This window comes from Epinephelus lanceolatus, chromosome 18 (assembly GCF_041903045.1).
Source record: "Epinephelus lanceolatus isolate andai-2023 chromosome 18, ASM4190304v1, whole genome shotgun sequence".
NCBI classification, from domain to species: domain Eukaryota; kingdom Metazoa; phylum Chordata; class Actinopteri; order Perciformes; family Serranidae; genus Epinephelus; species Epinephelus lanceolatus.
In genome coordinates, this window is record NC_135751.1 from 42,064,380 (window position 1) to 42,135,755 (window position 71,376).

General features: G+C 42.1%; 4 protein-coding genes across 6 annotated transcripts in view; all 4 read left to right on the forward strand.

Annotated features, from left to right (window-relative positions):
• The first annotated feature begins 14,103 nt into the window (after positions 1-14,103).
• LOC117268954 (beta-1,4 N-acetylgalactosaminyltransferase 2-like) lies at positions 14,104-44,020 on the forward strand. Its single transcript, XM_078161401.1, has 12 exons — positions 14,104-14,316; positions 21,158-21,291; positions 22,474-22,617; positions 24,680-24,786; positions 27,552-27,589; positions 29,696-29,762; positions 34,154-34,267; positions 36,211-36,297; positions 36,448-36,629; positions 38,329-38,472; positions 39,091-39,319; positions 41,323-44,020. Exons 1-12 carry the CDS (start codon positions 14,314-14,316, stop codon positions 41,517-41,519), a joined length of 1,446 nt encoding a protein of 481 aa, XP_078017527.1. The 5' UTR covers positions 14,104-14,313; the 3' UTR covers positions 41,520-44,020.
• Positions 44,021-46,804: 2,784 nt separating this feature from the next.
• On the forward strand, positions 46,805-50,819 carry coa3b (cytochrome C oxidase assembly factor 3b). Its single transcript, XM_033644183.2, has 2 exons — positions 46,805-47,245; positions 50,529-50,819. The coding sequence occupies exons 1-2, from the start codon at positions 47,077-47,079 to the stop codon at positions 50,633-50,635; spliced, it is 276 nt and encodes a 91-aa protein (XP_033500074.1). The 5' UTR covers positions 46,805-47,076; the 3' UTR covers positions 50,636-50,819.
• Positions 50,820-55,380: 4,561 nt separating this feature from the next.
• Positions 55,381-60,549, forward strand: LOC117269063 (putative C-type lectin domain family 20 member A). Of its 3 annotated transcripts, XM_033645892.2 has the most exons (4): positions 55,381-55,740; positions 57,524-57,825; positions 58,668-58,960; positions 59,046-60,549. In XM_033645892.2, the coding sequence occupies exons 2-4, from the start codon at positions 57,528-57,530 to the stop codon at positions 59,232-59,234; spliced, it is 780 nt and encodes a 259-aa protein (XP_033501783.2). In that variant the 5' UTR covers positions 55,381-55,740; positions 57,524-57,527; the 3' UTR covers positions 59,235-60,549. The 3 variants fall into 3 exon arrangements, 2 of the variants coding, with proteins under 2 accessions (XP_033501783.2, XP_078017773.1); XM_078161647.1 differs by lacking the exons at positions 55,381-55,740; positions 57,524-57,825 and adding an exon at positions 58,414-58,566 and having other exon boundaries at positions 58,651-58,960; positions 59,046-60,548; XR_013488054.1 differs by lacking the exons at positions 55,381-55,740; positions 57,524-57,825; positions 59,046-60,549 and adding an exon at positions 58,427-58,566 and having other exon boundaries at positions 58,668-58,805.
• An 8,237-nt stretch (positions 60,550-68,786) lies between these two features.
• LOC144458654 (putative C-type lectin domain family 20 member A) overlaps positions 68,787-71,376 on the forward strand; it is a 5,781-nt gene continuing 3,191 nt past the window's right edge. The window contains exon 1 of the mRNA XM_078161590.1: positions 68,787-69,758. The gene's annotated coding sequence lies outside the window, so the exon portion shown is untranslated. The remainder of the gene's footprint in view (positions 69,759-71,376) is intronic.

Here is a 71,376-nt window from a genome sequence, read left to right on the forward strand (position 1 = left end):
ACACTTAAAACATTTAAGGTTGACGTCGGTCTTTCGTCTCATTTTTAGACCTTGGATATCATAAAAACTTAAATAAATTTAAGATGTTTTAAGACTCAGTAGAGACCCGTGAGGACCCTGTAGAGTGAGTTTTGGTAAACTGGGACAGTTTAGTTTTGCAATGAGCACATTTTCAACAAATACACAAAATAACCCAAACGTAATGCTGACGCGTTGCTTGTCGTCTTGTCTTGTCGTCTGATAAGGAACATTTTCATTCTGGAACAATTTACTGAATCACACCAATGACTTTGTTCCCAACTTGATAGCACTTTTTTAACATTCACACCAGGACTGCAGTGTACAGAAGAAAAATAAAGAATAATTAAACACAGAACTGACTGGCAAACTTGCAACTTTGTCCGTTGCTCATTTCCTGATCTTCTTGCTCTTCCTCATGATCCTGACCTTGATGCTTTTTTGGATCCTCTCTCTTTATTGAAGGGGTGATCTCAACTATTTACTCAATTACTTACAATCTCCGTTCGGACTCTCCTCAGGCCCTTAAAACTGCTTGGGAAGCGGATTTGGAAGAGGCGATTCTGGCTAATGATTGGGAAGAGATTTTGCAGGGAGTACACAGGTCGTCTTCTTGTGTTAGACAGTTTAAAGGGATAGTGCACCCAAAAATGTAAACTCAGCCATTATCTACTCACCCATATGCCGAGGGAGGCTCAGGTGAAGTTTTAGAGTCCTCACATCACTTGCAGAGATCCAAGGGGAGAGGAGGTAGCAACACAACTCCACCTAATGGAGGCTGACGGCGCCCCAGATTCAAACGTCCAAAAACACATCATTGAAACCACAAAATATCTCCATACTGCTCGTCCGTAGTGATCCAAGTGTCCTGAAGCCCCGACATAAAAAGTTGTGTGTGCTTGCGCGAGACCGTGAGTCATGGGCACCGCCTTCATGTGTGTTCATGTGCTTTCGCTGGTCTCGTGCGCAAGTGCACACACGCGAGCGCAGTGCACAGAGAGGCAGTCAGAGCTACAGGCTACAATGAGGCTAATGTCTTGAAGTAACTACTAAAAGTAATACCGTACTCAACATTCTTATGCATGATGATATAGGCGAATATTCCATTTTAGTTCTTGATTTGTCTGCAGCCAGGTTCAAGGTCAAGGTTCAAATAAATGTGTCAGTGAACTTGTGTGGTGTCCTCTGTCATTTCCAAGATGTTGAGTGTCTGCTGGGAGCGGGCCACGTGCAGAGATGTGTTGTTTGCTGTGTCATGCAGCGAGGTGAAGAAGCAGAGGAGGGCCAGGCAGGCCCCTGTTGCAGCAGCGACCCTTCTTACTGGAGGTCCAAAGATGAAGAAGAGGAGCAGAAGGGTTCTTGTTTTGGTTGGTGACATTTCAGGGTCACGTGTCACAGTGACCACGGTGCTGTTCAGTTGGCCGTCTTTTGTCTAAAGACCAAAGGAGGCCACAGCAGCCATTTTACGAGGGCTGAACTTACAGGACATGATTTACATGTCCAGTTTAGAGTTGCACAGATGAAAAAATCATCCGTGATGTCCAGTGGTCCCCACAATGGCTTTATTATTTCTCCACTCTGTCATTCGAATCAATTTGCATGTAATTGCAATTTTATTTGCATCTAATTTGGTGCTGATATTTGGATGAGGACAAATGGTCAGCCTTTGTCTTTATTGTCCTCAACTTCAAATGCTATGCGCAGTCCGTCACACCTCTTCTACATACCAGTTTAAACACTGAGGAAACTTGATCCTAATTCAAGTCTCCTGAACTTTCACAGACCATGGATTAATCGTGTAACTTTTGCATGCTGGGAAATCTTGAGGAGCGGTAAACTGGTGCTCTATAATATCATACGGATGAATTAAAAATAACTCTGCCTCAGGATATTTTAGAAATTAATCTTTAAAACTGTCATGTCGGGGCGTTGGTGGCTTAGTGGTAGAGCAGGCGCCCCATGTACAAGGCTGTTGCCGCAGCGGCCCGGGTTCGACTCCAGCCTGAAGCCCTTTGCTGCATGTCACTCCCTCTCTCTCTCTCCCCCTTCACACTTCACTATCCTGTCAATTAAAGGCAAAAAATGCCCTAAAAAATAATTTTTAAAAAAAACAACTGTCATGTCAGTGTGTTTTTGCTGACACTACATCCCATTGCAGCCTCTGCAGCGATGATGGAAAGTAACTGATTACATTTCCAATTTTAAGCTACTTTACTTGAGTATTTCCATGTTCTGTTACTTTGTACTTCTGATGCACAGAGTGAAATATTTTACTTTTTCCTTCACTTTATTTCTTTGATAGTTGTAGTTACAGTTACATTAAAAACACATGTTGAATACCAAACTACCATACAGTGTCAAAGACTTCAGACCTTTATGGCTCGTGACCTGTTATAAAATATATTACAGCTGGATTCCTTTGTCACGTATCAGCTTTCTGTGAGTTGTTCCAAACTTCTGACATGGTTTTATTTACATGGTTATGGCAGGAACTTTTTCTTTTTCTTTTCTTTTTTTGAAAGCCGGTGCAGAAGTTAGCTACAGTCAGAATCAGAAACACCTTTTTGATCCCCGAGAGGAAATTGTGGTTCACAACAGTGGCTCCGATGTAAAAAGTAGAGATTTATAAGAGGTAAGAATAAGAGTATAATAATAATAAATTATATTTGTAAGTGCTTTTAACAAATGCTCAAAGAGACTTTACAGTTTTTTAAAAATCATAAAATAGAGCTAAGTCAGAATAAAAAACAGCAATAAAACAGTATAAAACACACAAACTTATACATTAAAAGCTAATTTAAAAAGGTGAGTTCTGAGCATGGTCTTGAATGTTGGGAGGTGTGTGCAGATACAGATGGGTTTGGGGAGTGAGTTCCAGGGGGAGGGGGCAGCGAAGGAGAAGGCTCTGTCCCTAAAGGGTCGGTGCTTGGTCCGTGCAGGTAATGAGAGGAGATTTCCTTCGGATGAGCGGAGGTCGCGGGAGGGGGTGCGGTGGTGGAGTAGGTGTGTGAGGTAGGAGGGGGCCTGGTTGTTGAGTGCTTTGTGTGTGAGGAGGAGGATTTTGAACTGTATGCGATGTGTGGTGGGAGCCAGTGTAGGTTTTGGAGGACGGGGGTGATGTGGTCTTGGGAGCAGGTGTGGGTGAGCAGGTGGGCAGCAGAGTTCTGGATGTATTGAGGTTTATTGAGGAGTTTGAATGATGAGCCATAGAGGATGATATTGCAATAGTCCAGTCTGGATGTGATAAATGCATGGATGAGGGTTTCTGCAGCAGAGAAGGTGAGTGAGGGGCGGAGACGGGCGATGTTCCTGAGGTGGAAGAAGGCAGTCCTGGTGATGTGATTGATGTGGCGGTCAAACCTTAGCTGGCTGATTCCTAGGTTGTGGGTGGCTCTGGTGCGGGATGTGGGGTCAATGATGATTATGTCCGATTTGTCACTGTTCAGTTGGAGATAGTTTGTTTGCATCCATGATTTTATTTCAGTGAGACAGCTGGTGAGTGTGGAGTGGGTGGTGTTGATGATGGCTTTGGTGGAGATGTACAGTTGGATGTCATCGGCATAGTAGTGGAACTGGAGGCCGTGACGACGGATGATCTTGCCAAGGGGGAGCATGTAGAGGATGAAGAGGAGGGGACCAAGCACCGACCCCTGGGGGACACCTTGGGACAGAGGAGCGGTGGGAGAGGTGCAGTTGTTTATACTGATGAACTGCTGTATGACGGGCCCTAAATCACAGAGCTAATGTTAGAGGAGCTGATGGGATCACATTTCACCCCGTGCAGTTTTACCTTGTAGGATTCCATGTGATGAATAAATGATTCACTGATAAAATATATCATTATTATGATGCTCACCTTCGTCACAAAGTATAATACTTTATTCACACAATATATTTCCATCCTCATTCTGTGTAGGGTAGTTTAGCAGTGTGGGTGCAGACCTGTAGTTTTGTTTGCCTTTTGGGCAAAGCACTGGCACGGTGCCCTCACTACCTTCTGTGCTGTTGCTCCACCCAACCAGTGATTACTTTAGATTTTACTCTGCACAGAGTGCAGTCACCAAGACACTCTTTGTCCTGGTGGAAAAGGAAACACCCCCCTCGTGTAAAATGTCACCTGTGCTCTCTTGAGAACAGACATGTCAACACCTTTTTTATTTATGACGCATGAACAGGATGGACGGAGCCTTGGCCACAGCACATGGTGAGAGCTGTTGTATTTCAATCATTTCATGTAAACCTGAAAATTATCAGAAGAATGTGAGGATTCAGAAACATTTGAAAACACAAGAAGTTATCACGTGAAATGAAGAATTAAGATGCTGCAACATTTCTGAGGCAGACGTCAAATTCAAGCAAATCTGTGGCATTTACAAACTCAGTTTAAACACACTTTACAAACGGGGTGGCTGTGGTTCAGAGGTAGAGCAGGTCGTCCACTATTCAAGAGATCGGCAGTCCACATGTCAAAGTATCCTTGACAGGAACATCTGTCCAACTGCTCCCGATGGCTGTGTGTGAGAGCGTGTGAATGGTTACTGAGTAGCAGATGGTAGCATGTACAGTAGCCTTGGCCACCAGTGTGTGAATGTGACATGTAGTGTAAAAGCACCGTGAGTGGTCGAAAGACAAGTGCAGTCTATTTACCATTTACTTCTTTGAACAAAAAAATCAGAAGTGCGTTAGCTAGCTGGTGGTGCCAGTTCTGTTTAGCATTCATGCGCCCATCCTCTTCTCAGCGTACCCCCTGATGTGGAAACACCGCCAAGATTTTGCTGGCTCTTTGGTTAGTTTTTGGAAGCAAATTTGGTCATGACTATGATTCTGTCAGAGGAAAGACGACAGGAACTCTTTCCACTGTGAAAAACACGTCCTCAAATCTCCGCTCTGAAACACTGATTATGACCTGAAGCTCCAGGAAATACACCCCACCAAAGGAGAGCCCTCGGCTCGGAGGTCAGCTGTAGCTCTGCACTGGCTAAACAACCCAAACTGGATTTTACAGCTGCAGACACAAGTGATGAAGCTGGTGGTTGAATATGTGCTGGATGAAATGTTGCTCCATGAGTGACTCTCTGTCTGTCAGACAAATCTCTGGGAAAATACCGCTCACAGGTAACTGAAGACCTCCAGGTCAGAAAAAAAAAAAAAATTGCACTAACTAGCCTCAGCTACACTTATAGGTGACCACCCTGACATTCATACAGAGACACATCTAAATTCTGGGGAGATATGCTGTTACCAGTTTTACTGGGTTTACTGAAAAGTAGTATAACAAGTGGTGTAACAGCTTACTGTTGGCAGGGAGTAATAAGTGAATTACAAATTTTTCAAACTTTTGAAAAAAGTGATGAGTAATTTATAACATTTTTAGAGTAACAAGCAACTGGTCTCAGATCATAAACCAAAAGCTTTGCTCTGTTTAGTCCTCACCCCTTTCATAACAGCTCCTCTCCCAAATCCCAAACTCCAATTCTTCCATCAAAACAGCAAATAAGGTCGACCTGCACCCTGCGCCTGCACCCTACGCCTACACCCTGCGCCTACACCCTGCGCCTGCACCCTGCGCCTGCACCCTACGCCTGCACCCTGCGCCTGCACCCTACGCCTGCACCCTGCGCCTGCACCCTGCGCCTGCACCCTACGCCTGCACCCTCTGCCTGCACCCTGCGCCTGCACCCTGCGCCTGCACCCTACGCCTGCACCCTGTGCCTGCACCCTACGCCTGCACCCTGTGCCTGCACCCTGCGCCTGCACCCTGCGCCTGCACCCTACGCCTGCACCCTGTGCCTGCACCCTACGCCTGCACCCTGCGCCTGCACCCTATGCCTGCACCCTGTGCCTGCACCCTACGCCTGCACCCTACGCCTGCACCTTGTGCCTGCACCCTACGCCTGCACCTTGTGCCTGCACCCTGCGCCTGCACCGCCACCGAGGCACCAGTGATGCAACGTTTGTTCCACCGGTCGAGCACTTCCTCTACATTTGTGTACAGCTCTCCTCACAACATCTCTCACACTGGATGACAGTGTGAGCAAAGCAGCCAGCAAAGGATCAAGTTCCCCAAGTTTACTAAAATGCCTACTGGACAACAAGCCAACAGCAGAGACGAACCGGTCCAGTGACATCACCAACCAGCCTGTTGAGACACAGCTGCGCCCTGCTCGACAAAACATGAGCTGCAATCTGGTTTTATCATGATTGATTGCAGAGTCATTATCTTGCTTTAGATAAACGTCAAACAAACCACGGTCATATTGTTCTCCTCCTTAAAGCACACCGAGAGTCCATTTATCATGAAAGTCCTGCCTGTCGTGGACTTTCCCTCACAGTCACCTGACCTCAGCCCCGCTGAACGTTTATGGAGGCACTCAAAGAAAGAGAAACACGAGTGTTCTGTGGCATCATGACGAGCTCTCTGGAACGCCATCAGATCATGCTGAGATAATGTGAGACTGGTGGAGTTCATGCTGCTCAAGCATTCGCTGTCATTAATGCAAAAGACTAAATAAGATATTCTGAAATTCATGTACATTTGTCAAAGATTCAACTTTACACTCAAATACTTAGACTAATATTATTTGCAATAAAAAAAGTTATTTTGCAACAACAAATGCAAAATCTTCTTGTATCCATGAAAATTTTGCACCCAGAAAATAGGAGTGTAATCACCCTCTCACCCTCTCACCCTCTCACCCTCTCAGGCTGGGGTCCTCTACCAGAGGTCTGGGAGTTTGAGGGTTCTGCGCAGTACCTTAGCTGATCCTAGGACTGCACACTTCTGGACTGAGGCTTCAGATGTTGTTCCTGGAATCTGCCAGAGCCACTCTGTCAGTTTGGGGGTCACTGCCCCGAGTGCTCCTACAACCACAGGGACCACATCACCTTTGACCTTCCACATCTGTTCCAGCTGTTCTTTCAACTCTTAATACTTCTCCACCTTTTCGTGTTCCTTCTTTGTGATGTGGCTACTCGCCACGTCTACCACCACTGCCCTCTTCTGGTGTTTGTTAACCACCAGTATGTCCGGTTGGTTAGCCAGCAGCTGTTTGTCAGTCTGGAAGCTGAAGTCCCACAGGATCTTAGCCCCGTTGTTCTCAACCACCTTCGGTGGTGTGTCCCATCAGGATTTGGGTACTTGGAGTCCATACTGGGTGCAGATGTTCCTGTGCACTATCCCAGCCACTTGGTCGGGCCTCTCCATGTTCGCTGATCCTGCCTGCATCTTACACCTGCCACTATGGCTGGACCGTCTCAGGGGCATCTTTGTGTGGCATCATGTGGTGATCTAACCCCCTACTTCCAATTATTGTTCTGCTGATGTGGTAGTTTCCCCTTCAGACTGTCTGACAGACACAGAGCCCTGTTTGGGACTCTCTCTGGACGAGGCAAAGGTTCAGCTGTGTGCTGCTCTTCATCAGAGGTAGAATACTGAAACTAACTGAAAACACTTCTGACCCACAAGCTTCCTCTGGTCCAATTTCTCTGTCTTTGTACAGTGGCAGGGAATGAATGCTCTCAGATTTAGTTCTCTAAAATGAACTGAACAAATAACATCCATGCACCATTCAGGAGACATGGGTCTGACTGCACACTGAGCCTCGTCTCTTCAGACGCATGAAAAGATTTAGTATTTAGTTACACACATGGCAAACACCGTTTGAAACTTGGCAAGCAGACACCTCTTGCAAGAATAACAACAGCTGATCACTGAGCTGTTGTTGAGTTTAACCTGCCGTTTGCTGTTTGCTCTGCGTTCAATGTAAATGTTAGTGATGGAGCAGTTCTGCTTCAGTTGCAGCTGTGCCACAGGAAAATGTTTTAAGGAAGGAGTTTAGAAAAGATTTGATTACATTTGGAGATCTTGTTGCTTCAACCTGAGAGTTACGTTTTAAACATGCTTTAAAATCAGCACTGATAGATTTGATTGTGTACAACAGGAGGGACAACATGACTGCTCCTGGTGTTTTTGTGCTCAGCTTCAGTGACCACTCAGAGGGACCAGACTGGAAAGAACAGGCTCAAGGATCAACAAGCTTTTCCCACTGACCTTGAGACAGTGAAATGCATCACACCTCTGAAATATCAGTTGTAGAATTGGCACTGAAATATTCTTACAAATTAATGACTTGCTATCATTGATCAAACATCACCTTGTAAAAAAAACTCAGGGTTAAAAATAGATCAAGTCTCTGAAGAACTATCAGTGATGTTCAAGACCAGGAACAAACCCTGGGCGATAGTGAGGCGCACTGGCAAGCCTGCACACGACCCCTCGTCTGACTCACGGGATGTAAACTGTGGCTATAAGTCTGCCAATGGCCGACTCCCTTCTGCATCTGCATGTTACTGTTGTTTTTAAATCCCCCTCGCAATGGGAAACAACAACCTAGTGCTAAGCGCTGTATCGTAGGCAGCTGGACTTGTCTGAATTTCTTGAAGATGTTGGTGCAGAGTTGACGGCTTTAACCCTTTCAAACCTGGTTCGACATCACTTTTCTTAGATTGCTTTCAAACGTCTTTCAAAAGTATCTAAACCTTTGAACCCTGAGCAAATCCGCTTGATTTTCTTCAACAACATGAAGAAAAAAAGGTAATAAGCAACTTTGCAAGAAATATCCTACAAAGTGCAAGAAAACAGAAGATTTAGAACATAGCCAAGTTTAAGGGTTTTTTGGACTTTTTAATTTTTTGCCCATTTTCAGGTACATTTCTTGTGCTTTTTTTTTTTGCTAATTTTCTGGTAATTTTCTTACTTTACTTTTTCTTAATTTTCTTACTTTTTACTCTTTTTTGCCAAGTTTCAGGGTTTTTGGATTTTTTTATTTTTTGCCAATTTAAGGTAATTTTCTTGTACTTTTTTGCTATTTTTTTTTAGGTAATTTTCTTGTTCTTTTTAATAATGTCTTCTCATGTTGCTCATTGTCTTCTTCTCGTGTTTTTGACGGAATTCAAGACAGTTTTCTCAGGTTTCAAAGGGTTAAACCTCGTGTGGGTGTGAACCCTTAAAGGGACAGTGTGTAGCATTTTCAGTTGTTTATTGTCAAAAATCAATGCCTGCATTCATAAACATGTCATCATTGGTGCATCATTACCTCCACCAATAATCTGACTTATTCTCGTAAAAGGAGAATTTTGGATTTGTTTGTACATTGGTCGGGTAAGTCATCTGGGGGGTTCCATAACATTCAACAACATCTTGAGAATACATCCGCCAACAAGGGACACACAGCCCCGCCTTAGGCGTTTTCGTTGAGAGCAAGGCCAACGCTGTGTGACTGAGAAACCTTTGCAAGCCAGTATGAGACACTCTGGGCACCTACCCTAGAATAAAGAGGGAGGGAGTGGAGGTGGATGGTCAAACAAAGTCTGGACTTTAACCTGGGAGTGCAAATCATTTTCTATATGAAAGCAAATAGTGTGCTGGTATATGTGACATGATGTATGTCATGTAATGTTATATAATGTTACTAACAATTGTACTTATTTTAAGCCAAACCATGACCTTTTTTTCTGAACCTAACCACATTCTTTTGTTGTCCAAAGAGGTACACATAACACAAAGTTTTGAAATGGAAATATTCCTCCTTTTCTTGCTTGATATCCGACTTCAGTGTCTGAACAGTCCGAGGTCGACCTTGTCGTATTTTGTGCTTCATCCTGTTCCACACATGTTCAGTGGGAGACAGGTGTGGACTGCAGGCAGGTCAGTCTGGTACCTGCACTCTGTCACTACGAAGCCACACTGTTGGAACACATACACAGTGTGTCTCAGTGTCTCGCTGGAATAAGCAGGGACGTCCCTGAAAAAGATGACGTCGTCTGGATGGCAGCATATGTTGCTCCAAAACCTGTATGTGCCTTTCAGCATTCATGGAGCCTTCACTGATGTGAAGTTGGCTTTGAACTTTGAGCTGGTAACAATCTGGATGGTCTTGGAGGACAGGATGTCCATGACGGTCTGGTCACACCGCTTTGTGTCAGTCCATCTCAGATGAGCTCAGACTCAGAGAAGTGGGCGGAGCTGTTTCTGGATGTTGTTGATATCTGGCTTTCACTCTTTATGGTAGAGTCGTTCGTAGATGCAGCGCTGTGTTGACTGAAAAGGTTTTTCAAATTGTTCCTGAGCCCATGTAGTAATATCCAACACTGTCACTCCGACCTTGTTACATATTGACGTTTGGTCATGGACTGTCAACGTTGAGATATGACGTGCCGTCGTTAAAGGTTGCTTTTTTCATTGGTTTCTGACGCTGCAAGTCACTCCCCAAGCGCTGGATTTCGACGACCTTGGAGTGAGACCGGGCCTGTGACAGAGGCATTATGTTTTTAGGTTGTACGGCCATCCGTCTGTACATCCCATTCTTGGCCCATTCTTATCTCATGAAACCTTGAGGGAAGGTCACCATGACCTTGCATCAATCTCATTCTTGTGAACGCAATTTCTCAAGAACACTGTGAGGGAATTTCTTCAACTTTGGCACAAATGTTCACTTTGATTCAGCATTGAAATTATTAGTTTTTGGTGGTCAAAGGTCACAGGTCAAGGTCACCGTGACCTTGCATCAATCTCATTCTTGTGAACGCAATTTCTCAAGAACACTGTGAGGGACTTTTTTCAACTTTGGCACAAATGCCCACTTGGACTCAAAGATGAACTGATTGGATTTTGGTGCTCAAAGGTCACCATGACCTGGCATCTGTCTCATTTTCGTGGACACGATATCTCAAGAACACCTTAAGTGAATTTCTTTGTATATGCCACAAACATCCACTTTAACTTGAGACGGCCCCTGCTTGGCTGTGTTGGTTGGTAGTTCATGCTATGTTGATGACGTAATTGGTGACATGATGTGTTGTCTTTTCCCCGAGGTCATCAGCTGATTGTCTGGATCACGAGCACCTGGGCCACACCTGGGTGTGGACAGATATAAGCAGTGCTGGCTGACGCCGCGCTCTCTCTCTCTCCCGACTCTTCGCCAGCGCCTGTACTTTTGTTTGGCTTTTCTGTTTATTTAGGTTATCTCCACAACATCACACCTCACATGCTCCACACATCCACATGTACACTACTGATCACACTGACTAACACACCCCATACCTGCATTATGTTTATTTACGTTGCTTTATTTAAATAAATATACTTTTGTATTTGAGTTTGCGCTGTGTCTCTCTGCTTTTGTCATTGCCTGTGAGCCGGGTTATGACAAACTGAAGACAAAACTTGACACAAGTGTCTAACAGGATAAAATAATGAAGGTCAAAAGGTCAAAGGTCAGCTTGACTGTGACATCATCATGTTTTAACGTCATATCTCAGGAACAGAAGGGGAGACATTTGGTCAGACACTGAACTGGTGACTCTAATCTTGAAACATTAGATATCAAAGGCTCATGGCCGATCTGTATTACTTTCAAAAAGTTAACCTCCTGTAGATCAACTTTTCTCCAAACTTCTCGTGGTGTGGCAGCATCTTTCTTCATGTGGCACGAGCCTTAAACAACCTCCCAGATGATGTCAGACGAACCCCGACTCCGAGCACTTTTAATTCAAAGCTAAAAATGTTCTTTTTAACAGAGCTTGTAACAACTTACTTTTAAACTGGATTTAACTGGATCATCATCAGCATCTCTTAGGCACTTTGGCTATTTTTGAATGGTAACTTTTTATTGTCAATAATTAAGTAATAAATCTTGAAACTGTGCTGATTGTATAGATCTTCAGTGTGTGAAGCATCCATGTTTTCACTGACATGGATGGTGTAACCAATTACACAGCAACTCTACAGCTTTAATTATTGATTTAAAACAGAAATTTGGAGACAGGTTTCAACCTGCTTTGTGTATGACAAATTTCAGTTACACAGGAAAATCATAGTTATCATTATTAAACGGCAGTTTATAGGTGTGGGTACAAGCTTGGAATTTATTAGTTCATCTTTTGGGCAAAGCACGTACGTTCAATGTCCGTCACAACCCTCTCTCCTCTTGCTCCACCCCATCAGTTATTATCTGTGCATCCTACTTTATCACTGTGCAGAGCACAGGCACTGAGACACGCTTCTTCCTGGTAACAAACAACACTGCCCACTCAACTCACCTGTGGCCAGTCTCGTCTTATTTCTTTGGAAAGTAGACGTGTCCACATTCCACACAGTTGGTCATACCTCACTGATCGCTGGACGGTTTATGTCACATTAACAGGACGAGTGGGACCCCGACCACAGCAGATGGTGAGAACTGGAGAACTTTCATGTAGAATTTTAAATGTCATCACTTTTTCTTTTAATGTTAACTTTAAATAAAACAGTGTCTTCCTCCTGATGGTGATTCAACAGCCACCATCAGAATTTGGAGAAATCACATTTTGAAGCTCTTTTTATGAGACGTGAAGCTGAACTGTTTGAAATTTAACCTTTGCCATTTTTTTTAATGATTCATGACTAAATGAATAAAATAAATAAATAAAACTTATTCACTGTAAACTTGCCTTGCTGAATATTTATTTGTTGATAGGTTATTTTACTTTACTATTTATTTGTAGATTTTATCTTACTTCTTATCCCTGAACTCGTTTACTTTTTTAATTTTGACCTGGAGTGTCGTGAAAGGCGCCTATAAATAAATTGTATTACTATTATTAATAGATTATGAGACCGGTCACTCTCTGCTGTTTATTTGTCTCTCTTTGTTTCTTTCTTTGAAGGAAATGTTAAATTTGTAGGAAGACTTTTGCGTTCTGTTTCAAACATGAGACATGTTTTTCACTGTCACCACTCACAATAAATAATAATAATAATAAATATATAATATATGTGAAATGTATTATATATAAATGTAAGCAGTTGACACATATAAGTAAGTATTATGTGTAAATATTGTGACGGCCATGGCCGTGTTTTGTGTTCCTGTCTGGCTGGCTGTTTGCTGTCTTTTACAGGTGCTGGGCTTGGGCTGGTTTCACTGCTGCTTTGCAAGGCCCTCTGCTAGTATGCTGATCTCCCGTTCATTTACCTTCCTGGTTACAGGGAAGCTCTACCTCTGCATGTTGGGAGGCTCCACCTCTCTCTGAGATTGCTGGCTGGCTACACCTGTGAGGAAGTCTATAAAAGCAGGCTTCCTCAGTTCATGCTCTCTCTTACCTGGACAGCCCAGATCCTGCCAGTTTCTGTTTGGTTTGGTTATTTTGTTTTGTACACATACACCCACACACACACACACACACACACACACACACACACACACACACACACACACACACCCACACACATGGCTTTCATTGCACCCAACATTTCCGTCTCATACTGATTATTGACTCAACATTGCATACCTTTTTTTTATTGTTGTTGTAATTAGTTGTTATAATTTCAAGTAAAATCATTGTTTAAAACTTAAGTTTTCTGTGTGGCCCTCCCTTCTTTGTTGTGGCCTAAACGAGCGGGTCATAACAATATATAAAGTAAAATTAAAGATAAAAGAAATGACATTTAAACAGCAGAGAGTGACCAGTCTGTGTTCTCCTAATGTCATCATTAATGTTTACATAAATGCAAAATTAAATCTAAAACAGTTTGTCCTCACGTTTCATATTAAGAGCTTCAAAATGTGTTTTTTTTTTTTAAAAATTGCTGTTGTGCAACATCAGGAGGATGTAAGTCATTTTATTTTCAAATTTAACATTCTATCTATCTATCTGTCTATCTATTGGAAACACGATCAATATTTTGCACTTCAGTTTAGTTCAGATTGAAACTTCAGGTAACGTCAGGTGCAGTTGGTGTGATACGTGTTTCAACCTGCTTTGTGAACACTGATAGCATGTACGCAGAGTGCTGGACTATCTTTCCCAAACAGGGAGTGGCAATAAGAGCCACAGAGGCTCTGAAGATGTTTTACTGGTCTGATGTGTGTATGACAAATTTCAGTTACACAGGAAAATCATAGTTATCATTATTAAACGGCAGTTTATAGGTGTGGGTACAAGCTTGGAATTTATTAGTTCATCTTTTGGGCAAAGCACGTAGGTTCAATGTCCGTCACAACCCTCTCTCCTCTTGCTCCACCCCATCAGTTATTATCTGTGCATCCTACTTTATCACTGTGCAGAGCACAGGCACTGAGACACGCTTCTTCCTGGTAACAAACAACACTGCCCACTCAACTCACCTGTGGCCAGTCTCGTCTTATTTCTTTGGAAAGTAGACGTGTCCACATTCCACACAGTTGGTCATACCTCACTGATCGCTGGACGGTTTATGTCACATTAACAGGACGAGTGGGACCCCGACCACAGCAGATGGTGAGAACTGGAGAACTTTCATGTAGAATTTTAAATGTCATCACTTTTTCTTTTAATGTTAACTTTAAATAAAACAGTGTCTTCCTCCTGATGGTGATTCAACAGCCACCATCAGAATTTGGAGAAATCACATTTTGAAGCTCTTTTTATGAGACGTGAAGCTGAACTGTTTGAAATTTAACCTTTGCCATTTTTTTTAATGATTCATGACTAAATGAATAAAATAAATAAATAAAACTTATTCACTGTAAACTTGCCTTGCTGAATATTTATTTGTTGATAGGTTATTTTACTTTACTATTTATTTGTAGATTTTATCTTACTTCTTATTCCTGAACTCGTTTACTTTTTTAATTTTGACCTGGAGTGTCGTGAAAGGCGCCTATAAATAAATTGTATTACTATTATTAATAGATTATGAGACCGGTCACTCTCTGCTGTTTATTTGTCTCTCTTTGTTTCTTTCTTTGAAGGAAATGTTAAATTTGTAGGAAGACTTTTGCGTTCTGTTTCAAACATGAGACATGTTTTTCACTGTCACCACTCACAATAAATAATAATAATAATAAATATATAATATATGTGAAATGTATTATATATAAATGTAAGTAGCTGACACATATAAGTAAGTATTATGTGTAAATATATAAAGTAAAATTAAAGATAAAAGAAATGACATTTAAACAGCAGAGAGTGACCAGTCTGTGTTCTCCTAATGTCATCATTAATGTTTACATAAATGCAAAATTAAATCTAAAACAGTTTGTCCTCACGTTTCATATTAAGAGCTTCAAAATGTGTTTTTTTTTTAAAAAATTGCTGTTGTGCAACATCAGGAGGATGTAAGTAATTTTATTTTCAAATTTAACATTCTATCTATCTATCTGTCTATCTATTGGAAACACGATCAATATTTTGCACTTCAGTTTAGTTCAGATTGAAACTTCAGGTAACGTCAGGTGCAGTTGGTGTGATACGTGCTTTACAGCAGTGACTAAAAGTCACGTTTAGCTTTATGAAACAAAACTCAAATTTAGTTTTATATTGTATATTTATTTTATTACTCCTAAGTTGTATTTTAGGGCCGTTCTTCTTTTGTTAGGAATGCTCTAAAGACTCCACTTAGGAGTTAAAAGCAGAGGTGGGGGACTCGAGTCGCAAGTTTTAACCCTTCGAAACCTGCAGTGAAGCCACTCCAGACACATTTCACAAGTGTTTTTTAAACCTCAGCAAAATGGTTTTATTTCTTTAAAAAAAACTGTATGTTTATTATTATTATTTATTTATTTTATCATAATAATACATTTAAAATTTGGTTACAGAAAAAAATATATGTACTATATTTTTATTATTTGTATTTTGATTATACATTAAAAATTAGGTTAAAGAAAATAATAATATTTATATACACTATGTTTACTATTTTTATTTATTATTTCATTTCGACCTCTCTTTAAAGTCATTTCCTGTTTTGTAATTTCTTGTTTTGTTTTTTGTTTAACTTTTATTTTTTCGCTCTAATTTTCACTTTTTTTGTAACATTTTACTGAACTCATAATCATGTTTGGGTCATTTCTTGTTTTGAAAGAAATCATTTAGCTCAGGATTAAAAGCGTTAACGACTTGAGACCTGCTTGACCGACACTGATGAAAGACTGGACTTGACTTTGACGTGGTATTCATGACTTGAAATTTGACTTTAACTCGAGACAGATGACTTGAAAGGACTTGACTTTTTTCTTAATTAAATATCAATATGATCATTAATATATATAATATGATGCACATGTTGCAGCGGCGGCTGATATTCATGCCCACGCTCCTCGGAGGACAGAGCGTGCTTTGTAACCAGCGCCACACCGTCAGCTCCGGGCCGTTACACACAGCAGATACATGTGCTGGCAGCTTTCTATGCTCCGGCTCTGCTCTTATCTGTACAAGGTTTTGATAAAACCACAGTTTAACAACTGCTCCTGCCTGCTGTCCCAACATAAGGTTGTGAGTGTGTGCAGGTGCGTGTGCACCATAAGGTAGTTTCCCCTGTGACTTTTTATTTGGCCTCCCGTTCCTGCTTGGCTCGTTTTGGGATTTTAACAATGTGTTATTATCTCAGCTGCTCTCTGTCTTTCACCCAGATGATGTCACAGAAGCCCGACTCTGGCCACTTTTAATTCAAAGCTAAAAACGCTCCGTTATGACACAGCCTGTAATCACTGCAAACTTATGTTAAACTGGATTTCAAATCATTTTAAATAATATCTTTATCTTTGCACCTCATCTGCACTTTTGCTATTTTTAATGGTAACTTTTTATTGTAAATAATTTGGTCATAAACAAAAATCTCTTCAGACTCTACTCAGCCGCTGTCCTCTGAATACGAACTTCTCCCATCAGGAAGAAGATTTCGTATACCAAAGTGCAAAACAAACCGCCTCAAATTATCATTTGTTCCAGGCTCCAATAAGCTGCTGAACAATGTTAAAAACTAGTGCAACAGAGCAACGAGCAACGTGCATTAAACACACAGCACTTTAGCACTCAGCACTTTCTTTTGCACTTTAGACGTCTCTGTATGTTTCTGTGTTGTGACTGTTAAATGTAGTCCATGTCTGTTTCATGTGATAGAACTGTCATCATGATGACCTGTGAAGCAATGAAATGTAGCACTGTGCCCAAGATGAATTTCCCTTAGGGGACAATAAGGTTTACCTTACCTTACCTTTTGTAGTTCTGTTCGTTACTCTTTCATTGTAAATCTGCATCCTTTGTGACGTTTTATATTTTATTGTTCTGTAAAGCTCTTTGAATTGCCCTGGTATATAAAATGTGATATACAAATAAAGCTGCCTCGCCATCTCCCACGAAGCGCTGAGCATACGACAAAATTCCTGCTCATGTCCAAAACTTCCTGCACATTCAAAAACATACCTCATATATCTGTGTTCTGAAAAGTCGAGAACAACGTAATATTTGGAGAAAGAAGTTGTAATGTTTTCAGAAAGTAAGTTGAAATATTATATATAACAAAAATAAAGTCTACATAAAGAATATCTAAATAGTCTAAAGTCTAAATAAAGAAAATATCTACGTGCTCGATAGTCATTTTTCAAAAGGTTGAAAAATGAAGCCTATGTGAAAGTGTTAAAAACTGCAGTTCCTCTAATGACCACTTGAGGCTGGCTCCAAGAGCGAGTCGACCCCACAGACCTCCATGTTAAACAACAACACGTTGTTATGTTTGCTGCATTAACTTTCGTTCTTGTCCCGGCCACGTTTCCCCCGAAACAGCCGGGCAAACGGTCGCGTATCATGCTGATATTAAAAGACGCCTTTTTTGTCAGTGTCTGACACCACAAGTCACTGCTCAAGCACCAGATTTCGACAACTTCGGAGTGAGACTGAGCTCTAGTTTTTATATAACTCACCTGTTTACATTTTTTTCAAGCTCAAAGTTACGCACATTTGAGGGCGGGGCTGCTTCAGCGCTTGAAACCGTCTGTAAAACATCGCTACAGTCTGTGAATCAGATCCAATCCATGCTCCTTTACAGCTCCAGCCTCTCGTCTAAATATGGTCATCACAGGCTCCAAAAAAACCCAAAATGACATCGGCTGAAATGCTGAACTCAAGGCTGCAAAACGGCAGTCCTTAAACCAACGGGTGACCAACAGTGACATCATTACTTTGCTGATTACGACCTCCTCCAGCATGACAGTATGAAGGCAGTGACGTCTACAATGTTTGAAACGGTCATTTCTATTTTCTAACACATCCTCACTGTGACCTCATCACATGTCCACGTTTGGTCATGGACTTTCCACGTCCACATATGACGTCCAAGGTACCCTGGGTGTGTTGGTTGTTGACGTTCTGGGACGCCGTGTCAACTTCAGCCTGTTACATGCATTGTCTGTTTTCAAAATACACTTCTGTTTTCACAGGAAATGTACAGTTTGCATACAGTCTCTTTCAAAATAAAAGCACTACGTAGGTACAACATCGCAAATTTTCTTTTCCTTTGACAACAAAAGCACGTGGTTGGGTTTAGGAAAAAAGAAGAAGGGTTTGGCTTTAGAATCGTACAGGAAGTGATCACCGGCCTCCCGGGTGAAGGTCAGTGGTTGTTGGACCCATCCACCACCCCTCCCGCCAGCCCTACTCAGACTTCAGCCCCCTTACTTACGCTGTTGTCCTGCCATGTTTCCCCAAGACGCCACCAGGTACTGTTTAAAATTAACAGCTACAGGACACATAACATGTCTGCATGAAAGGACGGCCTTACGAATGTTTGGCGCACCTGGAGTTGACCTCTGTCATTTTGTCTCTCAATAGAAAGATAACAGAAAATATGAGAGAAATATCAGAGAATGTTAATAAATAAGAGGCCTGAAGAAAAAATCTACGTGCTCTGTATCTGCTGTGCATGACGTTATTGTTCTGCTGATGTGGTAGTTTCCCCTTCAGACTGTCTGACAGACTCTCACTGAGTCTGCACTTTTAAGAGTTTTTAATGATCTTTTAGTAACCACTGACTCTGGTGACTCTGCTATCCTTTTGCTTTTAGATCTCACTGCTGAGTTCGATACAGTTGACCACTCCATTCTTATTTCTCGCCTAGAACATTGTGTAGGCATTAGGGGCACTGCTCTACAGTGGTTCAAGTCCTTTCTGTCGCAGAGATTGTTTACTGTCAAATTGGTGAGGCTACATCTTCTCCTGCTCCCCTATCCTGTGGAGTCCCCCAGGGCTCTATTTTGGGGCCCATTTTCTTTACTCTGTATCTTCTGCCCCTTGGTCTTATCTTAAAGAAATATGGCGTCGCTTACCCCCTATATGCAGATGACTCCCAAATTTACTTGACGGTCAAAAGGCTCAACAACTGCTCCCTGACGCCTGTTGGAGCAAAAAAGTCAAGGTCCCGAGCCGTGCCAGAAAGCTCGCAACCTCGCTCTTCTCCTCTCAAACGGACTTTCTTTGTCTTCCATTAGATATCAAAAACTCAAATACTCAGAGGTCAAAAAAATCACTGGAGACACGTAGAATCAGATGCAACTGAGTTTAATGTGCTCGCAGGCAACAAACACATCACAACTCAATGAGTCAAGCTCCGGAGCAAGACTGAAATTTCTTTGTTTGCGCTCGCTCTTTTATCGTAGAATTTCTGCTGAGTCATCTCTTTTCCTTAAACTTTTCCAATGGGCACTGATCATAAAGGTGTCACATTTCTGCTGAGTTTTAGTCCTTCCCACCATATCGGTGTCACATCAGGACAAACTGCAATTCCCCTAACTTTCCACTAGTGTTTTCTGAACCCATCCTCATGCTATTTTTAGAAATGATTCACAGTGAGTCCTAGGTACTTCTCCACCGCAATGCTTAAGTGCTCAATGAGTGTGTGTGTGTCATAAGAATACATTAAATATTAAACCAGTGTGTAATTTGTCAGTTGCACAGATTATATTGCTTCAACATGTATCTTTTAAAGGTCAGTTTAAAGGTACAGTACGAACACTATAGTAAATATTACACTGCACGCCCCTGTTTGAGTGTCTCAAGGACATTAAGGCATGGATGGCGCTCGTTAATATAAATGAAAGTAAAACGGAAGTTGTTGTCTTTGGATCAAGTGGTGCCAGCCTAGTTTCTTCCAATGACTTGGGCTTCCTGCAGCCCTATGTCAAACCTGTGGTCACTAACCTTGGCGTCAATATAGACAGTCCTCTTAAACTTGAAAAGCAGATAAATGCTGTAGTGAAGTCCAGTTTTTATCATTTCAGGCTTGTATCCAAAAAATGACCTTGAGCAGGTTATCTATGCTTTTGTTTCTAGCCGTTTGGATCACTGCAACGCACTGCATGTGGGGCTAAACCACGTCTCCCTAGCGCATTTGCAGCTTGTTAAAAATGTGGCAGCACGCCTCCTAACAGGTACCTGCAAGCATGAGCACATTACACCCATCCTGGCCTCGCTCCATTGGCTTCCGACCAAGTTTAGAATTGATTTTAAGATTTTATTGTTTGTTTTTAAAGCGCTGAATGGCCGAACTCAAAATGGTCCCACTGTAGAATCTTTTAAGTCCCGCCTCATGACCCACTTGTTTTCCTTAGCTTTAGATTCTGGTTGACGAGTACACCAACCTGTCTCTGTGTCTTTTTATCTCTTGAGCTTGCTGTACTGACTGTATCGCTTCTGTATCTATGACCTGTATATTTCTGTATAGTCCTACGTGGATATTCTGTATATTCTTATGTGGATTTCTGTATATTTCTGTATATGCTTATGTGTAGTTTTGTGCAGCACTTTGGTAACTTTGTGTTTTTGAAAAGTGCTATATAAATAAAATGGACTGAACTGGACAGACACAGAGCCCTGTTTGGGACTCTCTCTGGACGAGGCAAAGGTTCAGCTGTGTGCTGCTCTTCATCAGAGGTAGAATACTGAAACTAACTGAAAACACTTCTGACCCACAAGCTTCCTCTGGTCCCATTTCTCTGTCTTTGTACAGTGGCAGGGAATGAATGCTCTCAGATTTAGTTCTCTAAAATGAACTGAACAAATAACATCCATGCACCATTCAGGAGACATGGGTCTGACTGCACACTGAGCCTCGTCTCTTCAGACGCATGAAGAGATTTAGTATTTAGTTACACTCATGGCAAACACCGTTTGCAGACACCAGCTGCTATGGTTCAATTCACTGTATGCTCTTTATTTAATGTCAATGTTTGTGATCATTGTCAGCTGGGGCTGTGCCACTATGGAGCCAGTCCAGGAGTTATCAGCCAAAACATAAAAGTGTGTGTGTGTGTGTGTGTGTGTGTGTGTGTGTGTGTGTGTACAGATGGCTGTGTACAACAGAACACCTCTTCAGATCGCTGTCGTGTGTGTGTTCATCCTGCTGGCATTCTATCTATATACGTTGCATTACTCTGCTGGACGGCTCACCCCAGAGGCTCCCATTGCACCAAAACTGAGGTAAAGAACGCTCTGGGTCAGTGTGTGTGTGTGTGTGCTACCCTATCCTTATGTACTTTAAGGTGCAGACACACCAAACCGACATCAAAGAACTAGCGGCGACGAAAGCCAACTGTTGCGTCGTCTACGTCGCCTCACGTCACCCTGTGTCAGTTGCATTTGAACACACTACACGGACTACATCCGACGGCCAAGTAGCACGTACGTTCTGCGCCTGCGTGAGAGAGAGCGGAGTGAGAGAGTGGTACATCCTGTCAGCCGAGGGGTTTCCTATCTGTGCAGCCGAGCACCGCAGCACCTCCACGGACTATTACATCCAGACGGTCCCGGTGTTTCCTCCTCAGGCTCCACTTCACTCAGCTGCCCGATAAACCCGCTGCTTCTTCACACTTTAACCTGAATAACAAACCAGGGCTCGGTGCTCCGGTTGGATCCAAACGGAGAGCCGGGGCTAGCTCAGAGACTAGCGGAGGCTAACTGGCTGTGCTTCCCTCCGGACATGCTGCGGCTAACGCTCCGCTAGTCGCTCCCAGCTAGCTCCGGTTTGTTATTCAGGTTAAAGTGTGAAGAAGCAGCGGGTCTGTGGGGCAGCTGAGTGAAGTGGAGCCTGAGGAGGAAGCACCGGTTAGCCCCGGTTTCACTACAGGCAGATTCACCCGCTACAGGGGCGAGGAAATAAAACCTGAACAGCCAATCAGAGTGATCTCTCTCACCGACAAGCTCCGCTGCTGATTCAGCATGCTCAATTGGCTGAAAAGCCGCCGACGCCAAAGTGCCGACGGTGCGGGACACACCGCAAAAACTAGACCCGACTTTGACATTGGACATTTTAATTTCTTTTCACCCTGAGTCTTATTGTCATTTATCAATAAATTATAGTACACTTTCACACTGATTTTAATTCATCATTATTCCTCCTTTGTTTACCCAGTTTGCTCTTCACCTGATCAAAAGAATCCTTTTCATCCAAAGTATTTTCACCCCTTCATCAACCTCCCCCGCACAAGTGTATCAGCCTAGAGGGAACAAAACAACATAAACTGAATAAGTCTGAATGACAGAAATTCTGTGCAAGCCTTTAGGCAGTGTTGGGCATTGTAATTATTCTGAAGTGATAAAACGACAAAGAGGACGACAGACTTGTGTTCCTTCAGGACTTCCATATTTTCCCCGCCCCTCCAGGTCAAAACCCCCGAGTCAACATCCTCCGCCGGCTCCATGCACCTGTCCTAGCGGCTCAGTGCTTCTCAAAGATCACATCCCTAAGGATCAGTACGAGGAGCTGGTGAAACGCAGAGCTAAGGAACTCCAAAATCACAAAGCCAGGTATGGGATGGATGGACTGATTAATGAAAGAAGCTTTTACTTAAGAAGAGATGTTAAAGATATCAAGATATCTCCACGTTACTGCCTTATAGTACAAAATAATGTCTTTTTGTTGCTGTTCCATCACTGCTGCTCATCAGAGGTACCGCAACCTTAAAGCATATCTTGTCAGGCTGTAAAGTTAGCTTGTCACAAGGCCGATATACATGGTGACATAACCAGGTGTTGAAATGTTTAGCTGCAGGCGTCGAAGGGAAACGAACACAGGTGAATTCAGAGGGTTTTAATAGCAGTTTAGCAATACAGTTTGTCCGTGAGGGAGAGAAATACAGAAGGGAGGCGAGGGCGTGGCCGCCTAGAAGGTGCTTGTGATTGGGAAATGCAAGTAGATTTAGGGGGAAAGCTTGTTGTTCCCCAGGAAATAGTTTGTACCAGGCAGAGGCCTGACTTAGTGTTGTGGTCAGTGAGTCAACGGATAGTTTATTTCATTGAGCTGACAGTTCCTTGGGAAGACTCAGTGGAAGAAGCCTATGAAAATATATAAGCTGGTCAAATAACTCACATTGTATATCAACAGGTAACTGTAATCTAGTAACTCTGTTTTCCAAGGAGAATAAAGCTCTTTTAGCTAGTTTAACTTGCTTAGCTATTGCTCTATCAAATCGTCCATTAGAATTAAATAACGTTCCAAGATAGTCATACTCAAAAATAACTTCTAATTTATCTGAACCAAACTTAAATTCTGGGAGTATCTGTAATTTTCCCCTAGAGAAAATAACAACCTTTGTTTTGTCTACTAGTCTCTGCCAGTACAATCGTATCAGGACATATCATTACAAATATATCCCTATTTCACCATTCATCACATTGCAGCATTCAGTTGAGAAAAGGTGACTCACATATTTTTCAAAGTCATTTAAATATAGTGCAAACAATAGCGGTGATAAGTTATCCCCCTGAACCACTCCTACATTACATACAAATTGTTCAGATGAATCATAACCAGCTCTAACACAAGATTTAGCATTCTCATAAATATTATGCATCACATTTAATACCCTTCCATTTATACCAAGTGACACTAATTTAAGCCATAATGATGACCTATCTACCAAATCAAACGCTTTTTTATAATCAACAAAAGCACAATACAGTCTTTCTTTCTTATGCAGGTACCATTCAACCAGTGAGTGAAGAACAAAAATATGGTCAAGGGTTGAAAAGCCTTTCCTAAACCCTGCCTGCTCTTCTCCAAGAGTTCTTTCAGACTCTATATAAGCAGTTAGTCTGTAATTTATTACAGCCGTAAAAAGCTTACCAATACAACTAAGTAAAGTTATACCTCTGTAATTTTCAGGATTGTCTACTGGTCCCTTGTTTTTGTATAATGGTTTTATCACTCCTAAACACCAGTCAGTGGGGACTATACCTGTTATCAGTACCAGATTAAAGAATTTAACAATAATGTTCAGCATTTCCAAAGAGCAGTTCTTTATATATTCATTTATAACTTCATCGATACCATTTGCTTTTTTATTTGTTAATTTTTTTTACCACTCGCTGTATTTCTTCCAAAGTAAACAAGTCATTTAAGCATTCATTTGTAGGAGAGGTGACTTGTCTGAGGTCAGATTGTTGGTCTCCTGGTGAACAATTATCACTCGATTTTTGGCTGAGTTTCTTAAAATATTCAGCAAAGGTTTCTATAGATACATTTCCTAATCTTCCAGATGGTTTACCTGCATTTAGAATAGACCAATATTCATTACTATTAGATTTCTTAAGTGTACAAAGTTTCCTATGTAAAGAATCATAGTACTGCCTTGAACATTTCCTTATGATGGATTTATACTTTCTAGCTATACATTTTATTCCAACTTCAGATTGGACAGAGCTGTTAAATTTGAATATATTCATGGATTTAAAATATTTCCTACGAGCCTCAACACATTCAGCATTAAACCAGGGTCCTGACCATATGCCTTATAAACCCAAACTTTTAGCAGGATCTACCATTTACATCTGGATACCGGCACCCCCACCCTCCCTGTCTCCTCAACAGGACGACGTCTGTGTTATCCAGACTGCTGTTTGCATTGCCTAACTCTCCTCTGCAGTATCCGATCCAGGGTTTTACAGTACGGCCTTTGACCTCCAGTCTCATACCAGGTAAGCCTCACTCTGTATTCTGCTCACAGAGCATTTTTCTATCTTTTCATCTGTTTGAAGTTTGTACGTCACCCAACAATAACACAGTAGTAAGTTGGAGTTGGTTGGGTTCATCGGAGTCAGTGAAACACTGTGAAAAATAATGCTCTCAGTCTTACGATGTCAGTTACTGTTAGTTTTGCTTCGATAGCGCGACACTCATTAACTAACCAGTTAATTATAAAAAATACTAGTAAGTAAGTAAGTAAGTAGAGTTTATTTATTTAGCACCTTTCACAGATACTAGATCACAAAGTGCTTTCCAGTAGACAAAACAAGTACAACAATATAACACAACATTAAAAACAAAGCACAAAACAAAGCATTAAAAACAAGGCAAAACAAGGCAAAAGACAAGGTGTCTGCAAAGTGCAAAATGTAAATAAAACATTAGATAAAAGAAAAATAGTAAGAGATTGATGGGGTGAAAGGAGTTAGTTAACCAAAGGCCTGGCTAAACAGCAGTGTTTTCAGTTGTTTTTTAAAAGTGTCACATGACGCTGTGGATCGCAACGAAAAGGGGAGGGCATTCCAAAGTTTGGGAGCAACCGCTTGAAATGCTCGGTCTCCACGAGTGACGAAACGAGTACGTGGAACTGACAGTAGGAGCTGATCCGAGGATTTTAGAGTGCGACAAGGAGTGTAAGGTTGAAGGAGGTCTGTGATGTATGCAGGGGCTAGACCATGTAGGGCTTTAAAAGTCAGGAGCAATATTTTAAAGTTGATTCAGAATTCTACTGGAAGCCAGTGCAAGGAGGACAGGATTGGAGTGATATGAGCCCTCTTATTGCTACGGGTTAAAAGCCGAGCAGCAGCATTTTGGATAGTTTGGAGACGGGCCAGAGAGGATTTATTCAAACAGGTAAAAAGAGCATTGGCATAGTCTAAGCGAGAGCTAATAAAAGCATGAATGATCATTTCCAATTCAGCTTTGGACACAACTGACCTTAATTTGGCAATGTTCCTAAGTTGTGAGAAACAAGATCGGGTGAGTAGGCTGACGTGATTATCAAATGATAGGGCTTGGTCGAATATGACACCTAAATTACGAAGTTTGCGTTGGACACAATTGGTTAAAAACCCGATACAAGACTTGAGGCCTTTGCTTTTAGTCTGGAGCTCCATAAAAGGAATGAGTCCTAAAACCTGGGAATGAGTTCGCATTTTGCCACTCTGGGTTCCCTCGTCTCAAAGTCAGTTTGTTTTTGGTTTCACGCTTTTAAGCTTTCATGTGTCTTCAGACAGGCGACTGCTAACAAGTGGCCAAATGAGACTACAGAATGTCATCACGCCAAACAGAGCTTTACAGCTGTGCTGTGGGAGCGACATTTAGCTTGGTTTAGTTTGTTTAATTCAATTCAATTCAGTTTTATTTATAAAGCCCAATATCACAAATCATATTTTGAAGCCCTTTTTAAACAGGAGTTGTGCAAATTTGCAGGAAAGCCCAATCAGTCTTTTTTCAGCATTGGCAGTATAAAAACAAAATCAGGGAGTGCAGCAAAATGCCGCCTACCTACTTTTGTTTATACAGAATGTGCCTTTTTCGGGGCAATGGGGGGCGTGAGCAAGTAACAAAACGTGTAGCTCAGCGTGTGACGTAAACAGTGACGTGGGAGGGAAGCCGCGGCTGGTCAGTCCTTCGGTGATTCTCTCGTAAGTCGGCCCGTTCTTCACCGTCCCCGTCATCTGACGGTTAATGGCCTCTTCGTTTGCGAGGACAAGGAGGGCGCGCAATTCCTTGTCTTCCCAGTTGCTCATCTTTACAGTGTCTGTCAGGTTTGTGTTTCCCTCTTGCTACTAGCTGCTCGCTAATTCCTGCTATCAGCTGTTTCCTGTTTATCCACCGCCAGTGGGTCGCATGTGCGGCGTCATCAACAGCTCCTCCCACAAGTCATCAACAGCTCCTCCCGTTGCAGAAGGCCACCTCGTTCTGTTTAAACTAAAAGGGTTCCACCAATATGTCTACCCTACGAGGGGGAAAATTGGGCACCTCGGATCAACTCGCCAATCCGGCTCTGTGTGTCTAAACGCTCGCAGCTTGCCGGCAAAACGGCCCAACATTCGCCAAAAATCTGGCAGTGTAAAAGGGGCTAGAGTTAGCGAGCACTGGGGCTGATTCAGTGATTACAGCTGGTAACACCGTCTCGGTGGCGGCACAGTGTTGCTATGGAAACATGGTGGCCACCCTCCGGAGTCCCCCCAGGTAGCCCCGGTGAGCGAGCGGCTTCATTTTTAGCCTTAAAAGCCCTTTAGCATTGTTAGCTATGTTAGCACAACTGTGCTAACATAGCTAACAATGCTAAAGGGCTTTGCGGGTCAAAATTTACTCACTGGGGAAACCTGGGGGGAGATCAGAGGGTGGGCACAATGTCTCCACGGCAACACTGTTTGGTCGGGACGGCTTTACTAGCAGTGTTTGGCAAAAGAGTGATGTCTCATCCTCAGCTGTAGAAGTGAACTGTCTTAATGTCATCATAAAACAAAAAGCATAACTCACAAACTCTCCACAAAGATTTTCATGGGTGTCTCTGTTTATTGAGTCATAAACGACACCAGAGAGCACATAAGACAATATAAAAGCTGTGTTTCAGAGACAGGAAGCTGGATGGAAATTTTCAGTTGTTTAACAGAAGGAAGTTAAATGTTGTTGAAGTCAGTAAATCCAGAGATTAATGTGTGTCTTCCTGTAAAAGTATAAAAGCATGAGCTCATTTTGGTTTCAGGTTTATCTCTGCATGCAGAACACAGAAGCAGCTACAAGGTTGGTGCGATCTCACAGATCATTCTCACACAGATCACATGGGTGCAGTGATGGCATCTGGCTGGTTGATACTGATGGCTGCTGAACTGTTTGAAAATACATGATATAATATATTAAACATATAAAAAATACTGATCTATTTGAACCCCGATCAACATCATCCTCACTGTGACCTCGTCACATGTCCACGTTTGGTCATGGACTTTCCACGTCCACATATGACGTCCAAGGTACCCTGGGTGTGTTGGTTGTTGATGTTCTGGGACGCCGTGTCAACTTCAGCCTGTTACATGCATTGTCTGTTTTCAAAATACACTTCTTCCTGATGCCGCTGGGCACTGTTAACTATAACTGCAACCAGTGGCGTATCATGCTGACGAAAAAAAAGCTGGTTTTTGACAACTTGAGAGTGAGATCAGGTTGCACTGAAACTTTGGAGTTCAGGTTTGATGTTGAAAGCCAATTAGTGGGTTTTATTTTGACTTTGACAAGTTTTAATTTTTTTGTTTCATACCAAAAATATTTTAATAATTGTATAGTTGCCATACGTCAGGCAAACACGTGATTTGTCTATAGTCCAAATTGAAAGAGGATGAATACCATAGCACAACATGACTATGCATGTAGTCAACCTTGGCTTGGTCACACCAGCAATTTAAGCAACAAAATTTCGCATGTAATCCTGGCTCCGCCCACATCCAGTACGTCAAACTTGATCATTCAGGACAAGTGGGAACATCGGATCCTTGCCAATGTATTATGTCTCTAACTTGCTGCATTTATGATGCCTGCAAACTGTTGGATTCCGTCCTAGCACACAATTACTATTCATTTAGAAAAACCTGCACATTAACTATGTGGAATCCCTAAACAGTATTGTGGATGGGGTTCAACGTCCAACGCCGCCTTCCTGATCCTTTCAAATTTCTAGCATGCACACTATCCAAGAGAGCTTTTATCTGCCTCTTCAGATAAACTTTATATTGAGTAAAATGACGTGCAGTAAAGTTTGATGATGTCTACTGATCTGGCATATGACAAAGTCCACCATGAACACTGTGATAGACGATGGGACCATTGCATCAATCACTGCCCAAACCAACAAACTGCCAACTTTATGCATTACATTGCTGCAGGATTAAGACACGGACAGAGCACCTTGATGTGTGTGTGTGTGTGTGTGTGTGTGTGTGTGTGTGTGTTTGTGAGAGTGTAACAGAAGTTGTAAGGTGAACCAAAGCACGCAGACTTGGTGTATAATGTATTAATAACTTGCTCAGAATGCTGCTTTGTCACCTTTTGACCTGCCTGCCTGAACCTGTGATATTTATACACCAAGGAGTCCTCCACCCCTACAACCACATAGATGGTTTGTTCCTACCCTCTAATATGACCCAGGGGAGTGTTACTAAATTAGCACTCCACCGATGAATGACAGAGGTCATGTATGACCATAAAGATGGCAGTTTTATGTTTGTGGTTAATGTTGTGAAATGGTCTCAGTTGCACCAAAACGATATGGTTAGGTTTAGGCAACAAAGGTAGAGAAAAAGGATCAGGGTTTAGCTTACAGTAAGTATGTCTGTTACAAATGTAATGTACATACATGACGAGGTGCCCTTGAGCAAGGCACCGCACTCCCCAACCGCTCGAGGCGCCTGTCCATGGGCAGCCCCCTCACTCTGACATCTCTCCATTTAATGCATGTAAAGGTCTTGTTTGTGCATGTGTGTGTATGACAATGGAGTGAAAACACTGAATTTCCCCCTTGAGGATTAATAAAGTATATCTGTTTGAAAAAAAAAAACATATTTTGTGAGGTCACAGTGACCTTGACCAAGTCCAAGTCCTTCCTTTCTCTGATTCTCTGAAATGATTTTGTGGCAGTGGTGTGGGGGTGACCTTCTCTCAGCTTGAAGTTTTCTTGGAAGCAACGACATCATGTTAACTATTACCTCTGGTACTTCAGGAAGTATTCACATCTGATCATTAACACATCAGTGAACACACTGTGCTTAGAGAAAATGACTAAACATTAATACAGAGGGATGTGCAGCTATGTGTACTTTAGGAGCTCCGTAGTTTACTTAGGTGTGTCTACTCCAGGTGTCCTTGAGTGTGTCCAAAGGCGTCCTGACCACGGAGATTCCAACTGAAGGAGTGAAGGTCCAAGGTGAGATTACAGTACACACTGTAGACGCCAGTCCATCCATGACACAACATTTTAATGTTAAGTCTACATAGATGCCCTGTTTAAAAATGTCACAATGACATGAAAACTTTCAAATTAAAACTCAGCTTGAGTGATTATCATATGTGCGCCGCATGGCCATGGACCGCCCACTTTGCCAAACCTGTCATGCATGAGACGACAGACTATTGAAGTAAGGAAACACACCTTTAAAGCCAGTTTTCATAGTGGCCAAACAGTGTTACTGCAATTTCTGGCCCCAAAAAGACTTTTCCCAGTGACCTATATTGGGGTAAGAGACATCTGTAAATCAAAGGATGAATTTTCTTTTGATGTCACCCCTGTGAAATGATTCATTCCCGTATCAGGATTTAATCCATCTGGTCTGATAACACCCTCACTTGTGAACAAGACCCTGACATACTTGAACTCCCTCGCTTGAGGCAGTAACTCTCCCCCAACCCAGAGAGGACAATCCACCGGCTTCCAACAGAGGACCACGGCCTCAGACTTGGAGGTGCTGACTCTCTGTCGGAAACCGGTGGATTGCCCTCTCCGGGTTGGGGGAGAGTGACTGCCTCGTGAGATGGATCGGCGGGTCGTGCAGCTTCTGCAGTGATGTGGACGCTGCGCCGGTCTGTTATGGTGAAGAGGGAGCTGAGCCAGAAAGCAAAGCTTTCAATTCACTGGTCCATCTACGTCCCAACCCTCACCTATGGTCTTGAGCTCTGGGTAGTGACTGAAAGAATGAGGTCACAGATACAAGCGTCTGAAATGAGTTTCCTCTGTAGGGTGTCTGGGCTCAGCCTTAGAGATAGGGGGAGGAGTCAGACATCTGGAGGGAGCTCGGAGTAGAGCCGCTGCTCCTTCATGTTGAGGTGGTTTGGGCATCTGAATAGAATGCCTCCTGGGCGCCTCCTGTTAGAGGTGTTCTGGGCACATCCCACTGGTAGGATGATTGGGAAGCAGCACCGATCATCCAGGAAATCTCCCACCATGGAAATAGAGCCACTCAGCAACTTTCATAGGGATAAATGAGGCCCTGCTGCTAACGCTGTATTTAGGTCTCTTAGGACATCCATGGCCGACTCTTGGCTTACAGTACATGTTTTAACGTTAAACTATATATAGAGTCTTTTACTGTTAGCTAACTGTATGAGGTTTTTTGGTGGGCGGGACTTAGCAATCCTCCACAGACATTAGCTAGCACATTGTGTTGTCTTGTTTTAGACGATGGAGGAAGATGATGTGAGTGGTGCGTTCAGAAACACTCATTGTGAGTGTGGGAGCGCACTCTGACACAAACTGGAGCGTTGATAAATTGGGAGCGCTGTCTGAATGTAGCGTTGGGTTATCCAGAGCAGCGCACTCTCAGAGTGGCAGAGCGCACTCTGGACACTCTGTCTGTGGAGACGGAGCAGCAGAGCGCCGAGCGGAGTGAATGTGTGATTAACTTAACCGTTGGTTCATTCATGTAGAAATACATGGGCTTGGACAGAAACTGTGCGTCTTCACGCCGGGTCGGGACTTAGTTTTTGGGCCTGCTCAGAGCTCTCCTTCACAGGTTGTAGTTATTAAATAGCGATGGCTAGGTCTGATTTGGTCAGTCAACCAAGCAAACAGCAGCGGACAAGACTTGATGTTGTGTCCTTAATACAGCAGCTGACTTTTTTTGCAAATCATGCTGCAGTGTTTTAGATATTATTATTTCAAAAAGAAAACACCAGGGTTGGACAGACTAGACACAATGACGTGCAGAGTAGGAACCTCTGAGAAGTCAGATTTTACTTTTTGTGTCAGGGGCTGAATTAGAGCGCACTGACAGCTGATGGATTTTAAAGATAAGACAGACAGTCTGTAACTCCAACACAGTGGTTATTTCACCTGTGCCTCATAAGACTACTCCAGTTAATTTGGCACTTTTTCACCCATTAAATTATGCTACTTTGACAGACATAGTTAGAAACCTTAGGTCCACTACCTGCTGCCTTGACACTCTGCCTACAAGCTTTTTTAAAGATGTTTTTAACTGCATAGCATCAGATATACTACAGATAGTCAACTGTTCTCTTCAGTCAGGCCTTTTTCCAACGGCCCTGAAGACCGCAGTCATTAAACCTCTCTTAAAAAAGCCTAATCTGGATGCCTCAGTAATAAATAACTACAGGCCCATATCAAACCTACCATTTTTAGGAAAGATCATTGAAAAGGTTGTTTTTCAGCAACTTAACACCTTCTTGGAGCAAAACAATTCCTTTGATGCCTTTCAGTCTGGATTTCGAGCACATCACAGCACTGAGACTGCACTTGTAAAAGTTTTAAATGACATTCATCTGAGCAGTGATGCATCAAAGATTTCGGTTCTGGTATTACTGGACCTCAGTGCTGCATTCGACACAGTTGACCATAACATACTGCTCGACAGACTAGAAAAGTTTGTGGGACTTTCTGGCACTGTGCTAAATTGGTTTAAATCTTATTTACAAGACAGGGAATTCTTTGTGTCACTTGGCAATTATGAATCTGTGCGAACAAAGATTACATGTGGAGTTCCTCAAGGGTCCATTCTTGGGCCTCTTCTGTTCAATATCTATATGCTCCCTCTTGCTCAGATTATGGAATATCATAACATCTCCTACCATACTTATGCAGATGACACACAACTTTACATAACAGTGTCACCAGATGACTACAGTCCCCTACATCTGCTAAATAAGTGCATTGATGAAATCAATACGTGGATGTGCCAGAATTTTCTACAACTAAACACAGAAAAAACTGAGATAGTTGTTTTTGGCCCCAAAGAACAAAGATCAATAGTCAGTGCTCACCTTGACGCCATGACACTAAAACCTACAAATCAAGCCAGAAATATTGGTGTAGTTCTGGACTCAGACCTAAATTTCAGTAGTCACATTAAGACAATTACTAAATCAGCCTACTACCACCTTGAAAACATAGCAGGAATAAAAGAATTTCTGTCTAAACAAGATACAGAAAAACTTGTTCATGCTTTCATTTTCAGCAGGCTGGACTATTGTAACAGTTGTCTTCACAGGCCTGAGTAAAAAATCAATCAGACAACTGCAGCTCGTCCAGAACGCTGCTGCCAGAGTCCTCACCAACACCAAGAGAGTGGAGCACATCACACCAGTGCTTAAATCACTGCACTGGCTTCCTGTGTGTCAAAGGATAGACTTTAAAATCTTGTTACTTGTCTATAAAGCACTAAATGGTCTCGGGCCTAAATACATCTCTGATATACTTGTACGTTATGAAGCATCCAGACCCCTCAGATCATCTGGAACAGGTTTACTCAGTGTTCCCAGGATCAAAACCAAACAAGGTGAAGCAGCCTTTAGTTTCTATGCTCCCCACCTGTGGAACAAACTTCCAGAATATCTGAGGTCGGCTGAAACTGTCAACTCATTTAAATCAGGGCTTAAAACATCACTATTTACTGCAGTTTACCAGTGAACTAGATATGTAACTTATTGTTAGGATAATCTGTAGCTATTGTTTTTATATTTTTCTGCTGTTGCTTTTGCTTTATGTTTGCTTTTTAAATGCATTTTCTGCACTGTTTTTCTTGCTTTTAGCTTTTGTTTTTAATGATCTATTGTTCCTTTAATGTTTTATCTTAACGTATTTCTCTTGTAAAGCACATTGAATTGCCTTGTGTATGAATGGTGCTATATAAATAAAATTGCCTTGCCTTGCCTTGGTGTTTGGGCGTTATGAAAAGGTCGAAGCCGCTGGCTGGATGTGGGCGGGGCAGCCTCCTACCATTGGGTGCTCTGCAGGTGTCAGGTGGGGGAGTTTTAGATATTTTATATTTTATATTAATATATTTTTTATACCACCCAAGCAGCCATTGGTTTTGATTCATTTGCATGCCATAATCAAATTGAGTCCGTCGCAGTGAATGTTGTGTCCTCAAATCTGTGTCAAAGTTTCGACTATTATGATCGTCAGGAAACTCAACTTGCATCGCCATGTTTCTCTTTCTCTCTTTAAATTTTATCTTGCTTTTTGTTTATTACCTTTTATCATCTCTTTATGTCACAAACATTTGTCTCAGTTATTTACTTATTATCTGTCTCATCAGCTTCAGAATCAGTTTGACTGATAATGATAAATCACCCCAGAAGAAACTTCACTAATCTGAAAGTATGGTTATTATACAAAAAGTACATTACATATGACATCATGCACTGTAAAATGTAACACAGTAATACACACTTATATAATTTACTAAAACTTCTTTTGTCTCCATGAATATAATACAAATAATATAACTAATGATAATATAATAAGATAAATAATATAAAATTAACTCTTTTTTTAATGTTGTGTCAAAAAACTACTGACAGGTGATGGTGAGAGCAGACTGATTTTGGAATCGAGCAGCCTGCTGATCCTGAATGACCTGCTGGCCAACGTGTCCTACACCAGCACTGTCTACCACGTGCACACCGGAGACCTCGGTACGCTTCTGACAAACTGGACCTGAGCTAGAAAACAGATGCTGTGTCTCAAACCGGATACTTTAGTTGGTACACTCGCATGCTGCGTACTTTGTCTCTGTACTCTCATAGAGTGGGTCGTATAACATCCTATGAATTTGCACCTCATGGATGACGTCACGTTACATCCTTACATTACTGCGGTTAAGTTTAGGAAAAGAAAAATGGTGAGGACGAACCTTAAAATGACTCAGAGTTCACACAGATCTGAACACGTGACTCCAGGGAAAAGTCCTGGGTGAAAGTCCAGTTTTTTATGACACATCCACCACCCCGACCTGCCTCCTCACAAGCACTCAGGACTGCTTCCTTGTTCACTACCGTCAGCCCATTGGTCACATGATTGCGGCTTTTCAAAATACATTGGATATGTACAAATCATTTTGTAGGAAAACATACGAAGAACAGCCCAAAGCACTCTGGGTGGGTTCACGCCGTCAGTGTACGTGCACATATTTGTTTTTGTTACCTTTTGTCTTCAGCTCTCAGCAACAAACAGACCAGGTCAAGAAAAAGTTAAAGGAAAGCGTTTTATTTCTCTGCAGGGATCCTTTCCATCATGTTGTCAGACACTTAGAATAACAGTCTGAGCCTGATAGTGACAAAAAACAAACACTTAGTGGACGTACATTGGCAGGGCATATTACCCCAAAGATTACTCAGTAGTTTACGTCGTGGCTACAGGTCCGAACGTGAGGTAATTCCATGTTTTTGTGACCTATCCACCACCCCAACCTTTCTCCTTACAAGCGCTGGGGACTGCCTCCATACTGCCGACAACCGAGCGGAGTTCAGTTGCAATTCGTAGCATGTGAGTGTACTAAGTACTTCAGTCAAATGTTGTTTTATTTAACATCAGTCACCAAAATATCTTCTTGTTTCCTCACTTGTCTTCGTCTGTATTTATTCATTGTATTAAAATGAACATGCTCTCATGGCACAGTATGATTGTCCCTGGCTGATAGCGTCTGGCTCTTTCATCAGCTGATCTACTGAGTTCATGATAGCTGCCGCATGTAGCGAATGTTCACAACTTGTCAAGCATCTGATCACAGATCTGACACTAAAATCTTCTACAGTGAAGACAGTTAAACATAAACACCAAACATAACCAACGTTACGCCCCTGGACCGTGTAGTTTATGCTACAACTCATGTAATGTCAATGTCATATGATAAAATGTGCCACTATTAGCTGGGAACAGCCCATTGGTTCGACAGCCCATTGTTCCGACCATATTAAACTCATTGTTCCGAAGTCCGTTCCGAAATCATCATGATGCCCTGTGGTTAAGGTCTGGTTAGGTTTAGGCACAAAAACCACTTGGTTAGGGTCAGGAAAAGATCATGGTGTGGGTTAAAATGAAAAAGAAAGTGACAAACTCATAAGCCGTGAGCCTGCTCCGCCTCAAGCCGGTCGCGGCGCACCATACGCCCGCCGCGAGCCGTTCAGCACCGCGGACAGTCGGACTAATGGGATGTCGAACCAATGACATGGACCCTATTAGCTAGCTCACAAGCTAATGTTAGCATTCACGTTTTCATTTTCGGTACCAAATTATTACAGAATTAACCCAATAAACAAACTGATGACTTCTAACTGACAACAGTAAAGTGGTAGTGAAAAATACACATTTGTACAATGCTCGGATGTTTGTTGGTGAAATCGTGACCAGTGAGCGTGAGAAGTGTCCAACGTTCCAAACTCAACTTTTTGACCGTTAAGTGCAGTTGTCTGTGTTTTGAAGAGGTATATCTGTGTGTTTCTGTGTGTGTAATGCATTTGTGTTGAAACTGTTTGTGTAGTTTGTGGATTGTTCTTTGATTCAATGAATTCTTGTTTCCAAAATGTCATCAGTGTATTCACCAGTAAGACAAAGCTTAGCTGTCCTTCTCTCTGCTTAGCGTCCTTCCAGTTTGAGAACCATGAAGCCGTGTTTCCCATCACCATCAAACAGCTTCACCTGCCGGTCCTCTACGACATAGGAACAGGTAGGAGTGCAGTCGGCGGGGTGGGGATTAAAAATCAACAGGTTTCTGCAGGTCGAACCAATCGAGCACAATTCATTCTGCATTGTGTCTGATCATCGTATCTCCTCTCTGTAAGTACAGTAATCCTTTGCACACTTCTCTGACTGCCAGATATCAGCTCTCACGTCACCATCGCCACGAAGACATTCCTTCGCTACCCACAGCTCAAGGTGTTGTTGAGTAGCATCCGGCGTTTCTATGGCAACATAGAAGTCGTCATTGCAGATGACAGCTTTGAACCCGAGCACATTCCTGGAGAACACATCCGACAGTACTTCATGCCTCCAGCACAGGTACACACACACACACACACACACACACACACACACACACACACACACACATATAAAAATCTCCAAATATTGACTGTTAATGTGACATGTTGGTCTAAAGAGTCTTTCATGTGTTAATTAATTTATGTATCGAACTATAATTTAATTTGTTGTATTAAAACCAAGTTCATGTCTGAGTCTAAATTTAAAATATGGATTTTAAGTATGAACCAAACTGATATCAGTTGATTAGCAATTGTGTAGTTGCTACAGCATTCAGTGAATGTAGAGTCTGTAGGCAAACCCCGGAGATCTTGCCTCTGGAAGAAGAGCGGAAGAGCCCTGGTTTCCGGTTGTAGGCTGTTTGTAGTCCACGTGACAATTGACCAATCACGTTTGAGCCGGCTGCAGTTGTCGCCAGGTTAAACGGTCCGTGCGGTGAACTAACGAGGCGGAACATAATTGGCGTCACTGCAAACTCTGAATCCATCACAATGCTTCAGCATATTTACTTATATATAAACGGACGTCGGAAACAGAAATTCGCCTCCTCCGCCCAAATCAAACCGGAATGCCAAAAAATCAGGGGTTTGCCCCCAGAGGCTGTATCACCGTCTGCCGGAAGTCAGACGCTGAATACAGCCGATGGGCTCCAAGAATGGCAATTGTGTAATGTGTAATGTGTAACTAACACAGACAGTGACACATCCTTCATGGTGTTATTCAGACACATTAACCAATAACAAACCAAACATGCCTGTATGTTAACTCCCGCCCCTGGCCAGTCATAGTGTAGCATCGACCAGCTCCAACAATGGTCCAACAGCAACACAGCTGTGCTCCACTGACTCAAATACAATCATTCCAAACGTCATTTTCAGGCTGGTTTTGTGACTTATGAGCTAAACATTGTACCTGCGGCACATTGTGTATTAATGGTGCTCGTTAAGAGAAAACTTACTGCTTATCCAGTGTTCAACTGCTGCCATCCCAGTGGACAGGAAACACAGGTCATTGTCATCATCAGGCTCGAGCAAAATATACAGCTGCAAATCAACAGCGTAACTATGAAAATTAAGTTTATGTTCCCGAATAATGTGACCTAAAAGGAGCATATACAGAGAAAAAGGAAGGGGACCAAGACAACTTCCCTGAGCAACACCAAAAGGCAAGTCATATTTACCTGATGTATGATCTCCAGGAGTCACGAAAAATGCTGTCCTTGAGATGTGTGATCCGAACCAGATTAGAACAGTCTGGAAGAGCATAGCCCAGTTCTCAAGGCGAATAAGAATATTGTGGTCAATTATGTCGAACGCAGCACCTACATCCGAAAGAATATGAACATAGATTTTATTGACAACAATACTCTGTACCGCGGTTAGCCCGTAAACCTGACTGAAACATTTCAAGAATGTTGTTTTCACTCAGAAACTATTAAGCTGATTAAAATGAGTTTTTCAAGTATCTTGTTTAAAAGAGAAAGATCTGATATAGGTCTATAATTACTTAAAACTTCACTGTCAAGGTTTGGCTTTTTCAGTCGGGGTTTTACAGCTGCAGTTTTTGTTTTTATGTGGTTTTATGTTTTAGTACTACACAACACACAAAGAAGCATGACATGGAGTCATACGCGGATAGAAAAAAGATTTGTGATTTGCTGATTTGTTTGAATTATTTTTTAAAAGACTCCAAACGTGACCCATGTTTCCTCCCTCAGGGCTGGTTTGCTGGCAGGAATCTGGCTGTCTCCCAGGTAACCACCAAGTACTTCCTGTGGGTGGACGATGACTTTGTGTTTAGGGAGGAGACAAAGATCGAGAAGCTGGTGGAGGTGATGGAGGCCGTCCCTGAACTGGACGTGGTGAGAATTAAATGACTCATGTCTGATGGATCAGCTTGTGTCGATTATTTCAAGTAAGAAGTGTGTTGTTGTTTCTTCAGTCAGGTGTGCGCAGATTGTTTGGTACTCAGCGGAGTTCTTGTAGTCCTGAATAAGGACTTTCTGTCTGAAGTCCACATCATCAGGGAGTCCAGGTGTCTCATTAATAAAACAGTGCACAGGATCCAGACTAAAAGTGTACTTACGGACAAAAGCCAAAAATGGCATGCGCCAAAAAACATTTGACAATTTCTACAATCAGACTCCACCTCACCATGTGTGTCGCCAATTTCCTGTCTGCAAAACATTCATAAACATGGGCCAAAGTTTCTCCCGTCAAATCAGTATTAATAGATCACAACTTTTCGATGGGAAGTAGCGTACGCCTCGTTTTGTGCATAAGCAATGTTTATAAATGAGACTCCTGGAGCTGGAAGACGACTTCTAGACTTGCTTTTCTCAAACAGCATTGTTTGTCCTCTTGCACACCTTTTTTTTTGGTTAACATCTTCAACTGGAACCTGTCCCAGGACGTACTGGAAACAGGCAGGTACACAGCAGACCAGTTTCTAACCAGTTCTCTGGTGTTTGTTCTTTTAGCTGGGTGGAACAGTACAAGGAAACCAGTTTCATTTCTCTCTAATCTATGAGGAAGGAGAGGAAAATGAAGGGGGCTGCCTTTACAGGAAGTCTAAGGGGAAGTTCCACTCACTTCCTGGTTACCCACAATGCTCTCTGGCCGATGGGGTGGTAAACTTCTTCCTGGCTCGTACAGATGCTGTGCAGAGGGTGGGATTTGACCCTAAGCTCCAGAGGGTAGCACACTCAGGTAGGTGTTAACGCCAACAGAGTTTGGAGTCCAAGTGGCAGTACATCCACGTTGTTCAGTTTTTGTTGTTCATTATACGAGCGTGTTGCAGCACCCAACAATTTATTGACCCAAAATAACCAAATAATCAGTTAATTTTCAAGAAAACAATGCAGGAATACAAGAGGTCCTTTATTTTAGTCCAACACTCCAGTGACTCAGTTAGCTTTAGCGCCACATTGTAAATAGCTCTCCATTTAAAGGTGGTGAAATTTTAATGTTTTGTGATGTAAATGTTTTGCCTTTTATTTTATTTTCTGTCGGCTTGTTGACAGACAGCCGGCTAGCTGCATTAACAAGGGGAGACATGGTGCCCACCGCCCACTTTGCGGCCCCCGCTGGTTAGCTAACGTTAGCCTTGCCAGCTCCCCAGCCAACATGTCTATGTGGGGCCCGTGTGGGTTGTAAATGGGCTGGAAAAGTTACCCTATATGGGATTGTCCACTGGTTCTTCAGTGGCCCCAATGTGCATTGCCCACATTGTTGATTTTACCCAAGTGGGCTCCAGATAAGATCCCATGTTAGGCCCATAGCCCTAGCATTACCCATGCGTGGCTCATATGGTTAAACCCATCCATGTGGGCAACTGGCATGGGGCCATTATTGAACCCATCATCAATCCTATGTAGGGCCCATTTTCAGCCCATTTACTACCCACATGGGAGGTAGCCAGAGGTGCTGCTCACACAGCAATTACTGGTGTTGCTGCAGAAACTGCTGGTCTCCCCTCAGGTAGCCCCCGTGTATAAACAGCTTCATCTTGTGCTGCAGCATTGTTAACAGTGTTAGCGCCACTAGCTGCTAACGGTGCTAACAGAGCTATCAGTGATAACATAGCTAACAGTGGTAAAGTGTTTGAAATTAAGCTGCTTACTCACCGGGATGACGTGAGAGAAGACCAGTCGGTGGCCAACACTGTCACGGTTACCAGCGTACTTGCCAAATGAGCGGTGCCACCATCACATTTTGGGTTTACTGCACCTTCTACTTCATTCTACTGAACTCAGACCTGTTGTCCTCGTCCATGGACACTTTGATTGTGCCATCTAGTGGCAATAAGAGTACAATACACTAATCCATGTAAAAACAAGATGGCAGCCATCTCTGCCAAGTCAGTCTGCAGCTGATCCTGATCCTCCACAAAAGTGGACAGACCTGATCTCATCTTATGGTTGAAAGTTCTTTATTCATGATTAATAATGTGTGTACTTTGATATGGCAACAAATTTGACCAATTTTAGCAACAGTAACAATCGGAGATACTGTTAATAAGGAAGTACTCGTTCCTCGAGGACTTTGGGACTTGATTATCATTGACGGCGTTTAGGTTTTTATACTTATTGGGTGGTACTGATCCCAGATAGCTCGGAGAAATAAAAAATGCATACCAAACAAAAGTTCAGGTCTCAGGAGGTTAATGCTGGGTTCACACAGAACGTGATGCGAGTGTTTCATGCAGTGAGATTAAACACAAAGTCAATGCAAAGATGTGAATAGATGAGTGATGGAATTGGCGTGATTGATGCAACTGACATTAATTGCACAATGCAGTCCTTGCAAGTTGAAATTCTTCAACCTGAGTGAGAAATTGGTGCGACGCTGGAGGATAAGGTTATTGTAGTGGTCTGGGGGCAAATTCTGAGAATATGAGTTTGTTTCTTGATTTCAGCTATAGGTCATACTTTACTGTCAGCCAAGGTTCACTCCTCCAGCATATTCATATCTGGCATATACACCCCTCCTCCTTCCTGGTGCATCTCACGCGTTTAATGCAAGTAAACATAAATGACCCTGTGATCAAACTTGCAACATCCCACGTTCAGATTCCAGTGTGACAATTTGCATCGCCTTTGGTGTGAACGCACCTTAATGACTGTAACAGTAACACACACACAACCGCTCCTGCGGCTATTGATACAAGCAGGCTTCTTTCTGAAAGGATGAATGTCTGTCTCTGTCTCCAGAGTTCTTTATGGACGGCCTGGGCTCCCTGCTGGTCGCCACGTGTGGCCACGTGTCCATTGGCCATCAGCCCAAAACAAACAACAATAAGGACGCGACTCGCTACAAAAGCTTCAGACACCCGTCAAGTAGTGACAGTGAGTTCAAACTGCAGCTTCACTTCTTCAAAAACAACCTCAAGTGTATCCGATATGGATAGAAGACCACCAGAGGACACCGAGCCGCACTTTTCCCTCAACTTGTTCAAATGAATGTATTTTATATTTCTCTTCTTTCTTTATTGTTTTAATTGGTTTAATGGTTTTTTTGGTCAGTTGTTTTTAGTGTAAGTAAGGGTAATATATTCTGAATATTCTGACTATATGTTCAGTAAGTGACATGCAGACTGTGAGTAAACTCAAGTTACTGATAGGGACAAGTTTTGCACTGCTGTTATAAACAGAATAAACTGTGCTCAGGATTTTATGTCATTTTTTAAGGGGGTTTGGATGTATCTATGGTACGTTACTACAGTAGTATTATCAGTTAGATATTCTGAACAAAAGACGCTGAAACTAGATCCTGCTTCACACCAAAGAAAAGCTAAGTGAAGAACTCTGAACTGTCTGTGAGTCAGTCTGGTGCCGATGTTTCTGTGAGGAGCTGATCTGAATGTGTGAATGAATGTTTTCAAAGAATTTAAACATTTTCAGTTGATGAAGCTCAGCGTAAGTTCAATCATGAAAACTTTCTTTATGCCATATCCTGTAACAGTTCTCTCTCCATCTGACTCCCAACGCTTCCACCCATCAGCAGACTGTGGGCGTTCCCTCTCCTGGTTAGCCAGTCAGATTTTACCACCATCTCCTTCTGCCAACAGCCTTTGGCGTCTTCATGAGACGCAGCAGGCTTTCAGCTAACTCTAATGTGAAACCCATTTGTGCCAATACTTGACATTAAAAGCGGCTGACGTACTATAAAAAGCAAGAAAGTGCACGTAGGGTGTGAGGGAGGGGAGGTGGATGTCACTCAGCAGACTGCGTCAGTGATTTCGATGTCAGACATCTGAAGCCAAAGGCCACTTTTGGTGGTGGTATAATTCACCATCAGGCAGCGTCAGTTTGTAACACAGCCGGACGTAACTTTACGGTATGCCGCCAGGTGGCTGGGCAGCACCTGTCGTGGCAGTATGATACGCAGACTGGCAGCATCAGCTCATCACGTGGTTGGTAACTTCCACAGTGCAATGAAACGCTGCTGGTAATGCTGCCATTAACAACGTAATATAAGGAGCTGGAAAGTCCCTGCAGGGCGGATGGGAGGGGTGGTGGATGGGTCCTGTAAGAGCCATATTGATATTAGTAAGAAGAGTATGGTAGTTTTACTTTAACAATGTGGAAATGCTCCTTTAAGTCATGCTTTTGATGATGTCACAGTCAAACAGCAACAGAGTTTTTTGACGGTGTGCCTAGCTGAGCCAATTAAGATTGAATCTTGTAGCTTTGTTTTTTGATTTTTTAATTAAAGTTTTCAAACGGAGTTACTGCCTTGGAAGATTCATTTCATGTCAAGTTTATTGCCAACGGACTGCTTAATAGTGGTGGTAATGTGGAGTAGGCCTACTGGATGGATGAAAGATTGCCGCTACAGGTCCAACAAACTCTGGACTAAAATCCAGGGGCCCGGTATCCCAGACAGCAGGCATCTCTAATGCTCTCTATAACCCTATTCAGACGGGATTAGTTTAGACTTTTACCTTCTGGAAAACAGTCCGGAGAAAATACCTCGGGTAATATTAACCCTGTGCCAACGCGATCCTCTGTAAAAATGTGTGTAAATATTTCGTCATCTCCTGTTTACAACCATTTTTCTATGTTAACAACTAGTTTCCGCGTTTTTTCAATGACGGAGGCGCTTGATGAAGCATTCGCTGCTGTCGGCAGTCATGATAGTGGACATTCTTCTAATGATGGCACAGCCCTGCGTTGGACACCAATCAAAAAGGTCGAGCACTTGTCAGAGCCACAAGACTTCTGGTTGTGTTAGGTAGGCCTAATATAATCGGTATTAACATATTGCTAATACACACAATCCTGATCATGGGCAACATTTCATATTGGGCTAATCATTAATTATTATTATCCTTCAGCTGATGCTTTCAGGAAGTAACGTAGCACGCACATGCCGACAGGGAGGTGACGCCAGGGCACAAACTGAGTTACCACTCCCATCTCTGGTAGAATTACAGAGATTTCTTATTCCATGCGAATCAGACATTTATATTACAGACATCCTGTGGTAAACTGACATGAGTCCACATCCCTATGTAAAACTAACCCCGCCCAAAACGTATTTCCTGATGCACACAGGTCATAAACCCATATGGATCTAACAACGTCTCAGTGGAAACTGTTGACAAATACAAACGTCATAGTGCTTTCTATCCAGAAACACCGCAGCTCGTCTGTTTACAGGCATTTCTTGCCCTCTCCAATATGTTGCTGTAGGATCCAGCAGCCTATAAGATATCATGTTTATATATCTGTGATTAACATCACTGTGATAACACACTGTACATTTCTTTACTGCAAATAAAATGAATACATATATTTATTCATGGTGTGAAAACATATAAAACTTAATGTATTTCCTTGTTTGGTGTAAATCGAGACAACGTGGTCATTTCTGTACTTTGTCACCTTCATTAAATGTTGAAACTCAGTTAGTGTCGGTGCTTCTGTATCTTTCCAGGCTCAGTTCTCTCAGGTTCAAGGTCCATGACTGTGTCAACACAGATTGTTTTATGATGAGAACAATATAATGTACAGACGCTCACAGATAACGATTTAAGAGCGTGAATGTGTTTTTTTTCAGGCTGTGAAGTGAGTTTACTGGAAAAGACAATAAAGATACTTTGGACGCTACCCAGATAGCACACATACTGTACATCTGGCCGACGGCCTGAGGACGACACATCAGCCCTAATTTATAACATCTGACAACGCACGGGCGGATATCTTTAAATTTAATACTCTTTTGTCCCAGCTCATCAAACGTCTCTGTTACGTCGGCTTTGGGTCGGCCCATACCTGCCCACATATGGAAGTCATCACAGAGGCGGAATTTCATCTCTGCGGTCTTTGTTTGGAATTGAGCTCGTGGGACGCAGCATCTCATTGCAGTTGGTTTCAGGTAAGCTAACTGGAATAAACTGGCAGAAAATAGCTTTGTTGTTTCTTCTGTGACCGTTAAAAGAGGATCCTGGTGAGTGGCGAGGCACGACTGGGTGTATATAGCTTAGCACATGTCCCCACCAGCTAACGTTACCTTTCGTTAGCTGATAGCTAGTTCAGCGGTTTAGCTCATGTTAGCTAACAGGCTACAACTGTGGTGTTTTCATTTTATTTTCCCTAGTTGACGTTATCTGCTCATCTGGTTATCGTGAGCACTCGTTTTGGGTTAAAGTGGAAGTGCCCGGAGCTGCCACCCGTGGTCCCGCGGCCCCCCGGCCTGACCTCCGGGGCCCTGGACGTGTGCTCAAGTGTGGGTGAGAGGAGCGGAGAGGAGCGCGGAGGTCAAATAGTGAAGTTCAATGATGCCTTCAGTATGTTGGTAATGTGATTTTATGGGCAATGTATCAGTCAGGTCTCCTCCTCTGCAAAGCAAACTGACCTGGTGGCTACAGGTAATAGCGCAGTTTTGAAACCACTGTTTTTCCGAAATGAAGGACTGATTGTTGAGCTGCTGTTAACAGTTAACGGAGTTAACGCCGGATCCCGTTATTTAACCGTTTCCACAGTAAATGAAGCAGGGTGACGGACCCAAAGCCTTCAATCTGGCTAAAAGACAGCTGAAATGCTAAAAAAAAAAATACAGTGGTGAAGTTGGGATTTGTTTCTTGAAGTTATGTGCTCATCGTCTTTTCTGTGTCTTGCAGGCTGCCAGGAGAAGCGGACTGGCCATCAGATATTGTTTGTGGAAATTTGAAAATAAAGTTTGTCAAATTGACTTTTGTCTCTTCATTGTGCACACTTACACACGAAATGGGGTAACAGTCAGCTATTGAATGTTAGCATTGATTTCTCACATTGGATGGTGAAATATTTGTAGTTTGAAAGGTCCGACCTAAATGAATAAAGGTCGTAGTTAACGAAGCATATGCGCCCACTGAGCGCAGCTTCTGTTATTGATCGTTTGAACGTTGTGTGCTGGTCATTTTCGATCACAGCGACGTATTGGCAATGATCAAATGCTCTCCCTGCTACGTCTTAACGATCTAAACTTGATACATCGGGCCGACGTCGGCCAGGTGAATGTGTGCTGTCTGGGTAAAAGTGTGAACACTTATTTTGTGCTGTGTAGGCAGGTGAAACAATGAGGCAGCTGCAGGAGACATGATGTCAGCAGACACCACGTGAAATGATATTAAAAGAACTTTAATTTCTGTTCTTGCACAAAATATATAAATTCAAGCATTTTCAATGAGCCAGGTCTTCCTCACGACAGCAACTATAATAAGGCTTATTTGTACAGCACTCATAAAATCAACATTGAAGTGCTTTACACATAAAATCACAACAATCAAATCCACAGACATACGCTGAATCAGACCTGTAAGATTAACGGATAATTAAAAACCATGAGTACAACACAAAGGGGCGGCACGGTGGAGTGGTGGTTAGCACTGCTGCCTCATAGCAAAAGACAAAGGCCCAATCCCAAACCACTCCCTACCCACTACCACTTCACTACCGAGTGTCACTCCAAATCAAGTTACACTCGCAGCTGCGGAGGGCACTCCTGATTAAGGGGAAGTGTATGAAAGAGAAGCCAAACCATGGGACGCCCTCGCCACTCTACCAGAAGAAGAAAGCAGATGTAACCATGGATACCGACAGATGCTTTGTGAAAGCAAAATAGAGCAAAGGGCTATTAAAAAAAAACATTTAAATATTAATTAAAATGAGTTAAATTAAAAAAAAAAAAAAACTTTAATAAGTCAGATAAGAGATACAGTGCAGTGTAATCAAAGTAATTAACTTGTTCATATTTTATAGACACAGTTTACACATTCACAGATGAACTTTATTAATGAATCTGGGCAATCTCACCTCCATCCCTGCTTTGCAGCATTCCTCTTTTTAGTAAAGAGACTCATTTTTAATCCGTAGATCGATTAACTGCTTTGTTTTTTCTTCTGTCCCTGTGAACACATAATTATATATTTTTTAAAAATCATGAGAATGGGATGAGGAATTTTTGAGACAGTTTTAAATAGTTCATTTAAGCACATGGACGTGGAGGTTTTCATCTTTCGACACCAAACATTCTGTGAGTTTGTTTGAGACTCTAAAGTCAGTGTGAGGAAAACAAATGTGTGTGTTTGATCTAAAATATTTTACAAAGTAGAAAGACGGAACTCTTACATTTGTACGTTGTTTCCTCCATTGTGATGTTGCGCTTCCTGCTGGGCTCATCAGAAGCCTGCACTGATGCACACTCGCTATCTAAGGGCTGAGCAGTCCACTCGCACTCAGCGATCATTGGTTTGGGACAGCGAAGCTCAGCGTGACCGCGCAAACGGAGGGGGAGTGAATAGTTCGAGGGGATAGGGGCCGGTTTGGGATTGGGCCAAAATGTGAAATCAAGGTTGGAGCTTTAGACACTGTTGATTCGGAGTCCTCCTCACACTCCGGCCCAGCAGGGGGCGGTGTGCTCCTTAAGGAGGAGAAGAAGAAGAGTGTTTCCGGTTCAGTCAGCTGACGGTCCAAACAGTGATGGCGGACAGAGGAGCAGAAGGATCCGGTAAACCCGCACTGACAGCGGCTCAGAGGCAGCTGCTCCGCCGCCGACAGGAGCTCGACTCCTGGAGGAGAAACGCGTCGCGGCTGCGCAGTAGGAACCTGCTGACGGGACTGGGCATCGGAGCGTTTGTGGTCGCGATGTGTATCCTTCAGTGTGTGTGAGAGGAGCTGCTGCCTTTCATCCACAGTGTGTGTGTGTGTGTGTGTGTGTGTGTGTGTGTGTGTGTGTTAGGAAAAACAAACAAACAAAAAACTCAGTAAATAAAACATGGCGCCACCTGGGTCCGTTTCACATCACAGTCCATCATTTATATCCATAACCTCATCCGTCGTGACGTAACCAACGTCACCAACCGTGGACGTGCACTTTGATCTGCCCAGATTCTTTGTGTTGCTCTAGTTTTCTGTATAATATCGGAGATGCAGAAAATATCAGTGCGGCCACTGTCTGCAGAGCCGCAAGGAAAGTGTCTGTAGCTCTGAAACGTCTATGAAACTCTTCTGTTGTGTTCCTGGACAAAAACCTGTGAGGGTCATCAAGGAGGAGCTCCACAGGATTGCAGGTGAATGATGCAGAAATCAGTTCAAATGTATGATTATAAATCATATTCAGTGAATGACATGGTGCTGCAACCTCAGACTGGGATTAGTCATTTTAATTTCTTTTAGGATTTCCCGGTGTGATAGGGTGCACTGATGGAACCCACATTCCCATCATTGCTCCTTCACACAATGAAGGAGACCATGTGAATATGAAGTCCATTCACAGCATTAATGTGCAGGTAGACTGACTGTCTCAAAATGTCAGACTGCATCGCACTGCAAAAACTCACAATCATACCAAGAACATATGTCTCAAAACAAATCACACCTAAAGGAACTTGTTTTTAGACCGTTTTCACTTGAAAATAATGAGGTGGGATTAACACCATTCCACCTGTTTGCATCTGCAGCCTAACATTATTGTGTGCATAAATGTATAAAATACATTTAAACTTTCGCATTGACTCGAGCAGTAATTTTCTCCCACGCCGACTCCCGTTCCTTCGCTGCTGCAGCCGTGTTGCTCTTCTTCCTGAAAACAACTTCAAATTCGCTGTGTGAGTGCATTAAAATATCCAACTCCAGAGGAGTAAAAGATGCAGACCTTTTCTTGTCGCTTGTTGCCATGGTGAATCGTGGTATCGGGGCTCTATTGATGACGGCTTTTTAAAGTCGTGGTGCACGCGCTTAACTCAGAGTGAACAAACTCTGTGTTGATTGAACCGATTGAAATCACCTGTTCTGAAACCCGTAACCCAGAGTTTCCCATCTCAGAGTGACTCAACTCAGAGTTCAGGGTTAGGCTCAGAGTCTGTTGAACCTCCTTTCTGAAACGGACCCCTGCTCGGCTGTAAGTGCGTTTTACAAGGCAAACCTGTCGTCATCATGGGTTTATTTATTTATTTGTAAAACAGTCAGTGGTAATCAAAAACAAACTGTAATAAAATATATACTTATTCTACATAAACTATAAATAACATATATAAAAACTACTCAGTTAGAGATCGACCGATATGGTTTTTTTCAGAGCTGATGCCGATACCGGTTATTATGAAACAGAGATACTGATAGGATACAGTAGAGCCGATATATGTCTTTCTTAGTCAGAATTAAAGAAACACCAGAGGCAGGATAGAAACTCAGAATAAAGAACAAAGTTTTAGATCTTTCAATAAACAGGAAAATAAATAAAGTAAAAATAAATAAATAAATACACTATAATCATAAATACAAAATTAAAAAAATAAAATGAAAAACATTTATGATGAAATAAAATAAAGGAGAGCTCAAATAAAAGCCAGGCTACAAAGGTAGTTCTTTAGTCTTTGGTTTGCTTTTAAGAGCCTAGAGTGGTACGTGCAGTCAGTGAGAAGCACGCCAGGGGCAAAACAGCGCAGCTAAAGGCGCCGACGCACCAAGCCGACGGTCGGCCGTCGACCAAAGTCGGGCCGTCTGTGAGCGTCTGTCGCCCTAGTTTTTGCGGTGTGTCCCGCACCGTCGACACTTCGGCGTCTGCGGCTTTTCAGCCGATTGAGCATGTTGATACTGAAGAAATAATCGACAGATTAGTCGATAATGAAAATAATGGTAAGCTGCAGCCCTAATATATATACAGCGTCAAGTCTCCATTTGATGATGTGATGAGACGATAAGTTAACACAGGAGCTAGTTCAGGTGCATAGATACAAACTGCGTACACTGGGTCTGTGGTAACGACTGACACCACTGATCCTGAGCTGCAGCTGCACATATTTTCCTTGAGCTTCCCAGAGTGACTGGAGGAAAATGCATGACCCTCTCTCCACCTTTAATAATCAGAGTTTCTGATTATGATAAGTGGTGTGATTGTGGACAAATCCACAACAAAGTCTCAGTCAAAATGATCCTTAAAGGAATGAAACCAGAGAGGTTGTTTTGGGTTGAACAAATGTTTTATTGCTCTAATTGAAACTTGAAACCATTTTCTTAAATGAAAGTTTTGGTGTAAAAGTTCTCCCTTTTGAAAAAATCGTTGAGTTGACTTGAGATTCTCCGTCTAGTTGCTTTTTTAGAAATATCATAGACAAGCAGATGTACACGATATGATAATCGTCAATTTTAATATCACAGTTAACCTTAAAACCAGTGTACTGCTGCAGCCCTGCTCTCTCCTCAGTGCTTCAATAATTACTTGAAGAGCCTGCCCCATTTAGCCCCGCCCCCTCCCCTCTAATAATTAACAAACAGCCCCTAATTAAGTTTCAAACGTCAAATGGTTAAAATTGTTTTGCATTATCACAGTGTGTCAGCAGAGGGAGCCAAAGTGCAGCTCATGACGATAATGACACATGAAGCAGAGGGCAGGAAGTCCTTCAGCTGAGTGAACTGCTGCTAAACAAGCACTTTATTTACTGTTATGAAGATATTATGTCAGTTTATAAGCAGCTCTGCTTCGCTTGAACTTTTCCAACCTTCATACAAACAACTGAAACTAAAGGTCACAGTGATGTGACCAGATCTGAGGAAGTGAAGACAAAGCAGCTGTCAGCTCCTCAGATTGATTTAGACTGGTTTTAGTCTGTGTGTTTTCTACTGTCAACAAATGTCATGAAAACGACCAAAACAAACCTGAATGTTCTTCATATGTGACGCTGAGGGCGACTGGCCGAGCGTCTGTATGTGACGAGCTGGGAGGGAGATGGTTGGAAATCATGCACCTTTATTTTTGCTCAGAAACAGATTTGGATCCTTGTTCTTTGGTTCCAGCAAAGAGTTGCAGTGGTTTCCCATCCCTCTGTCAGCTTCCAGTAAAGATTCACAGAATGAAATCAAAAACATGAAAAACAAGATGGCGGCTGTTTTTCAGAGTGTTGCCGTGGTTTCCTTTGACCTGCAGTGTCCAGTCAGCTACACCATCCTGTCCGTCAAGCAGGAGAGAATCATGGAGGAGCTGGACGACGAAGCCAAGATCAACATCATCAGAGGGCCGAGGACCGGCGCCAACTCCTGACCACACCGACCACCAGCTGTCCTGAACTGGGGGCATCTATAGACTGTACCGTGACATCACACTGGCATGTGATGAGTCTGTCTGCTGAGCTGTGAACATGTATGACCTGTTCCAGGAGGTCACATGACGACGTTACACATGTTTTCTTTCATTTCTGTGTGGAAATAAATTGAATGTGTTGAAACCGCTGGTGTCTGATCTACTGTCTGCACCATGTAAACCTGCAGTGACACAGTTACAGATCCATAATGTCCAAATAAATTCCTTTTACTTTCATTAACATAATCTGTTGACACTCAGCTCCCCAGAACCACAGAGCAGACACAGGATGCAAGGTTTTGCAAATATATAAAGAAGATCAAACTGAAATGTCTCGAGAGGAAGTCTAAAGAAACCTACTTTGCCTTTTTCGGGGCAATGGGGGGCGTGAGCAAGCTTCAAACAATGTTTAAAAAAAGTGTTGTGAATTTTTTAACATCACCTTTTACCACATTTACAGCAATATTTGTTAACTTAGAAATATATTAAATAGTTACATCTAAATATTAAATCTAAATCTAAATATTAAATCTAAATCTAAATGTTAAATGTTAAATCTAAATGTTCTGGGTGAAACTAAATATTTAGCTAATATGCAAATTCACACTGCCGGTCACCGGAAGTACCAAAATAAAAGCTCGAGATGGTCAGACTGTGTTTATAGAATCAAATAACGAATTAAAACCAACTTATCGGGGGAAATGAACACTTGAACATACATTAGCGTGATAATAACTACCTGAAATAACAAGAAACATTTTTGGAGAAAGTTTATTTGACGTGTTTGAGTTGTTTGTTAGTGTCCCTTCGGAGGGAATCGCCTTGTTGTTTACAAATACGTCCGGGTAGAAAACCAGCAGAGTTTAGCCGTTAGCTGTTAGCGGTGTCTGTAATAACTCAATAAACAGTCAGTGAAAAAATATTTTTTCCAGCGAATATCTTAGTTACAACATGATTGAGCTAGCAAAGCAGTTTTGTGTTGCTATGTGTGGTATTTATTCAGTTTTGGGAAATCACAATGTCTAGAAAGCATCAGTGGCTGCAGCTGACAGGGACAGCTAACGTTAACACTAGCAGCAAAGCTAACATCAGGACGTCATCTGTTAACAGCCTCCCGTTGTCGGATATGACATGAAACTACTCCAGTTAGCTCAATCATGTTGTAACTAAGACATCCGTTGGAAAAAAATATTTTTTTCACGGACCGTTCACTAAGTTATTGAGTTATTACAGACACCGCTAACGGGGCTAACAGCTAACGGTTAGCCCAGCTAATCTACAATAACCATGTTATTAATTACAAACGTGCACACAGAAATAGTAACGTGTGTTCAATCTTTGTGTTTATAGACTTTACAAACACCAGATTAGTCTAAACGGTGATATAGTGACGTGAAAAATGTGAGATATACACACACATATATGTAGCTAAACTCCGCTGGTTTTCTACGTGGAAGTATTTGTAAACAACAAGGCGATTCCCTCCGAAGAGACACTAACAACTCAAAGTACACATCAAATAAAATTTCTCCAAACATGTTTTTTGTTATTTTAGGTAGTTATTATCACGCTAATGTATGTTCAAGTGTTCATTTCCCCCGATAAGTTGGTTTTAATTCGTTATTTGATTCTATAAACACAGTCTGACCATCTTGAGCTTCTATTTTGGTACTTCCGGTGACTGGCAGTGTGAATTTGCATATTAGCTAAATATTTAGTTTCACCCAGAACATTTAGATTTAACATTTAACATTTAGATTTAGATTTAACATTTAGATTTAGATTTAGATTTAATATTTAGATTTAGATTTAGATTTAATATTTAGATTTAACTATTTAATATATTTATAAGTTAACAAATATTGCTGTAAATGTGGTAAAAGGTGACCTTAAAAAATTCACAACACTTTTTTAAACATTGTTTGAAGCTAAATGTGGCAAAATGTTGATGTTATTTTCAGTGTGAGCCACTTTACAAATAGCACCCCATACGCTTTAGCTGGGTTTTGGTTGATACGAAAAAATGTTGATTCGCAAAACGGGGGATGGAAACAGTTATGTTCGAATTAAGTCTGACGTATCCTACTGATGCGAGGATCGATCTTTAACATAAAAATGTAGTATCGAGAGTATCGATATTTTGGCATTGGTTCGACTGCCCCTAGTGGACAGTGCAGGTATTGCCATGTAAGGTGAGTAAAGTAAAGTGTAAGGGGCCGCACGCTGTGTCATTAACTGCCTGGAAAATGTGAGGTCGGGCACTGGGCGCTACTCAGTGTCATCTTTCTAGGGCCTGGAGGCTGGTTGCGACCACAACCAGCACCACATCACAGCCTGTTTACCCAAAATCCTGAGTGCAGAGCTGATCTACTTCCTGTTTGTTTGTTGGCCTGCTGACAGATGTAAAGCTGACTGAACAGATATCAATGAAGTTTGTTTTCTTTTTGTAGAAGGTGTTAAAGTAAAAACCATGTGGAATGAGGAGTAAGGAATACTTAAAAATATGGAATGCAAACAAAGGCGGATTATCTGAACAAATACAAATGCAAATAGAAGGTAAATATCTAAACAAAATACAAATGCAAATTGTGCAAAACAACCGGTAAGTGTCTGACGGGCCGGCAGCCTGGAGACAGAGTGCAGGTGAACAGGTGAACATTCACTGAGTTCAGTCAGTTCCAACCTGCCGTCACTGAGAGCAGTTTAACAGCCTTATTTTATTCATCTTATTCATCCTGTATGTGGCCAGGAAGGTCTTATTGAGATACGTGATCTCTTCTTTCAGGGAGTCCTGGTTCAGACCTGTGTTACACAGTTAAACACAAACAACACATAGAAGCATCACGAGAGAGAACAGTAAAAGAAGAGGGATATATGAGCCTGACCAGTGACGCCCATTCATATTCCACTCAGGTCAGGGACTATACAGAGCAGCAACATGTTTCCTTCATGGCAGTTTTTAAAAGACCTTTAAAAATGTTCAAGGAAGGGAGTTCTTCTAAGGTGCATGAGAGGACAAAGCAGGTTCAATGTGATGTCTCAAGAACCCCTCAAGGGAGTTTCCTTAAATTTGGCACAAATGTCCACCTGGACTCAAAGATGAACTGATTAGAATTTGGTGGTCATACGTCAAGGTCACTGTGACCTTGCCCATTTCATTCTCATTAACGTAATATCTCAGGAATGTCTCAGGGAAGTTTCCCCAAGTTAGACACAAACGTCCACTTGGACTTGCAGAATAAACTGGTTGAAGGTCAAAGGTCAGTGGTTCTGACATTCCATACATGTAAGTTTAGCAATAATAAACCTCATATTGGTGTTTGTTCTGGAGGATGTTGAACATGACATGAAACTGCTCTTTGGCTCCACAAACAGGCTGTTGAGACTCTCGATATCTGTCTTATAATATCTTTGTGTGGTGCAGGGAATGAGACAAGATTTGGTTATCAAACTCAGTGTTCTATCTGTTCCTGAGTCACGCAGGTATTTGAATGTGTGTGTGTGTGTGTCAGATCCTGAGCTGGTACGTCTGCTGGATTTGAAAGTTTCTCTCGAGTGACACTTTTCACTGTCACTCAAGAGAAAAATGAGAAAGCCTTTGCTTTATATGTGTTTACCACGTCCTTAAAAAAGATGACCAATGAATATCTGCACACTCACCTTCAAACTAACTTCACACACCTGTGCCAAGGTGAACGCAGCACAGAGGATATCCACGCCATCGCTTTGGAGTCACGCTAGCAATGAGACTTTGGGTTGACGAGCAGATGTCATTGTGTGAACTCTACTGCAGCACAGTCTGACTAAAACAGGATTCAAGACTATTTAACTGGAAGCCTAACTTTCCAGTTTTCACTGACTTTGCCAGATGGTGAGCCGTTGTAAAGTGACTGAAACCCTCCGGCAGCAGGTTGTCCAGATGAATGCCAAAGGGATGGTCGTTCCTGATTTCTAGACTATTGCATCTTCACAACATCACAAACTCATTCAAGTCCCCCAAGAAGGCTGGTCATCCACAAGAAAGACAAATGCAAGAGAGGACAGGATAACGCGGAGAATCTCAACGGGCAATCGGTTCAACACTGCAGCTGGAATTGCTCGCCAGTTCAGTGCTGAACAGGGTAAGGGTCTGTCTCGTCATACAGTGTCTCGACGTTGAACAGAATTTGGATTGAAAGCCCACTCTGCAGTGAGCAAACCTCTCATTAGCAGAAGGAATCAAAATGCTAGACTAACCTTTGCTGAGGGGCATGTTGTGTGGGCAGAGGAGAACTGGTCCAAAGTTCGTCGTCATACTGGGGAAAGACTGAACCCAAAGTGTGTAAATAAAGACGTCAGTGAAAGGTGGAGGAGGAAGTGTCATGGTTTGGGGGATGTTTTCTGCAGCAGGAGTTGGGCCTCTTATACAGCGACATGGCAGAGTGAATATAAATGTTTATCAGAACCTTCTTTGACAACATTCATCACCCGATCAGCCAGCAATTTTCAAGCAGGACAATGCCCTCTGTCACACAGCAAAACGGGTAAAGCAGCTCCTTGAAGCTGAAAACATTGAAATAATGAAATGGCCAGCCCAGAGTCCTGATCTAAACCCAACAGAAACCTCTGGAAAATCCTTGGTGACAAAGTTACGGCTAAGAAACCTACTGCAGTCACCGAACTGTGGAAGAGACTGGAAGAAGAGTGGACCAACATCACATCAGAGCGTGTGAGAGACTAGTGATGTCCCGTGGCCACAGATGTGCTGAAGCCATTCAAAGCAAGAGCCTGTCCACGTCCTACTAACTGCTGACTGTTGTAACCATCAGAAACTGCCTTGGTTATTTTGTAAAACACAGATTTTTAGCCATTCTTATATCTCAAATTTGTTGTAGATGGTCTGGGCTGATCCCTGAATGTTCTTGACGTCTTGCTCCGCCCCTGGTGGCAGGCTGACTCTGTGTGGTGGAGTCTATCTGAGCTGTGATTGGTGCAGTCAGTCGGTGAGTCTGAGTATTTCACAGTGAAGCATCAGCACCTGAAACCCTGGATTCAAAGCTGGTGTCTCTGCTGCCGTCGTCTACAAGGTGAGTGATGCTGTTACGTTGACACTGGTGCTACGTGGCTGGCAGATGGAAGCAAAATACTGAAGTTTTATATAAAGTTTTAATTCAAGGATTTTTCAGATTTATATTTATAGATCCCAGGGGACGTTTTATGAAATGTGTAATTAGTGGTAGCTTTGATTTATTTGAACTATTAATATTGTGACAGAATCTAAATCTGACTCTGAGTTACTGTTGTTATAATAATAATGATAACACATTTTATTTATAGAGCGCTTTTCAAAAACTCAAAGACACTTTACAGGCATAAAAAAGTGCAGGGGAATACAATCAAGAGTGCAAAACAGCAGACAAAAGAGGAAAAAAATTACAGACAGGAGTGCATTAGTTATAGACACGGTTGTAGACAAATAAGGGTGCTGACATTACAAAGTTAGGCGGGTACAAGGGAAGAGCAAGAAGGAAGTAGGATGGATTAAATTTGTAAGTTAAATGCAGAACAGAACAGGTATGTTTTGAGTTGAGTTTTGAAGGAGGTGAAGTCTGTGCAGCCGCAGATGTGTTGTGGGAGGGAGTTCCAGAGGGTGGGGGCAGCAACAGAGAAAGCTCCCCCCAGGTGCGGCGCTTGGTCCTAGGTACGGTGAGGAGGTTGGCGTCAGAGGAGCGGAGGGTGCAGGAAGGGGTTATGTGGTCACAGGAGCGGGTGTGGGTGAGGAGGCGGGCAGCAGAGTTCTGGATATACTGAAGTTTATTGAGGAGATTGGAGGTTGTGCCGTAGAGGAGGCGGGCGATGTTTTTGAGATGGTGGAATGCTGATTTGGTGACTTGCTTGATGTGCTGGTTGAAGGAGAGATTACTGTCAAAGACGACTCCAAGGTTGCGGCAGTGGGGGGAGGGGGAGAGGGTGGAGTTGTCGATAGAGAGATGGAAGTCTTTGGCTGCCAGGCTGAGGGACTTTGGACCAATTATGAGTAAGTCTGATTTGTCGTAGTTGAGTTTGAGGAGATTTGTTTGCATCCAGTGTCTGATATCAGAGAGACAGTTTGAGAGGGTGGAGTAGGTCTGAGAGGTGATGGATTTGGTGGAGATGTAGAGCTGGATGTCGTCAGCGTAACAGTGGAAACGGAGGCCATGATGACGGATGATCTGACCGAGGGGGAGGAGGTAGAGGATGAAGAGGAGAGGACCAAGCACCGAACCCTGGGGTACACCTTGGGACAGGGGGGCAGTCGAGGAGGAGCAGTTGTTGATGAAGATGAATTGCTTCCTTTCAGTAAGGTATGATTGGAGCCAGGTGAGGGCATCAACCAGTTGAAACTTCTCCTGGTTAGAATTCCTTCAATGTTCGTTGTTCAGGAGGTTTTTAGCGGGAGGTCTCTTCCTCTCCAAAACAAACACGCCAGGTGATTAGAATCACTAAAAACACTGCAAAAAGCAGTTTCATGCTACAAATCAGTTCCTCTCCGATGTTGCTCGGCATCTTGGGGCTCACCCAGAACATGCTGTTGTGTGCTCACCTTTTTCTGATCCTGGCGTTCAGGAGTTTTTGTACAGTGAACTGAATTATCCACCGAGGTCTCTTTCTTTCCCAGACCAACAGACCCAGTGATTTAAACTGGTAAAATGCAGAATAACAAAGTTTCTGACAGACTTTGGCATGTCGCTGTGAGCAGCTAGTGGAATACTTTTTCCAGAAGGTTCAGAAGGTTGTCACTGCCAGCTCCATCAGCTGATTCACATTTAAAGTATATTCTATATTTCAACTCAAACTAAAAGCTGAATAAAACTGTGCATGTGACTGCAGGTGTATGGAAAACATGATGAGGAACACCTGCGCTCTCGTCCTCCTGCTGCTGCTTCCTGCTGTGTGTGAGGGACAGCTGAGAGCTCAGGACTTCATACATCAGTCACAATCAATGTCCTGGAAAGAGGCTCAGGCCCACTGCAGGGTGCATTACACTGACCTGGTCACCATCGCTGGGAAAATTGAGAATCAGAACTTCGTCAACACCCAGGGATGGATCGGTTTGTACCGAGACAATTCAACCTCTCTGTGGAAATGGTCCAGAAGTGACGAGATAGCCAACTTCACCATCTGGGACAGTAGTAAGCACATATCAAGGCCTTCAAGCTTGTAATACACTACATTAACAATAGTTTTATAGATTACATCGACATATGTTTTCTATTTCACACATTTAATATGTCATCAAAATACAAACCCCGACCAGGCACCAAACACTTTTGATCTGCTGGACCAACTTTCTCATTTTACAGCTAAACAGTACACAAAAATTTGCTTCTGAAAACATTTCAAGAGAGAAATAGGCAATGCAGCAATATAGATCTAGATTCATATTCAGTTAGCACTGCCTCGTTTGAACGCAGTTCACAGAGTGAATGACATGATTGACAGCTGCGTTAGAGACTACTCAGCTTTGTTCGCACATGGTGAGGCCGTCAAAAGCTTAGTGAGAGAGCAGAGTGATAGAACGCTTCGTTTGATATCCTACAAAATTGTGCTCCACGAATGACTAAACATCCTTAATGTTCAGTTATGTAATAAAGTTACTAAGGTTAGGTTTAGGAAAATAAACATGGTGAGGGCGTACCTTAAAATGACTCAAAGTTCACACAGATCCGAACACGTGACTCCAGGGGAAAGTCCGTTTTTTGTGACCCATCCACCACTCCAACCTGCTGTGATCATATGACCAATGTGCTGATGGCAGTAAACAAGGCAGCAGTCCTGAACACGTCTAAGGAGGCAGGTTGGGGTGGCGGATGGGTTACAGAAACACGAACTTTCACATGTTTGGATCCGTGTGAGCCTGAAGTCATTTTAAGGTACGTCCTCAGTAAAAGGGTCTAAGGCAGGAACACTCAGAAAACATTTCTAAAAACTGTTCTGACTGGATGTAAATGAAGTAGATATTTTCTTCTTGCAGATGAACCCAAAGCTGATGAGAACTGTGCTTTTAAGTACCCAAGCACAGAGAAATGGGAGAGCGATAAATGTAGCAGCAAGCACACTTTCTTGTGTTTCAACGAGAGGCTGGTTCTGGTGAAGGAGAGGAAGACGTGGGAGCAGGCTTTACAGCACTGCAGGGCTCTGGAGGCGGTCAACTCCAACCAGCCGGCCACTGATTACCAGAACCACCGCTATGACCTGGCCACCCTGCACAGTCCAGATGACCACAAGTATGCAAGGGAGAAGGCCAAGTATGCCCCCACTAATGAGGTAGGGCGGTTTTTCACAGTATGTGTGTGTGTGTGTTACAACTCCTCCTCTGTGGTGGTAACATGTCTCTGTTACATGTCCGTAGGTGTGGACGGGCCTGCGTTACCTGGCTGGTCAGTGGGTGTGGGTGGGCGGAGAACGAGTGCAGTACCTGGGTATGAAAAGTTGTCCAACCCTCAGGTTTTGTGGCACCCTCCCAAAGAACATCACCAAGATATACAACATACGAGACTGCAGTCAGAAAAGGAGCTTCCTCTGTTACAGGAAGCCTTGAACGCATCAGTCTTCTTCAAGTCTGTGGTTACTGAGAGGTTCTCAGCAAAGTTAGTGGATTGTCCTTTTAAAGTTGATTTATGATAATTAAACAGTTTCTGCATTTGCTGTGTTTAAGTGGTTTACTCATAGGATGTGCTGTTTGAAGATATATGCTCCTTCTGGTTCAATTGATGCCGACTATTTCAAGATGAAACCACCACAGCAATAAACACTTGTGTCAGACAAGAAGCAAACAGTTTTAACTCACCTTGTAGGGGTCTGCCCATTGGTCCGACCATATTAAACCCATTGTTCCGAAGTCCCATTGTTCCGAAATCATCATGATGCCCTGTGGTTAAGGTCTGGTTAGGTTTAGGCACAAAAACCACTTGGTTAGGGTCAGGAAAAGATCACGGTGTGCGTTAAAATGAAAAAGAAAGTGGCAAACACATAAGCTGTGAGCCTGCTTCGCCTCAAGCCTTTCCCAGCTGACCCAGAGCCGGTCGCGGCGCACCATCAAGGCAGAAATACGCCCGCCGGGAGCTGTTCAGCACCGCGGAGAACTCCCCACACAACCCCGACCCCAGAGTTAATAACAGGAGGTTATGGTGTTTCATTCTCTTCTCTCTATGACACTTGTATCTCGACCTGTAGCCTACTTTTGTTGCGTTGCTGATCCTCTATGGTACACAAATACAGTATAGCCTAGTATAATCACATATCGGAACAACAGAATGTCGGATCAGTGACATGGACCCACCTAGTGATGGTCCGTCCTACATCGCAGACCTTCTAACCCCCTATTCTACACCCAGGTCCCTCAGGTCAGCTGACCTGGGGCTCCTGGCTGTCTCACGCTCCAGACTAAAGGTGCAGACACACCAAACCGACATCAAAGAACTAGCGGTGACGAAAGCCCACTGTTGCGTCGTCTACGTCGCCTCACGTCGCCCTGTGTCAGTTGCATTTGAACACACTACACGGACTACATCCGACGGCCAAGTAGCACGTACGTTCTGCGCCTGCGTGAGAGAGAGCGGAGTGAGAGAGTGGTACATCCTGTCAGCCGAGGGGTTTCCTATCTGTGCAGTCGAGCACCGCAGCACCTCCACGGACTATTACATCCAGACGGTCCCGGTGTTTCCTCCGCAGGCTCCACTTCACTCAGCTGCCCGATAAACCCGCTGCTTCTTCCCACTTTAACCTGAATAACAAACCAGGGCTCGGTGCTCCGGTTGGATCCAAACGGAGAGCCGGGGCTAGCTCAGAGACTAGCGGAGGCTAACTGGCTGTGCTTCCCTCCGGTCATGCTGCAGCTAACGCTCCGCTAGCCGCTCCCAGCTAGCTCCGGTTTGTTATTCAGGTTAAAGTGTGAAGAAGCAGCGGGTCTGTGGGGCAGCTGAGTGAAGTGGAGCCTGAGGAGGAAGCACCGGTTAGCCCCGGTTTCACTACAGGCAGATTCACTCGCTACAGGGGCGAGGAAATAAAACCTGAACAGCCAATCAGAGTGATCTCTCTCACCGACAAGCTCCGCCGCCGATTCAACATGCTCAATCGGCCGACAGACGCTCACTGACGGCCCGACTTTGGTCGGCAGCCGACCGTCGGCTTGGTGTGTCAGGGTCTTTAGGCTCACAGGTGATCCCCCTCCACTGACTCGTTTAAGTCCAGGCTCCAAACCTACGTGTATTCATCAGCGTCTGAGTCCCCCTGATGTGGTTCTCCCTGATGCTGCCTGTGTGTGTTGTGGTTCTAAATGTGTGAGCTGTACCTGACAGTTATGTTGCGTCCTGTGGATGCTATTTAGCATCTAATTCCTTCCTCTTCTTTGGTCAACATGAGTTGTTTTAAATGTGCTTTATAAATAAATCTGAGTTGAGTTGAGAAGAATGTCTCATGATAATCCACAGATTGGTAGCATTACGACAAAAAGGTTCAGATGCATCATTTGGACCACTCATATTTCTCTTCCTACTGTCTGCAAAAAGTGTGTGTGATGTGACCAATAAATATTCAGCTTCAACTGTCTCGTCTGTTGGGTGTATTTTGTTGGATTTGAGCGATTCAGAGAAGAAGAGTGCTTGAGGAAGAAGCTCAGTCAAAGACAACAGGAGGAAGAAGTTCAGATGAAAAATAATTTCTGCAAGTGTAAGAGTCCGGATTCACTCACAGTTTGATTTGCAGTGCTGCAGTATTATATTTCATTCTACATTGTGGATCTGTATGGGGTGCCGTTTGTAAAGTGGCTCACGCTGAAAATAACGTCAACATTTTGCCACATTTAGCTTCAAAGAATGTTTAAAAAAGTATTGTGAATTTTTTAACGTCACCTTTGACCACATTTACAGCAATATTTCTAAACTTAGAAATATATTAAATAGTTAAATCTAAATATTAAATGTGGCACCTAAATGTTCAATGTTAAATCTAAATCTAAATCTTTAATGTAAATATTAAATCTCAATGTTAAATCTAAATGCTAAATCTAAATATTAAATCTAAATCTAAACGTTAAATCTAAATATTAAATCTAAATCTAAACGTTAAATCTAAATATTAAATCTAAATGTTAAATCTAAATGCTAAATCCAAATCTAAATGTTAAATCTAAATCTAAATGTTAAATCTAAATGCTAAATCTAAATGTTAAATCTAAATCTAAATGTTAAATCTAAATGCTAAGTGTAAATCTAAATGTTAAATCTAAATCTAAATGTTAAATCTAAATATTAAATGTGGCACCTAAATGTTCAATGTTAAATCTAAATCTAAATCTTTAATGTAAATATTAAATCTCAATGTTAAATCTAAATGCTAAATCTAAATATTAAATCTAAATCTAAACGTTAAATCTAAATATTAAATCTAAATCTAAACGTTAAATCTAAATATTAAATCTAAATGTTAAATCTAAATGCTAAATCCAAATCTAAATGTTAAATCTAAATCTAAATGTTAAATCTAAATGCTAAATCTAAATGTTAAATCTAAATCTAAATGTTAAATCTAAATGCTAAGTGTAAATCTAAATGTTAAATCTAAATCTAAATGTTAAATCTAAATATTAAATCTAAATCTAAATGTTAAATCTAAATGTTAAATCTCAATGTAAATCTTAAATCTAAATATTAAATCGTAAATCTAAATGTTAAAACTAAATGCTAAATCTAAATGTTAAATATAAATATTAAATCTAAATCTAAATGTAAAATCTCAATGCTAACTCTAAATCTAAATGTTAAATCTAAATATTATATCTGAATCTAAATGTTAAATCTAAATGCTAAATCTAAATTGTTAAATATAAATATTAAATCTAAATCTGAATGTTAAATCTAAATGCTAACTCTAAATCTAAATGTTACATCTAAATGCTAAATCAAAATCTAAATGTTAAATCTAAATGTTAAATGTAAATATTAAATATAAATCTAAAGGTTAAATCTAAATGCTAAATCTAAATCTAAATATTCAATCTAAATGTTAAATCTAAATGCTGAATCTAAATCTGAATATTAAATCTAAATGTTAAATCTAAATGTTAAATCTCAATGTAAATCTTAAATCTAAATATTAAATCTAAACCTAAATGTTAAATCTAAATGCTCAATCTAAATTTAAATCGTAAATCTAAATGTTAAATGTAAATATTAAATCTAAATCTAAATATTAAATCTAAATCTAAATGCTAAATCTAAATATTAAATCTAAATGCTAAATCTAAATATTAAATCTAAATGCTAAATCTAAATCTAAATGTTAAATCTAAAAATCAAATCTAAATGTTAAATCTAAATGCTAACTCTAAATCTAAATGTTAAATCTAAATATTAAATCTGAATCTAAATGTTAAATCTAAATGCTAAGTCTAAATTGTTAAATCTAAATATTAAATCTAAATCTAAATGTTAAATCTAAATGCTAAATCAAAATCTAAATGTTAAATCTAAATATTAAATCTAAATCTAAATATTAAATCTAAATCTAAATGTTAAATGTAAATATTAAACCTAAATCTAAATGTTAAATCTAAATGCTAAATCTAAATCTAAATGTTAAATCTAAATGCTAACTCTAAATCTAAATGTTAAATCTAAATGCTAAATCAAAATCTAAATGTTAAATCTAAATATTAAATCTAAATCTAAATGCTAAATCTAAATGTTAAATCTAAATATTAAATCTAAATCTAAACGTTAAATCTAATGCTAAATCTAAATATTAAATCTAAATCTAAATGTTAAATCTAAATCCTAAATCTAAATCTAAATGTTAAATCTCAATGTTAAATCTCAATGCAAATATTAAATCTAAATCTAAATGTTAAATCTAAATATTAAATCTGAATCTAAATGTTAAATCTAAATGCTAAATCTAAATCTAAATTGTTAAATCTAAATGTTAAATCTAAATAAAAATGTTAAATCTAAATGCTAAATCTAAATGTTAAATCTAAATATTAAATCTGAATCTAAATGTTAAATCTAAATCTAAACTCTAAATATTAAATCCAAATCTAAATGCTAAATCTAAATCTAAATGTTAAATCTAAATATTAAATCTGAATCTAAATGTTAAATCTAAATCTAAATGTTAAATCTAAATGCTAAATCTAAATCTAAACTCTAAATATTAAATCTAAATCTAAATGTTAAATCTAAATATTAAATCTGAATCTAAATGTTAAATCTAAATGTTAAATCTAAATATTAAATCTAAATATAAATGCTAAATCTAAATGCTAAATCTAAATGCTAAATCTAAATGCTAAATGTTAAATCTAAATGTTCTGGGTGAAACTAAATATTTAGCAAATATGCAAATTCACACTGTCGGTCACCGGAAGTACCAAAATAAAAGCTCGAGATGGTCAGACTGTGTTTATAGAATGAAATAATGAATTAAAACCAACTTATCGGGGGAAATGAACACTTGAACATACATTAGCGTGATAATAACTACCTAAAATAACAAGAAACATGTTTGGAGCAGAGTTTAGCTACATATACAGTTAGGTCCATAATTATTTGGACAAACTAACATAATCATCAATTAAACAGTCAGTTTTAATACTTGGTTGCAAATCCTTTACAGTCAATGACTGCCTGAAGTGTTGGACACATAGGCATCATCAGATGCTGGGTTTCTTCCCTGGTGATGCTCTGCCAGCCCTTTACTGCAGCCGTCTGCACTTCCTACTTGTGTTTTGGGTGTTTTGCCCTCAGTTTTGGCTTCAGCAAGAAAAATGCATGCTCAATTGGATTCAGGTCAGATGATATGACTTGGCCATTGCACAACATTCCACTTCTTTGCCTTAAAAATGTCTTTGGTTGCTTTTGCAATATGCTTCAGGTCAATGTCCAACTGCACTGTGAAGCATCGTCCAATGAGTTTTGAAGCATTTGGTTGAATCTGAGCAGATAATGGTGCCCCAAACACTTCAGCTTTCATCCTGCTGCTCTTGTAAGCAAGACAAGACTTCACTAGAATAAATACAGAGGGTTTATCACAAGATGCAAACCATTGGTTAGCCTTAAAAATGGAAGGCCAGATTAGAGTTTGTCAAAAACCATCTAAAAAGCCTGTACAGTTGTGGAACAGCATACTATGGACAGATAAAACAAAGATCAACTACCAGAATGATGGGAAGACAAGAGAAGGAAGAAGGGAAGGAACTGCTCATGATCCAAAGCACACCACCTCATCAGTGAAGCATGGTGGAGGTACTGTTATGTCATGGCCATGTATGGCTGCCAGTGGAACTGGTTCTCTTGTATTTATTGATGATGTGACTGCTGACAAGAGCAGCAGGATGAAAGCTGAAGTGTTTGGGGCACCATTATCTGCTCAGATTCAACCAAATGCTTCAAAACTCATTGGACGATGCTTCACAGTGCAGATGGACAATGACCTGAAGCATACTGCAAAAGCAACCAAAGACATTTTTAAGGCAAAGAAGTGGAATGTTCTGCAATGGCCAAGTCATATCATCTGACCTGAATCCAATTGAGCATGCGTTTCTCTTGCTGAAGCCAAAACTGAGGGCAAAACACCCAAAACACAAGCAGGAAGTGCAGACGGCTGCAGTAAAGGGCTGGCAGAGCATCACCTGGGAAGAAACCCAGCATCTGATGATACCTATGTGTCCAACACTTCAGGCAGTCATTGACTGTAAAGGATTTGCAACCAAGTATTAAAACTGACTGTTTAATTGATGATTATGTTAGTTTGTCCAAATACTTATGAGCCCTTAAAGTCGGCGGACTGTGTGAAGAAATGGTTGTAATTCCTACATGGTTCATACTACATTTCTGGAAAAAGCCTTAAATGAAAGCTGAGAGTCTGCACTTTAAGCAGGTATTCATTGTTTCATTTAAAACCCACTGTGGTGGTGTACAGAGCCAAAATGACGACAACTGTATCATTGTCCAAATAATTATGGACCTGACTGTATATACGAATATCTCACATTTTTCACGTCACTGTATCACCGTTTAGACTAATCTGGTGTTTGTGAAGTCTATAAACACAATGATTGAATGGTTATCGTAGATTAGCGGGGCTAACCGTTAGCTGTTTGCCCCATTAGCACTGTCTGTAATGACTCATTAACTCTAAACGGTCTGTGAAAAAAATATTATTTTCCAGAGGATGTCTTAGTTACACATTTGCCAAAAATCTGGCAGTGTCAAAGGGGCTCTAGTTTGCTCACTCCCTCTCACTGTGAGGGGTTAAAGGTCACCTCTAGACTGCCAACAGGAGGCTCTCTGATCCACCCAGCGATGGTACTGTAGGCCTCCTCTCCATCACAAGGTCAGTACACTGTCCACTCTGGTGGTTTGGTTTTGGGAGAATCCTACTGGTCTGTATTAGGTCTATATTTTGAGGTGATACGCGACATGTTAATCAGAGTTTGCACGGCTGCATGGAGACTAATACAAGTGGAATGTACCTTTGTATTAGACATGTAGACAACTTGTTAATGTAGACACTAACGAAAGTATTCAGAGCCTTTGCTGTGACACTCAGGTGCCTCCTGTTTCTCTTGATCATCTCTGACCTGTTTCCAAACCTTGACTGGAGCCCACCTGTGGCCACTTCAGCTGATTAGACCTGACTGAGAGAGACACACACACCTGTGTATTGACGGAGCTCAGAGACGGGGTTGTGTCGAGGCACAGAGCTGAGGAGGGCTGCAGAAACACTGTGTTGGATCCAAGGGTCCCAAAAGCACAGTGGCCTCTGTGATTCTTTAGTGGAAGAAGTCTGGAGCAACCTGCAGTCTCAGTTTTTTCTGTCTGCCAGACGACAACAGATCAAAGAGTCGGTGACCAGCGTGAGAGGGGTCTGTCATGATGTTTATTTGGCTCAGCTGATGTAGTGTGAAGTGGCGAGTTCTTCCAGGGAGGGCAGGGGACAGCCGGTGATCTTTCCTGCAGACTTGATGACTCTTTGCAGAGCCTTTTTATCTGCAGCGGTGCAGCTGGCAGACCGCACCACGATGCAGTCTGTGAGGACACTCTCAATGGTTTGAGTGCAGACGACGCAAAAGCAGTAGAGAATTAAAGAGTCGGTGCACCAGGTGTGTTCATGACAACAGATTGTGTCTGCACAGTTTTGCTCAAATATTTACAACGTAGAAGAGAGAAACTGATCCTACTGACGCGAGGATCGATCTTCAAAATAAAAATGTAGTATCGAGAGTATCGATATTTTGGCATTGGTTCGACTGCCCCTAGTGGACAGTGCAGGTATTGCCATGTAAGGTGAGTAAAGTAAAGTGTAAGGGGCCGCACGCTGTGTCATTAACTGCCTGGAAAATGTGAGGTCGGGCACTGGGCGCTACTCAGTGTCATCTTTCTAGGGCCTGGAGGCTGGTTGCGACCACAACCAGCACCACATCACAGCCTGTTTACCCAAAATCCTGAGTGCAGAGCTGATCTACTTCCTGTTTGTGTGTTGGCCTGTTGTCTGTGGGACAGATGTAAAGCTGACTGAACAGATATCAATGAAGTTTGTTTTCTTTTTGTAGAAGGTGTTAAAGTAAAAACCATGTGGAGTAAGGAATACTTAAAAATATGGAATGCAAACAAAGGCGGATTATCTGAACAAATACAAATGCAAATAGAAGGTAAATATCTAAACAAAATACAAATGCAAATTGTGCAAAACAACCAGTAAGTGTCTGACGGGCCGGCAGCCTGGAGACAGAGTGCAGGTGAACAGGTGAACATTCACTGAGTTCAGTCAGTTCCAACCTGCCGTCACTGAGAGCAGTTTAACAGCCTTATTTTATTCATCTTATTCATCCTGTATGTGGCCAGGAAGGTCTTATTGAGATACGTGATCTCTTCTTTCAGGGAGTCCTGGTTCAGACCTGTGTTACACAGTTAAACACAAACAACACATAGAAGCATCACGAGAGAGAACAGTAAAAGAAGAGGGATATATGAGCCTGACCAGTGACGCCCATTCATATTCCACTCAGGTCAGGGACTATACAGAGCAGCAACATGTTTCCTTCATGGCAGTTTTTAAAAGACCTTTAAAAATGTTCAAGGAAGGGAGTTCTTCTAAGGTGCATGAGAGGACAAAGCAGGTTCAATGCGATGTCTCAAGAACCCCTCAAGGGAGTTTCCTTAAATTTGGCACAAATGTCCACCTGGACTCAAAGATGAACTGATTAGAATTTGGTGGTCATACGTCAAGGTCACTATGACCTTGCCCATTTCATTCTCATTAACGTAATATCTCAGGAATGTCTCAGGGAAGTTTCCCCAAGTTAGGCACAAACTTCCACTTGGACTTATCTCTGAAATTTTCTTTGGCGAGTAGATTTTTATCATACCTGACTGAAACAACAACACTGGTGGTCAAAGGTCAAGGTCACTGTGACCTTGCGTCTGTCTCATTCTCGTGAATGCGATGTCTCAAGAACACCATGAGGGACTTTCTTTAAATTTGACACAAACGTCCACTTTGACTTGCAGAATAAACTGGTCAAAGGTCAGTGGTACTGACATTCCATAAATGTAAGTTTGGCAATAATAAACCTCACATTGGTGTTTTTTCTGGAGGGTGTTGAACATGACATGAAACTGCTCTTTGGCTCCACAAACAGGCTGTTGAGACTCTCGATATCTGTCTTATAATATCTTTGTGTGGTGCAGGGAATGAGACAAGATTTGGTTATCAAACTCAGTGTTCTGTCTGTTCCTGAGTCACGCAGGTATTTGAATGTGTGTGTGTGTGTGTGTGTGTGTGTGTGTGTGTCAGATCCTGTGCAGGTACTTAATATGTGTTTACCACTTTGCCAGATGGTGAGCCGTTGTAAAGTGACTGAAACCCTCCGGCAGCAGGTTGTCCAGATGAATGCCAAAGGGATGATCCTTTCAGCCACAGCAAGAGAAGTTGGTCGTTCCTGATTTCTAGACTATTGCATCTTCACAACATCACAAACTCATTCAAGTCCCCCAAGAAGGCTGGTCATCCACGAGAAAGACAAATGCAAGAGAGGACAGGATAACGCGGAGAATCTCAACGGGCAATCGGTTCAACACTGCAGCTGGAATTGCTCGCCAGTTCAGTGCTGAACAGGGTAAGGGTCTGTCTCGTCATACAGTGTCTCGACGTTGAACAGAATTTGGATTGAAAGCCCACTCTGCAGTGAGCAAACCTCTCATTAGCAGAAGGAATCAAAATGCTAGACTAACCTTTGCTGAGGGGCATGTTGTGTGGGCAGAGGAGAACTGGTCCAAAGTTCGTCGTCATACTGGGGAAAGACTGAACCCAAAGTGTGTAAATAAAGACGTCAGTGAAAGGTGGAGGAGGAAGTGTCATGGTTTGGGGGATGTTTTCTGCAGCAGGAGTTGGGCCTCTTATACAGCGACATGGCAGAGTGAATATAAATGTTTATCAGAACCTTCTTCGACAACGTTCATCACCCGATCAGCCAGCAATTTTCAAGCAGGACAATGCCCTCTGTCACACAGCAAAACGGGTAAAGCAGCTCCTTGAAGCTGAAAACATTGAAATAATGAAATGGCCAGCCCAGAGTCCTGATCTAAACCCAACAGAAACCTCTGGAAAATCCTTGGTGACAAAGTTACGGCTAAGAAACCCACTGCAGTCACCGAACTGTGGAAGAGACTGGAAGAAGAGTGGACCAACATCACATCAGAGCGTGTGAGAGACTAGTGATGTCCCGTGGCCACAGATGTGCTGAAGCCATTCAAAGCAAGAGCCTGTCCACGTCCTACTAACTGCTGACTGTTGTAACCATCAGAAACTGCCTTGGTTATTTTGTAAAACACAGATTTTTAGCCATTCTTATATCTCAAATTTGTTGTAGATGGTCTGGGCTGATCCCTGAATGTTCTTGACGTCTTGCTCCGCCCCTGGTGGCAGGCTGACTCTGTGTGGTGGAGTCTATCTGAGCTGTGATTGGTGCAGTCAGTCGGTGAGTCTGAGTATTTCACAGTGAAGCATCAGCACCTGAAACCCTGGATTCAAAGCTGGTGTCTCTGCTGCCGTCGTCTACAAGGTGAGTGATGCTGTTACGTTGACACTGGTGCTACGTGGCTGGCAGATGGAAGCAAAATACTGAAGTTTTATATAAAGTTTTAATTCAAGGATTTTTCAGATTTATATTTATAGATCCCAGGGGACGTTTTATGAAATGTGTAATTAGTGGTAGCTTTGATTTATTTGAACTATTAATATTGTGACAGAATCTAAATCTGACTCTGAGTTACTGTTGTTATAATAATAATGATAACACATTTTATTTATAGAGCGCTTTTCAAAAACTCAAAGACACTTTACAGGCATAAAAAAGTGCAGGGGAATACAATCAAGAGTGCAAAACAGCAGACAAAAGAGGAAAAAAATTACAGACAGGAGTGCATTAGTTATAGACACGGTTGTAGACAAATAAGGGTGCTGACATTACAAAGTTAGGCGGGTACAAGGGAAGAGCAAGAAGGAAGTAGGATGGATTAAATTTGTAAGTTAAATGCAGAACAGAACAGGTATGTTTTGAGTTGAGTTTTGAAGGAGGTGAAGTCTGTGCAGCCGCAGATGTGTTGTGGGAGGGAGTTCCAGAGGGTGGGGGCAGCAACAGAGAAAGCTCCCCCCAGGTGCGGCGCTTGGTCCTAGGTACGGTGAGGAGGTTGGCGTCAGAGGAGCGGAGGGTGCAGGAAGGGGTTATGTGGTCACAGGAGCGGGTGTGGGTGAGGAGGCGGGCAGCAGAGTTCTGGATATACTGAAGTTTATTGAGGAGATTGGAGGTTGTGCCGTAGAGGAGGCGGGCGATGTTTTTGAGATGGTGGAATGCTGATTTGGTGACTTGCTTGATGTGCTGGTTGAAGGAGAGATTACTGTCAAAGACGACTCCAAGGTTGCGGCAGTGGGGGGAGGGGGAGAGGGTGGAGTTGTCGATAGAGAGATGGAAGTCTTTGGCTGCCAGGCTGAGGGACTTTGGACCAATTATGAGTAAGTCTGATTTGTCGTAGTTGAGTTTGAGGAGATTTGTTTGCATCCAGTGTCTGATATCAGAGAGACAGTTTGAGAGGGTGGAGTAGGTCTGAGAGGTGATGGATTTGGTGGAGATGTAGAGCTGGATGTCGTCAGCGTAACAGTGGAAACGGAGGCCATGATGACGGATGATCTGACCGAGGGGGAGGAGGTAGAGGATGAAGAGGAGAGGACCAAGCACCGAACCCTGGGGTACACCTTGGGACAGGGGGGCAGTCGAGGAGGAGCAGTTGTTGATGAAGATGAATTGCTTCCTTTCAGTAAGGTATGATTGGAGCCAGGTGAGGGCATCAACCAGTTGAAACTTCTCCTGGTTAGAATTCCTTCAATGTTCGTTGTTCAGGAGGTTTTTAGCGGGAGGTCTCTTCCTCTCCAAAACAAACACGCCAGGTGATTAGAATCACTAAAAACACTGCAAAAAGCAGTTTCATGCTACAAATCAGTTCCTCTCCGATGTTGCTCGGCATCTTGGGGCTCACCCAGAACATGCTGTTGTGTGCTCACCTTTTTCTGATCCTGGCGTTCAGGAGTTTTTGTACAGTGAACTGAATTATCCACCGAGGTCTCTTTCTTTCCCAGACCAACAGACCCAGTGATTTAAACTGGTAAAATGCAGAATAACAAAG

What these genes read in the sequence shown, in the direction of transcription:
- LOC117268954 (XM_078161401.1), top strand. An exon ending in CTCCAAAATCACAAAGCCAG is followed by an intron (nt 22,618 to 24,679) that starts GTATGGGATGGA and finishes TCTCCTCAACAG; the next exon opens with GACGACGTCTGTGTTATCCA. An exon ending in AACACAGAAGCAGCTACAAG is followed by an intron (nt 27,590 to 29,695) that starts GTTGGTGCGATC and finishes TGTCTACTCCAG; the next exon opens with GTGTCCTTGAGTGTGTCCAA.
- coa3b (XM_033644183.2), top strand. Translation starts at nt 47,077, where the DNA reads ATGGCGGACAGAGGAGCAGAAGGATCCGGTAAACCCGCACTGACAGCG. An exon ending in AGCGTTTGTGGTCGCGATGT is followed by an intron (nt 47,246 to 50,528) that starts GTATCCTTCAGT and finishes TGCAGTGTCCAG; the next exon opens with TCAGCTACACCATCCTGTCC.
- LOC117269063 (XM_033645892.2), top strand. Translation starts at nt 57,528, where the DNA reads ATGGAAAACATGATGAGGAACACCTGCGCTCTCGTCCTCCTGCTGCTG. An exon ending in CTTCACCATCTGGGACAGTA is followed by an intron (nt 57,826 to 58,667) that starts GTAAGCACATAT and finishes TTCTTCTTGCAG; the next exon opens with ATGAACCCAAAGCTGATGAG. An exon ending in AGTATGCCCCCACTAATGAG is followed by an intron (nt 58,961 to 59,045) that starts GTAGGGCGGTTT and finishes ACATGTCCGTAG; the next exon opens with GTGTGGACGGGCCTGCGTTA.